The 72,089-nt window shown below is 37.8% G+C and overlaps 5 protein-coding genes and 1 pseudogene across 5 annotated transcripts in view; 4 read left to right on the forward strand and 2 right to left on the reverse strand.

Annotated features, from left to right (window-relative positions):
• The first annotated feature begins 1,829 nt into the window (after window positions 1-1,829).
• On the forward strand, window positions 1,830-2,777 carry LOC102971910 (olfactory receptor 52J3-like). The gene has a single exon (XM_007089344.2). The coding sequence runs from the start codon at window positions 1,839-1,841 to the stop codon at window positions 2,775-2,777; it is 939 nt and encodes a 312-aa protein (XP_007089406.2). The 5' UTR covers window positions 1,830-1,838.
• Window positions 2,778-10,784: 8,007 nt separating this feature from the next.
• Window positions 10,785-11,306, forward strand: LOC122231481 (annotated as a pseudogene).
• Window positions 11,307-26,671: 15,365 nt separating this feature from the next.
• Window positions 26,672-27,631, reverse strand: LOC102965820 (olfactory receptor 52E2). The gene has a single exon (XM_015540751.2). It carries the CDS (start codon window positions 27,623-27,625, stop codon window positions 26,672-26,674), a length of 954 nt encoding a protein of 317 aa, XP_015396237.1. The 5' UTR covers window positions 27,626-27,631.
• Window positions 27,632-42,517: 14,886 nt separating this feature from the next.
• LOC102965525 (olfactory receptor 52E1-like) lies at window positions 42,518-43,459 on the forward strand. The gene has a single exon (XM_007089400.1). The coding sequence runs from the start codon at window positions 42,518-42,520 to the stop codon at window positions 43,457-43,459; it is 942 nt and encodes a 313-aa protein (XP_007089462.1).
• Window positions 43,460-49,771: 6,312 nt separating this feature from the next.
• Window positions 49,772-50,746, reverse strand: LOC102965228 (olfactory receptor 52D1-like). Its single transcript, XM_042959609.1, has one exon. It carries the CDS (start codon window positions 50,720-50,722, stop codon window positions 49,772-49,774), a length of 951 nt encoding a protein of 316 aa, XP_042815543.1. The 5' UTR covers window positions 50,723-50,746.
• A 21,126-nt stretch (window positions 50,747-71,872) lies between these two features.
• Window positions 71,873-72,089, forward strand: part of LOC102964935 (olfactory receptor 52E2-like) — a 942-nt gene continuing 725 nt past the window's right edge. Inside the window, exon 1 of the mRNA XM_015540750.2 lies at window positions 71,873-72,089. This exon is cut by the window's right edge and continues 725 nt beyond it. Coding sequence (XP_015396236.1) covers window positions 71,879-72,089 — 211 coding nt within the window. The 5' untranslated portion in view covers window positions 71,873-71,878.

Genomic DNA, 72,089 nt, shown 5'->3' on the forward strand with positions numbered 1-72,089 from the left:
GAAAAACCTTGCACTTTTTTTTTTACTGAAAATTTTATTTTTTCATTGTAGTTTTTTTTTGTTTGTTTTGTTTTTGTTTTGTTAATGTTGCCAGTTTAATCTTGCAGCTTTTAAATGGAGAATAGGTTTCCTTACAAATATCTAGGAAGATCCAAGGCTTTTAAAATCCATCTATGAAATGAGCATACAGTTGGTTGATAAAGTATAATTTCTGTTTCTGCCATGGGTTATAGGGAATGAATGAAATAGACTTCTGTAGCACGGCGAATACCTGAGGTGAGCGGTAGCATATTACTGAGAGTCTATTTTCAGAGTTAAACCCAAGGTAGGCATCAGGGTATTAAAAGGCTTGTTCTTGGCCAGCATCCTGCTACTGGATGGTGGCTGTTACCTGGAGTTTCAGTCCTTAAAAAACACAAATAAACACAGAATAAAAAACACAAATTGTGTTAAAAAACACAACTCTTCTCTCCCTCTCTCCTTCCCTCTCTGTTTCTCTCTTTCTCATGCACACACAGACACACACACACACACACACACACACACACACAACACACACACACACCCCTCTAATCCTAGAATGGATATAGCATTTATTTTATTTTTTTACCTGGCTATGTTTCCCCAAGAAATATGGAGCTATATAAAGGATAAAAAAATGGAGTCTGTGCTACTTCATCCTGATCTTGAATCACTCTGCCTCAAAGTGGAGACCCAGAGAACATTCCTTTATTTCATTATTTGAGCTTATAAGTGATTAGGTGTTTCTTCATTGTTTTTAAGGGATTGCAAAATCACCCTTCCCTGTGTCCTTTACACAATCACAGAAGGCAGTTGCCTCTCCAACCAGACTTTGTTGTTCCAGACAGTTCTGTGCTGCTCAAAAATGCCTTCTTCAGGTGCATGCCACCTGAAGCCTTCCAGGCAGTCTTTTACCCACATCCCCAGTTAGGCAAAAGGAGTGCACTCAGTACACGCTAGTTCCTTAGCAGTGGTGAAATCGGCAGGCTTTCCCAGAGGAACTGGTGCGGTGTGGAGGGTAAATGAAGAAGCTTTCAAATACCACTAGAAACCACCATTCCCTGAACACTCTAAAATGCAGTGGGCTATGAAATGGAATGGTCTTGGGAAAATAAGGACATGAATGAAAATAAACATAAGGTTTATCATTATCATTCTTTCTGGGATGTTTCAAGTGTAGAGGTATATGACCCAGCTGGTATGTGCTCCTGGGAAGGCATCCCAGAGTGTCTGTGCTTTTGATTGTGATAATGTGTACTTCTGATATTGTGTTTCTCTCTTTTCGACAGGATATTTGGCTGGATCTTGGCATTTTCTCTATGTCCAGAAGTGATACATGAATCATTAGATAATTTCTGCACTTCCCAATTACAGAAGTGTCTTGTACATATGTGCCTGCCACTCTACTTTCTAGCTGGCTTATCTCCTTTTGGATTATATCTGCATTTCCATGTGTGCATCCTTGATTTTTCATGTGCCCCTCTTCAGATGAGAGCTTTACAAAAGGTACAGGGCATGCAAAATTATTCCATACTTAATATCAAGTTCTGTGTCTTATAACTTTGCCATAGGCTTGCTGATGAGCCTCATGTGTTAAACAAAAATGAGTAATAAATTCTTTGAGACTGGCCCATTCAAATAAGTATGGCTCAGTTTATAATAAAAGATATATATTAACAAGCCCTTTCAAATAGCAGTCTTTTTCATTTTCATTACATATTGAAACACTAAGCTAATCATTTTCATAACCACATCTTATTCAAGCTTCTTTTTCCCTCCTTCCAGGAATGGCAACTCCTTCTCTGTCACTTGGGAGGATGTTTTATCCCAACAGGAGCATTTTTCACCCAGACACATTCTTCCTCGTTGGAATCCCAGGGCTGGAAGGGGCCCATGCCTGGATCTCCCTGCCTTTCTGCTCTGTTTATCTTGTGGCTTTGCTGGGCAATGCCACCATTTTGCTAGTCATCAAGATGGAACAGACCCTGCGGAGAGAGCCCATGTTCTACTTTCTGGCCCTCCTTTCAACTATCGATTTGGCCCTTTCCACAACCTCTATGCCCCGCATGCTGGGTATCTTCTGGTTTGATGCTCATGAGATTAACTTTGGGACTTGTGTGGCCCAGATGTTTTTGATCCATGCCTTCACTGGCATGGAGGCCGAGGTCCTGGTAGCCATGGCCTTTGACCGTTATGTGGCGATCTGTGCTCCACTCCACTATAAGACCATCTTGACATCCCGGGTGCTGGTGGGCATCAGCATGTGCATTGTGATTCGTCCTGTTCTGTTTACACTTCCCATGATCTATCTCATCTACCGCCTACCCTTTTGTCAGGCTCGTGTAATAGCTCATTCCTACTGTGAACACATGGGCATTGCAAAACTGTCCTGTGGAAACATCCGTATCAATGCCATCTATGGGCTCTTTGTGGTGTCTCTCTTTCTTCTGAACCTGTTCCTTATTGGCATCTCCTACATTTACATACTCCGAGCTGTCTTCCGCCTCCCATCACAGGATGCTCGGTTAAAAGCCCTAAGCACGTGTGGCTCTCACACTGGGGTCATCTGCGTTTTCTATATCCCCTCAGTGTTCTCCTTCCTCACTCACCGATTTGGACACAACATACCACGCTACATTCACATTCTTGTTGCCAACCTCTATTTGGTTATCCCACCTTCGCTCAACCCCATCATTTACGGTGTAAGGACCAAACAGATACGAGAGCGAGTGCTCCGCGTCTTTGCTAAAAAGTAGATACTCTTGCCTTTGTTTACCAAACATTTTGATCTAGCAAGGAAAATGTGTGTTCTTTCCAGAGATTTTTCTCTGTGTACATTTAGTGCCACAAGATGATATTCCAGGGGTTTTGATCGGGCCTGTTATTGATTCTATGATTTGAATAATCTTCAAAATGTTTCAGGTTCAAGGACTAATTCCTATTGTGGAAGCAAGAACTGTTTTCATTATTTCACTTTGTGTGAGAATGAACAGTCCAAGCAATGACACTTCCCATCATTACATTTGCTAACAGTGCTCTTTTCTCCCCTGTTTTTAAGTTCTTTATTTTTCCCTCAGTTCAACAAAAGTAAGACAAGGAAACATAACTAATACCTTTGTTCCCACAACATGAAATTAAAAACTATTATTACTGAGACTTATTTATCTTTAATGTTATTCTTAATCAAACACATGAGACAGTTAAGTTGCAATGACCTATGACTCGTACCCCAAACCACTTCCCATTTTTTTCTTATCCTCAGAGACAGGAATGACCATCACATGACTTTCTTCTTTCTTGGAGTCTAAATAGATCATTTTAAGTTCAGTTTTCTCTGTGGGGGTTGGGATTATAATTTTTTACTTCATGTAAATGGTAATATACTGTATCATTTCATAGGCAATTTTTTCACTTAATATTAAACTTAGACATCTGTTTGTGTTTATATATATGGGGTACAATATTCCTTTTTAAATATAGTCAAATCTGTAATTTGCATTTTATCTTTTCATAATATGAATGTATGTAATATTTTATTTTTAATTCCAAATCGATGTTGTGACATCTTTATGAATTGTTTTTGTGCATATTTGAAAATTTTCTAGTGGTTCTACACTTACAAGGAGGACTGTCAGATAGTAGGTTACTGATGGAACAGGTCACGTTCTTCTTTATTTTTATTGTGGTTATTTACTGTAATTTCTTTGTGCCCTCCCCAAGTTTTCTGCCCAGCTTCTTAAAAATCTCATAGCATGAGTTTTTGATTACACCTGACATATTAACACCTTTCTATAAACCCTTTATAATTAATACCTTATTTTCATATCGCAGATTAAATTTTTAAATGAAATCAGTACTGATAATATTATCTATAACACAGCATTTTATCCCTTTGAAACTTAGGGCTTTTGGACAGCTTTATTATATATGGACATCCCAACATCTATATTGTTACTGGGGTGTGTGTGTTTATTAAGTGTTACTTTTAATTCTAATCTACTTGCAACTTATTTTCATGTAAGGTGTAAGAATATTAAACACCTTTCTGTTTCTATTTCTAATCTGTTTAATAACATAATTGACTTAAGAACTCATCACTTCAGAACTGATTTGCATTTTTTTCTTTCTTCATATTAAATTTCAATTTGTACAAGAGTTTGCTTTTCATTTATATAGTTGGTTTGCTGTTTGTTCTTGAATCAGTGTCAGTCATCACTAGAGAATTACATTTTAATGACTTTTAAAGCTGATTATCCTCCTGTACTTTTCTTACTCTTCATTTGTTCTTTAAGCTAATTTGTAGAACAATAAAATGAAATGCTGTCATTTTGCTATAGTTAAAAATATCCTGATGGAATTTTGAGTTCACTTATTCCTTGGTTCATTTACTATCAATCAATTAAACAATGTGTTATTAATTCCTTGAAATATTAACTGAGACTTAATTATGCTCCTCATTTGGATAAGCACAGATGATAAAATGTGTATCTGTGACTGTTCTGTGACTACCCTGTTAGCATTCTGTTTCCCAGAATTCTCTTCCCTGTAAGTTTCCAGTTGAGAGTTGGTCACATAAGAAATGCATAAGCCGTGGGAGCAAATGTGAAACAGCAGCCATTATTTTCTGTAGCTCAATATTGTTTTCAGGCAGTGATAGAAACACAGCGATACTAGAGGATTCTAATTTCTCCCCATATCCCTCAGCTTCATGCACAGCTCTCCATGCCTACTGACCTGCTGACCAACAGCCATCACAAATCTACCACCAGGTATTTTACTTGTACACACAGAGGCAGTAGCTAGGAATAACAAACCATCTACCATAAATTTCGACACTCACTCCTTTATGATTCCATCCCAGAAGCTGAAAGTACCTAGTCTTTTTTTTTTTCATTTTTTTTAACGTTTATTCATTTTTTGATAGACAGAGTGTGAGCAGGGGAGGGGCAGAGAGAGAGGGAGACGCAGAATCTGAAGCAGTCTCCAGCTCTGAGCTGTCAGCACAGAGCCGGACGTGGGGCTCAAACTCACAGACTGCAAGATCATGACCTGAGCCGAAGTCGGACGCTCAACCAACTGAGCCACCTAGGCGCCCATGAAAGTGCCTAGTCTTCTGTAAACATCACCTTATTCATGCAGGCCTAATCTGACTAGAAAATTTGTTTTGGGATCTATTTTTCCCCCTAGCTCTTCCCACAATTGCATCTAACTCCTATATTTATTTTTTTAATATACATCCAAATTAGCATATAGTGAAACAATGATTTCAGGAGTAGATTCCTTAATGCCCCTTACCCACTTAGCCCATCCCCACCCCACAACCCCTCCAGCAACCCTCAGTTTGTTCTCCATATTTATGAGTCTCTTCTGTTTTGTCCCCCTCCCTGTTTTTATGTTATTTTTGTTTCCCTTCCCTTATGTTCATCTGTTTTGTCTCTTAAAGTCCTCATATGGCTGAAGTCATATGATTTTTGTCTTTCTCTGACTGACTAATTTCACTTAGCATAATACCCTCCAGTTCCATCCACGTAGTTGCAAATGGCAAGATTTCATACGTTTGATAGCCGAGAAACACTCCATTTTGTATACACACACACACACACACACACACACACACACATATATATATATGTATATATATACCACATTTTCTTTATCCATTCATCCATTGATGGACATTGGGCTCTTTCCATACTTTGGCTATTGTTGATAGTGCTGCTATAAACATGGGGGTGCATGTGTCCCTTCGAAACAGCACACCTGTATCCCTTGGATAAATGCCTAGTAGTGCAATTGCTAGGTCGTAGGTTAGTTCTATTTTTAGTTTTTTGAGGAACCTCCATACTGTTTTCCAGAGTGGCTGCACCAGCTTGCATTGCCACCAACAGTGCAAAAGAGATCCTCTTTCTCCGCATCCTTGCCAACATCTGTTGTTGCCTGACTTGTTAATGTTAGCCATTCTGAAAGGTATAAGGTGGTATCTCATTGTGGTTTTGATTTGTATTTCCCTGATGATGAGTGATGTTGAGCATTTTTTCATGTGTCGGTTGGCCATCTGGATGTCTTCCTTGAAGAAGTGTCTATTCATGTCTTTCACCCCTCTGCGGGAGGGTCTCACCGAGCAATGGCCAAATGAGCAATGGCTGAATATTGAGTGCACCCAGGAATGCCCGCTGGACCCTGTTGTTGCCGGTGCCCTGAGACTGTGGCCAGGTGCCAGCCCACCCCAGAAAAAGTTCACGAGACAGAGTAGCTGCAGCGTTTCAGGGATTATGGAAAATCACAACACACATCTGGCACCAGGCTTCACCCTTAACAACCTTGCCCCAGCACCAGCAAATGCGGCTGCCTTCCAGGGTCTGCTGGCACCAGGTGGTTTCAACAGTCTCAAATGTCCTTCCAGCAGTGGAACCGCTTTTCTTCATGTGGCCCAAGAACCTCCCAGACCCCACTCTGTTCCTGGGGATTCGTCTTTCCCACCAGAGCACCACCAGGTATCGAGCTGCGGAGTTGCAGCCTTTGCGTTCCCCTTGTTTACAGTCTTAATGGAATTTAAACCCTCTCCTTTCTCCCTTTTTAGTTTAGTCCCTGCAGCTGTTTCGAATTTTCCACTTTCTCTCCACCTGCTTTTGGGGAGGGGTGCTTTTCCCATAGTCTCCCTTCCTCCCTAGTCTCTGTCCTCTCTCCGCAGGCAAAAGCAGTTCCCTACCTTTCACAGCTTCTCGCTCCCCAAGTTCAGCTCTCTGCGCCGTGTACCTGCTGAATTTTGTGGTTCAGGTTGTGCATATAGTTGTGTTAATCCTCCAATCAGTTTTCTAGGTGTGTCGGATGGTTTAGTGTTGGTCTGGTTGTATTTCATGGACGTGAGACACATAAAAAGCTTCCATGCTGTTCCGTCATTTTGGCTCTTCCCCTCCGCAGCTAACTCCTATAATAAATTCTTTATTCTTCATACTCTTAGTAGTTCTGAACCTTAGTTGACATAAATATAGATACCAAAAGTGGTTCCTGGATAACAAATTCTTAAGGATGGAATTTGGAATTAGTTCCTTATCTAATGAGCCTTAGGGATAGCAAGGCCCCTGCTCCTATTGGCAAAAGAAACATTGGTCATTTGTAGAATGCAGTGACGAAACTGTTATGTATATTATTATTCTCCATAACCAAGGGCTTAAAGGAGGCAAAGCTTTTTGAGTATCCAAGTATTTCTGCCAAAGATTTTAATAAGAATGAGGACATTAGAGACTTGATTTTTTTGTATGATAAATAAGCCAGAGAAGTTGGATAAAGACAACAATGAACTCAGGGCTTTAATACCCAGCTGGAAGTCCAGGTAAGGAAATAAAGCATTTTTGACTATGCTAAAAAAAAAAAAAAAAATCATCTTCTACGAGGTCGTTTATTGGAAAGAAATAGAACTCCAAAACTTGGAATGATGTTATGTGGGTAGACTCCAATGAAGCAAATCCTGAATCCTGCCAACCCCCCTTTTACCGTTAGAAGCAGCTCTTATTCTCTTGTCTCAGTTAGATAGTCTCCCTCTGTCCAAAATAAATGTAATATCCTCCCCTGAGGTAGCTGACTTGAAATGGATTCCTAATCTCAGCCATGAAAAGTTCTCACCACTTCTTACAGTTTCTGAGAATAATGGTGTTTAATAAGAATAAAATGTGGGTCACCTATGTAATTTTTCTATTAACTATGTTATGAAAGCTAAAAAAAATAAAATTAATTCAATAGAATATGTAATCTAACCTAATATTATTCAAAAATTATTTAAACATAAAATCAATATACCTATCAATTAAATATTTGATATCATTGAAATTATCAAAGTAAGTCTTCTTAATCCAGTATTTAACACTTAAAGCACATCTTTTTTTGTACTAATCTTTTTGTACTATTTTTTGTACTAAATAATCAATGGCTAAAATAATATGCAACATAAGAAATTATGTTGAATTGAAAAATATTTTATATTTATATTAAAGTAAATATTAAAATTCATCCCATCAGTTGAATTTGCCACATGTCCGATGTGCAATAATCATATATGGCTAGTGTCTACTGTGTGGGAAAGTACAATTCTAGGTCTATAACTGGACTCAAATGCCAGCAGGCTCCAGGGGATAAAATATACTAACCAAAAGAATTGCAAGATTTTGCCACTTTATACAGATAGAAGCCTGGGGATCATGTGTGGTACTGAACTCTGAGTACTAGATCTGAGTAGAAGAAATGTGACACAGTATGAGGCTGAATTGTAATATGAGAATATTAAATAGAGATTCTGGATTCAATGTATTTGGGAGTGGTTCCAACAGTTAGAGGATTGACTAAAACCTGTTCTCAAAGATGGTCCTCAGTAAAATGAATGGAAATGCCAGACTTTCTCTGAAAAATACCATAAAAAAAAGTTCCCAAAGACTTCAGGGAACACAGAATGTTAGAGTTTATTTATCATGCATACCTGCTCAGTCAGCCCCTAAGTCTATCCTGGATGGCCTAGAAAACACTCTCCTCATCATGGCTGTGAGAAATATATTCCTGAGGAGAACCTAGGAAACCAGGAAAAGTTCTGCAAGTAGGAATGATGTCAGGAATTTTTTCTGTCAAACTGTTCTTCCTGATTTCAATCTTGAGACAGCTCTGAAGCCTGGAGCCCACTGAAGGGGGCTATCTCCCCTTGAAGAAGGATCCTGCTGAGCAGCTGACTATACACTAGTCTTCCTGAAAGGGACGTGTGATCATTTATTATCAAGACTATGCACTGGGAAGAGAAATAGCGAGAATCTTGGGTGATTATAAGACATGGATCCTGAACCAACATTAATATCTGGAGAAGCAAAATGTCACTAGTCAGTGTAGGGGTGTATGAAGGTCACTACAAGATCAGTTGCACTGAACAACCACACACTAGAGAACAAACCCTCAAAGTGACTTTCTTCCTTCCCTTCATCTTTCCCTTGTCTCCCACTCCTCCTTCCTCGGATTTTACTCCATGGAATTTTACTGACTCAAGCTTTGTTCTCTAAAGAACTACCAAGACCATTGGAATCATAGTGACCGTAGTAAGTAAGCACTCAGAACGAGGTTTCACAGAAAAGATCCTATTGCTAATAGTATAGTGATACCATTAGTATACTGCAATATATAGTCTTGTCTGCAGACCATATGTGATGCTATCATTTTTGCTCAGGATTTCATTCTGGCTAATTAAGAGGAGGCACAGGTTAAAAATGAGACTTGATAGTTCTAGGGATATTTAAATGATCTATTTCATATTAATAAGATGTGGCAATTTGTAGAGTTTGAGGAATCGGTCCATTTGATCTACATGGTCATTTTCGTTTTTATGGAACTGTCAATGTCTGCAGTATCTAGAGTGATACACCCTGCTTCATTCCTGACATTGAGAAACCATCTTCTGTCTTTCTCCCTTTCCCTTTCCTTTTTTTTCCTTCTTCTTAATCAGTCCTGACAGAAGCTTGTTAATTTTTGCTTTAAAAAATATCAGCCCTTGGCTTCATTTATTCTCTGCTTTCTATTCGTCTCCATGTTCCCATGTCCTTAGTCTGTTTTTTTCCTCACTCTCCAGGTTTCTTGTCTTTTCTCACTATGTCTGATTTTCTGTGTTAAAAAACTTTCCTTTTCAGAAAATTAGGACAAGGTCTTATGGATAGTGCTTGGGGTAAAGACAAAGAATGTATGACCTCACCCTGACCTGAGAGAGCTATGTCCATGATCAGTACCTCCCTCAAATCTTTCTTTCACCTCCTCTGAGCCCTGTCTTTCTTACATATTCTCCTTAGATATAGGAAACATGGAAGAACCTGAAGTCCTCCTTGTTTCCTTATGCTCTTTCATCGCCCCAGGAACAAAGGGATGTCCATTGCTGTCATAAGAAATATTTTGGCTCTGAGACTGGTTTTTACTAGTTAAACCTTCCTGTATCTATTTCAGTTTAAGATTTGTTTGATGGTGTTTATCTATGAATGTTTGTTGGATAATTTCATGAGGATACCTGTTGATTTTTGAGGTGATTTTTGAATTGCAATTCACATGAACATTAGTATCAAATGCAACATACTTAAGTTACTTGGCATATGATGTTTCTTTATGTTAGTGTGGCTATGCTTGGGGACCCATATAGGTCTTTTTCTGCCTTAATGATTTGTTGGCTTTGTCCTTAACATGCTCATTTGGGGAAGTCCTTACATTTTATATGAATCCAGATACCAATCTTTGCTCAACAGAAAGTACCAGAATACAGATTATTTTAGTTCAGAACTTCAGAGGATATTTTATCATTTCTTGGCATTGGCTATGCTATTAGTTGTCATAAAACTTTGGTTTCTTAGATTCAAACTGTGTTCAGTGTCAGGAATTTTCCTTTCTTTAATAGACAAAAAACAATATCACTGCCTTCTCTTGCACTCTACTAAAATATGAACTAAGCATTTGAAAACATTATGCTTTTTTTAATTATTTCTAGGAATGAATCATATCTCCTCCTATTTCAGCCAATTCCAGAATGCCCCATAAAAATATAACCATGCTCCATCATCTGCACTTTGTTCTTTTAGGCATCCCAGGGCTTGAGACTGTCCATGCCTAGATTTCCTTTCCCTTCTGTTGCATTTATATTTTGGCTCTTATTTTCAATGTAACATCTCAGATAATGATATGGATAGACAGAATCTTCTTGAATCTTATATTTTTTCTGGCCATGTATCTGGCCCTCTCTACATTCCTGGCTGGGTACATTCTGGTTTAATGTTCATGAGATTGGCTTTGGAGCCTGTGTGGGCCAGATGTTTCTCATACACAGGAATGTGTCTGCAGTACTGCTGGCAATGGCCTTTGACCACCATGTGGCCATCTGTGCATCACTGCACTGTACCACCATCCTGACAGTCTGGATGTCAGGAATTAGAATGGGTATTTCACTGAGTGCAGTCATATGCACACTGTCTACCTAATTCACTGTCTGTCTTTTTGTGATGCCCACGTTATTGCTCATAAAACTGTGAGCACATGGGCATGGCCAAGTTGGCTTGTGCCAACACTCATATCAATGCCATCTGTGGTCTTTTAGCTGCTTTCTTCCTCGTCTTCATCCTGGTATGGGTTGGGATCTCTTATGGCTATATCCTCTGCCCTGTATACGTCTCAAGTTACAAAATACCCATCACAAGACACTGAGCACTTGTGACTCCCATGCTGTAGTCGTGTTTGTTTTCTATACACCTGTCACTTCACTTTTAAAAACTGCACTGTACTAATGTACATTGTTAATAACAGGGAAAACAGTGAAGGCTGCTTTCCATTTTTCTGTAGATCTAAAATTTCAAAAAAAAGGTTTATTTAAAAAATAAAAATAAGGGGCACTCAGTGGCTCAGTTGGTTATGCCTCCGACTCTTGGTTTGGCTCAGGTTATGATCTCATTATTCATGAGATCAAGCCCCACATCAGGCTCTGTGCTGACAGCGTGGAGCCTGCTTGGGATTCTCTGTCTCCCTCTCTCTCTGCCCCTCCCCAACTTGTGATCTCTCTCTCAAAATAAAAAAATAAATGTTTTATTTTTTTAAGTCTATTTATTTATTTTGAGGGGGGAGGAGCAGAGGGAGGAAGAGAAATTCCAGAGCAGGCTCCACACTGCCAATGCAGAGCCTGATGAAGGGCTTGAACTCGTAAACCATGAGATCATAACTTGAGCCAAAACCAAGAGTCAAATGCTTAACCAACTCAGCCACCCAGGTGCTCCAATAAATACACATTTAGAAAAACATAAAAATATAAAGAAAAACATCACAAGATTTGAAAATTAGTGGTTCTTCTGATGACAAACACATAATTTGGTTAATTAACACTGTTTTGGAATAACTGAAACAACTGTATAACATAGTAAATGTTAAAGTTGCATTTGAAAGGATCAGAGAGCTCTCATGGCTGTTAAGAAGCTGCAGGAGCAAATAAAAGAAAAAAAAAGAATCTAAAAAGTTTGGCATTTGTGGTCACTTTTTCTTTAAAAATTATGTCTGTCAACCCTCACATAAGATAGTTAAAGAGATAAGTCAGATTTTCTTTAGATTGTTTTGCCAGTTGAACAATATTTTAACAGAATTTGCCATTTAGGGAACATAAACAAGGACTTGGTCAATTCCAACCAGTGGTTCCCACTTGTTTATGAACTTTTTCATGTGTAAGAAAGTGGGGGAAAAAAAAGTTAAATGACAGTAAACACTAAAGTTGGGACAGTAATAGTTACATCTGATGAGGAAATGAGAGAGAGGAGTACATAACATGCCTCCATTCTAATCCATGTCTTATTATTTGCGCTGACCACCGAATGCACAGCGTACTTATATGTCTTCCTGTGTTCAAATATTGTACGATGGGGTGCCTAGGTGGCTCAGTCAGTTAAGCATCCAACTTCGGCTCAGGTCATGATCCCATCTGTGTGCTGACGGCTCAGAGCCTGGAGCCTGTTTCGGATTCTGTGTCTCCCTCTCTCTCTGCCCCACCCCCTCAAAAAAATTTAAAAAAATATCGTATACCAAGAATTGTTAAAAGCAGCTTACAGAAGTCTGAAATTATGATACATTTGGGAGATACTGGAGATCAGGAAGACCCTCGTGAGAAGTATAAGAAAGCTGCATGCTACATGGAGAAGAGCAGCAGAGAACTACATGCTGGGACCTTAAACTGCATTTGGGAGCTTGAGTTTATTTTGACTTTGTGAAGAATCATGAGGCAATTTGTTTGAAATAAAATGAATAGGCAGCATTCACAAAGTTAGTAGAATTTTCTAGTTGTTATTACATTTATTAAATGCTTATTGTGTAAAAGATATACTATCAGGGACACTGCCTGTTACTTTACATGAAACATATGAAGTAGATACCATTTTATTTCCCCTTCTCCATATAAAAAGAGTATTAGGTCTTAATGAGAATAAGTAGCTTGCTCAAATCACACAGTCTGTAAGTGGATGACCTTGCAACTAGAATCCACTCTGCTTGGGCTTGATCAGATTCGAATGCTGGCTTTTAGGGCGCTAAATGTTCTCCTGATGTGTTATGATTTATCTTTCAGGCAAGGAATATAGTTGGTTCACATAGGCTCAGGTGCACATCATTGCACTGATTCTGGGTAGTTGGAATCTTTGTCCCTAGAGAAGAGCAGAAGTTCCTGGTGGATGTTTCTACCCAGTGTAGGACCTGGCTCAAAATAGGGAACTTGGGGCCCTCTTGTCCTTCAGAGATGAGGCCCTGAAGAGTTTCATTTGGAGGCTCTCCTTTGGGGAGCATCACATGAAGGATAAAAACTCCATTCTCTATTTCAGTACGTATGAAAATAGAAAGATCACGACAGGCTCAGAATCGCTTATGGTGCACACTTTGGTGAGTCTGCTACATACTTCCCCAGCCGATGGGTAAGATGACAAACAGAGGGGAAGAAAGGAGAAAAGATAATGGAATATATATGGAATATACTGCTTAATGAAATAAGTCAGAGAAAGACAAATACCATATGATATCACCCATATGTGGAATTTAAGAGACAAAACAAAGGAACAAACAAAGGAAAAGAGGATAAAACCAAAAGCCTCTTAAAGACAGAGAACAGAGTGGTGGCTGCCAAAGGGGAGGTGGAGGGGTGAAGGAGATTAAGAGTACACTTAACCGTGATGAGCAATGAGTAATGTATAGAATTTTTGAATCATTATATTGTATATCTTAAATGAATATAACATTGTATGTTTATTATACTTCAGTTTAACAAAATCCCTTAATGAGATGCCTGGGTGGCTCAGTTGGTTAAGTGTCCGACTCTTGGTTTTGGTTCATGTCATGATCTTGTGGTCTGTGCTGATGGTGCACAGCCTGCTTGGGATTCTCTCTATCCTCCCTCTCTCTCTGCTCCTCCCCTGCTCATGCTGTCTCTGCATCTTTCTAAATTAAAAAAAAACAAAACACCAAAAGCCAAACAAATAATAAAATCTCTTAAAATATGTGTTAAAAATTCTCTTACCCAATATGCTCAGCTCCGTACTACATTTTGAGTATACAGATATAAGTAAGTGAAAGTTTCTTTAACATTAAAGGGCTGTCTATAAATTAGACGAAAACAACAGGTAAATACAATTTCATATAATTTTTTTAAATGATCACTCCAAATAAAACTGGTATATAAAGGAGAGTATCCTGTCACGATTTCCTCCTCTCTCTCTGAATCTTCAAGAAATTTTACTTTCTCTCTTTTTTTTACCTACTTAAATCTACATCTGAGTCTCTTTGTATTCCTCTTGTCCTAGTTTTTTTTTTTTTTTTAATATTGTCTGCTACTCTAGAATATATCTGTGAGAAATGGAAGATCCATTTTAACAAAGATATTTATTATTCCCCAGGTCTTGGAATAACTTAGGTTCTCCTTAACAGCCAGGGAGGAAAAATCCCTTAACAGTCATTTGTGTAACTACTACTTGTATTGACTTTATCGTTTGCAGAAGGTAAACAAATTGTGACCACAACGTTTATGTATGTATAGAGAAACATAGAAATAGCTCTATCTTCACAACATCTTATAACTTTGTATAAACATTTTTTAAGTTAAATAAAGAAGATTTTTTAGATTAAACCAAAGGCTTATTTGATGAAAACCTTTCGTTGCCATGTCTGTAACTTTTTGTTGCCCAACAGTGATTAACTCCTAGTTTTTTAGCCTCCTATCTTTTTTTATGGAATACATTTGATATATAGCATTGTGGAAATTTAAGGTGTACAACTTGTTACTTTGATGCATTTATGTATTGTAACATGATTGCTATTGTAATGAAGCTTATCTATCCCAGCCTCCTGTCTTAACACTCCATGTTCTTGACAGGAAGCACACATTTTGAACCATAGGACATACTCAAAAATGTCTTAAAATGAAGAGAGGCTCAACTGAAATCAGTGCTATCATTATATAATATACTAATTTCTAGTATATCCCTCTCTTCCCCCCATATCATTGTATTTCTGGATTAAAACATTTTCCAGAACACCCAAAGCTTTTGCACTTAAGCATTTAAACAACAGGTTCTAGGTGGCTCAGTCAGTTGAGTGTCTGACTCTGGATTTTGGCTTATGATCTCATGGTTGTGGCTTTGAGCCCTGTGCCAGGCTTGGGCTGACAGTATGTAGCCTGCTTGGGCTTCTCTCTCTCCCTCTATCTCTGCCCTCACCCTTTCTCTTTCAAAATAAACCTTTAAAATAAAATAAATAATGCCAACATTACCTTGAATCCAAAACCAAAGACCCCACTAAAAAGGAGAACTAAGACCCAATTTCCCTGATGAACATGGATGCAAAAATTCTCAACAAGATACTAGCAAACAAGATCCAATAATACATTAAAGAATTATTCGCCATGATCAATGGGATTTATTCGTGGGATGCAGGGCTGGTTCAATATCTGCCAATCAGTGTGATACATCACATTAATAAAAGAAAGGATAAGAACCACATGATCCTCTCAATAGATGAACAAGCATTTGACAAAATACAGCATCCTTTCCTCATAAAAACCCTCAAGAAAGTAGGGATAGAAGGATTATACCTCAAGATCATAAAAGCCATATATGAAAAAGACCCACCAGTAATATCATTTTCAATGGTAAGAAACCGAGAACTTTCCACCTAGGGTTGGGAAAATGGCAGGGATGTCCACTCTCACCATTGTTATTCAACATAGTGTTGGGAATCCTTGCCTCAGCAATCAGACAACAAAAAGAAATAGAAGGCATCCAAATTGGCAAGGAGGAAGTCAAACTTTAACTCTTTGCAGATGACATGATACTAGATGTGGAAAACCCAAAAAACTCCACCAAAAAACTGCTAGAACTGATCCATGAATTCAGCAAAGTCACAGATATAAAATCAATGTAGATAAATCAGTTGAATTTCTATACACCAATTATGAAGCAACAGAAAGAGAAATCAAGGAATCAATCCCATTTACAATGGCACCAAAACTCATAAAATACGTAGGAATAAACCTAACCAAAGAGGTGAAGAATCTATACACTGAAAACTATAGAAACTTTAGGAAAGAAATTTAGGAAAGAAAGACACATACAAAAAAAGGAAAAACATTCCATGCTCATGCATTGGAAGAAAAAATACTGTTAAAATGTCAATACTACCTAAAGCGATCTACATATTCAATGCAATCCCTATGAAAGTAACACCAGCATTTTTCATAGAGCTAGAAAAAACAATCCTAAAATTTGTATGGAACCAGGAAAGACTCTGAATAGCCAATCCTTAAAAAGAAAACCAAAGCTGGAGGCATCACAGTTTTGGACTTCAAATTGTATTACAAAACTGTAATCATCAAGACAGTATGGTACTGGCACAAAACAGACACATAGATCAATGGAACAGAATAGAGAACCCAGAAATGGACCCATAAATGTATTGCTAACTAATCTTTGACAAAGCAGGAAAGAATATCTAGTGGAAAAAAGAAGTCTCTTCAGCAAATGGTGTTGAGAAAACAGGACAGCAACATGCAGAATGAACCTGGACCACGTTCTTATACCATACACAAAAATAAACACAAAATGATTGAAAGACCTAAATGTAAGGCAGGAAGCCATCAAAATCCTAAAGGAGAAAACAGGCAACAACCTCTTTGACCTGACCTGCAGCAACTTTTTTTTTTTTTACATTTGAAATATACTTTATTGTGCTAGCTAATTAAAAACATCTCTTTCCTATTGATTCTTTTTTTTAACGTGAAATTTATTGTCAAATTGGTTTCCATACAACACCCAGTGCTCATCCCAACAGGTGCCCTCCTCAATGCCCATCACCCACTTTCCCCTCCCTCCCCCCCATCAACTCTCAGTTTATTCTGTTTTTAAGAGTCTGTTATGGTTTGCCTCCCTCCCTCTCTAACTTTTTTTTCCCCTTTCCCCTCCCCATGGTCTTCTGTTAAGTTTCTCAGGATCTACATGAGTGAAAACATATGGTATCTGTCTTTCTCTGTATGACTTATTTCATTTAGCATAACACTCTCCAGTTCCATCCATGTTGCTACAAAAGGCCACATTTCATTCTTTCTTATTGCCATTGTGTATATAAACCACAATTTCTTTATCCATTCATCAGTTGATGGACATTTAGGCTCTTTCCATAATTTGGCTATTGTTGAAAGTGCTGCTATAAACATTGGGGTACAAGTGCCCCTATGCCTCAGCACTCCTGTATCCCTTGGGTAAATTCCTAGCAATGCTATTGCTGGGTCATAGGGTAGATCTATTTTTGATTTTTTGAGGAAACTCCACACTGTTTTCCAGAGTGGCTACACCAGTTTGCATTCCCACCAACAGTGCAAGAGGGTTCCCATTTCTCCACATCCTCTCCCGCATCTGTAGTCTCCTGATTTGTTCATTGTAGCCACTCTGAGTGGCATGAGGTGATATCTCAGTGTGGTTTTGATTTGCATTTCCCTGATGAGGAGTGACGTTGAGCATCTTTTTGTGTGCCTGTTGGCCATCTGGATGTCTTCTTTAGAGAAGTGTCTATTCATGTCTTCTGCCCATTTCTTCACTGGATTATTTGTTTTTCAGGTGTGGAGTTTGGTGAGTTCTTTATAGATTTTGGATACTAGCCCTTTGTCCGGTATGTCATTTGCAAGTATCTTTTCCCATTCTGTCAGTTGCCTTTTAGTTTTGTTGATTGTTTCCTTTGCAGTGCAGAAGCTTTTTATCTTGATGAGGTCCCAATAGTTCATTTTTGCTTTTAATTCCCTTGCCTTTGGAGAAGTGTAAGTAAAGGCAGAAGGCTGGGGAACTAAGCAGAAGTAAAATGCATTCTTACACATACTAGAAATTCATTATGTTTAAAAATAAATACATAGCCACCTCACTAACAGTATTCCTTAGGTCATTTGTAGAAACACTATTCATTCAGAAGCCAATGATGAACACACTTTGGCTCTATCAAATGTCTCTCCTCCCTTTAAGAACAATGTCCTGTTTCCTGATACCACTTGTATACTTTGGCTGTAAAAGTAATTTGCCTTACAAAAATTGGTTGTGTGTTTGCTAAGAAAACACAGAATCTCTGCAATGAAATATGTTGGAAGTGAAACATATAGAGCTACAAAATGATACTGAGTCTCCATGGTTTGCAAACATAATTCATTCCAGAAACATGCTTGTAATCCAAAGCACTTGTATATCAAAGAGAATTTCAAGAATCATTGGCTCAGTTGTGATCATGTGACATTTAGCATCATGTACTACTACTTGTATTGCAAGACATTGCTCGTTTATCAAGTTAAAAATTTTTTTAGAAATATTTGCTCATTTAGTGGAACACTTGCAGAACAAGTTACTTGGGATGCAAGATTTTACTGTATGTCTAATCAGGAAGCGAATACATGCTCAGATACAAGCTAATGATTGGTATTTGCTCCCAAGGACTACTTTCTTAATAGGTATATGAAAGTATTTCAAGAAGAGAACACATGAGGAGGATCATAGAGATTTGCTAAATCTCTGATTTAGGTTTACAGATTCATATGTAAGGTAGAACAGTGTGGTCAATACAGAGATTGAATCTCAATACAGAGATTTGATGTAAACCAAAGCTGGTTTACATCAGATCATGCACTATTTATTTTCTATGTTAAATAATTTGATATTTAATTTGATATTTAATTATAATAACTAGTTCTGCAACACTAAAACTCTGCTTTCTCACGTGTAAGATGGAGGTAGATTATATTTATTAGGAGGAAAAGAGATAATATGAACAAAAGGTTAATACTACACCTGATACATAGCATGGACTTAAAATATTGTAAGAGATTATTATTATTTTCATTGTCTGGAAGCTTTGATTTTTTTGCACCTGACAGAACATTATTGCTTTCACATTATCCCCAAATTTAATTGGAAAAATTTTCCTGCTGTATTTTTTAATAGATACTCTAATATCCTTAACGTATAATGATGCATTTTGAAGTCAAGAGTAAGAGAGAGGTGCCCACAAACTTAGGAATGGGTATCAAAACTGTATTTGAAATCAATATGATCTTAAATGTTGAATTAATAATAAAGAAATACATTATTCAAAACTGTATAATAGCTAGTGCTTCTGAAGCTCTCACTGTGTATCAGACACAGTTCAAATACTTACATTATTATTTGATTTCATTATTATAGCAATCCTATGGTTCAGGTGCTATTTTTATCTTCTAAGAGTTAAGGAAAATGAGACATGCAGACATGACGCACTTTGCCCAAGGTCACACAGTTAGTAAGACATAGAGCCTGTATTCCAAGCCAGCCAATGTGATTCCATAGTTTAATTTTTACAGCTATGCTAAAATGGAATAAGATGTATAACATTTAAAGATTTACTTTAATATATCTTACTTGCATTGGACTCTCTTCATGATTCAGTGTTAAGTGGAAAAAAATGAAAATTATAAAATTATGTGCAACATGAAAACATCAAGAAACTATAATTTTCACAAATATACCAGATTTTAAAGTATTTATCTCTAGACAGTGAGTTTTTTTTTCTGGAAATTTTCTTAATTTTATAAAATGTTTAATGTTGAACATATATAATTTTTGTTTTCATAAAATATCATTTAGCCATAAAAATTAAAAATATTAAAACAAAGTAAAAATGAATATGTACTGTTTAATCATTTCTTATACTTGACATTTTTCTGGTCACTTTTTAACTTAATTCATAAATAAAAGCTAAGGGACGCCTGGGTGGCTCAGTAGGTTAAGCATCTGACTTTGGCCCAGGTCATGATCTTACAGTTCTGAATCCCGCATTGGGTGATCTCAAGCCCCGCTTTGGGTGAGCCCTGCTTTTCTCTCTCTTTGTCTCTGGGGATAATTTTTTCTGCCCCTGATGGATTCTGTCTCTCTTTCCTTCCCTCCCTCTCTGTCTCTGCCTCTCACTCACTAGCACTCTCTCTCTCAAAAATATAAATGAATGAATGACAAGGTTCCTAATTGTACATAACACTCCTGTACACATACACATAACACATCTTCATTATTGATCATTACTATCCTATTTCTAATATCCTAAGAAAAATAAAACATGAATTCATCCTTGATCCCTCTCTTTCTCTTACCATCTACATCAAACATATCAGGCTACTGTATGTATTGTGCCTTCAAATTAAATGCAGAATCTGAGCATCTTGAGATAAATCCAAGCTCTTAATCCAATTGAAATTCAAATTATAAGGTCCCTAGAAGACGTAATAAGATAATGTATTTGAGACTTTGAGGAAGGAAAAGATTTCTTATTTTATTCTGTAAAAAAAACTATCCAAAAATTAAAGGGCAAATCACAGACTGATAAAACATATTAACAATAAATAGTTCTGACAAAGGTAATGTAACTTCACTATATAAAGATCTTCTATGATTTACTTATTAAGAAATGAAAAAAGCAATATAAAAGGTAAGGAAAAATTTGCATATGTACTCATAAAGATATGTAAGATTCAATAAATGTAATAAAACCTGCCTAGAAACTTTAATTGTAAGGCAAATACATATTAACTCCTTAATGAAATGCCTGTTCATGCCGTACAAGATTGGTACAATTAAAAAAAAAATAAAATATTGACAATATGAAGTGGTGACAATATAAATAGGGAGCAACTGAAAACCTCTTAAGTTGATGGTGGGGGTGAAAAGTATTCTAATGTTAAATATACATTTGGTTACACCTATCCTGTACCCAAAATTCCACTGTTGGTCATTTCACCAAGAGAAATGGAAACATTTACCCACAAAAAAGCCAATATTTAAATGTTCATGGCAACTTTATTCACAATACTACTGCCACAGGGGAAACAATTCAAATAAACTTTCACTGAACAACAGATAAACACATCAGGGTATATTCATCCAATGAAATATTACTCAGCAATAAAAAAGAGAAGAATTACTGTACATACTACAACATAATAAATATTAAAAATGAACACTTTTATGAGTGAAATAAGCTAAAAGGAAAAATCTATATACAGTTTGCTTCGATGTATTTAAAGTTCAGGAACAGGTGACACAACCCTACTGTGATAGAAATCAGAATCATGTTTGTCTATCTTGGGAGACAAGAGAACTTCCTGGAGAAATAAAGACATGCATAATTAGATTTACATTTGCTACATAAGTACCTTCACTTGCCAAAATCCATGGAACTGTACACGAAAGATCTATACATGTTACTATATGTAAGTTACTCCTCAAAAAGTAAAAACAAAACAAAACAAAAAACAACGAAAAAAAAAAACAAAATACAAAATACTTCAGAAAAAAAAAGGTACTGAATAAGATGAAATATCTACTCCTTTGAGCTCATAAAGGCAAAAACATTCCACCAGAGTTAGAACAAACCCTGCTATTGGAAGTCAAGTCTGGGATGTGATTTACTACATCAGAATGAAAACTGAAAAAAACTATTAGGGATAATTTTTGGGGGCTCATACTTCCATGAAGGTGTATGGGCATAGTTTGCAAATCACACTGTCAACCTCTGAACTCAAATGATCCAAGCACCTTTTGGTCACTGCCTCTCAGATATCCTGAAGCTCCAATGAGAAGACAAATTTTTGCCTTGAAGCTCTCTTGGTAGAGACCATCACAAAATTTCTGGACAGGAGTTGATTTGTAGGTACAATGACGGTAAAATTTATAGGAGAGAGGATAAAGTGAGCAAGTGAGACAGGAAGTAGGAAAACAAGAGATTTTAGAAAGAGCGTAAAAGGAAATAGGGAAATATCCCACTTAAGAGGGATCTTCAAACCTATAAAATGCAACACATAAAGTCAACTAAAACATTCACAGTAAGAAAAAAAATCAGTCCAGAAAAAATAGAAATAACCAAACAAAATGAGAAACAATTCAAATATTTGTATCTCTCAACTTCAAAAACAAAAGATTAAAATTTTTAAATATATAATAACTGAGTAAAAGGAAACAACCAACTAAAAAATGGAGAATCATGTAAATTATTATAGTCATGTGATTATTATAGTCGAACTTTATAATTGCTGAATACAAATCAAATAAAAAAGTGAGAATCCTAAGAAATAACTACAGAAAATTTCCAAACAATACTGAATAATTCACTAAAGATATAGCATAAAAGAGCAAAACAATGAGAGGTTGTTGAATAATATTTACATAATTGGAGCATAAATTAAGAATAAATAGTATTTATAGAATTTTTTAAAAAAGAAACTGGAAAATAGGATGAAGGAGCTATATTAAAAATATTATGGATGAGAACTTTCTAATTACAAAAATAATTATAAGTATTTACATCAATAGTTTATTTGATGTATAGTAATAGTATAATAGTATAATAGTAATAGTATGTAATAGTTACCAGCCTATTATATATAATATAATATGTAATTACAACCTATAATATAAAATTATATCACACAAATAAATTAAAGTTTCTTTTTTTTTCAACATTTTTTTTTTTATTTTTATTTTTGGGACAGAGAGAGACAGAGCAGGAACGGGGGAGGGGCAGAGAGAGAGGGAGACACAGAATCGGAAACAGGCTCCAGGCTCGGAGCCATCAGCCCAAAGCCTGACGCGGGGCTCGAACTCACGGACCGCGAGATCGTGACCTGGCTGAAGTCGGACGCTTAACCGACTGCGCCACCCAGGCGCCCCAATTAAAGTTTCAATTGATCAAAGATAAAGAGAAAATAAAAGGACATATAAACAAGAAAATTCAGACACCAAAAAAGGAAAGACAACCTGACTGGATATAAAGTTCTTAAAGACAACAAAAATAGCAGTTAGGAATTAAATACTGTTTTTACTATTCTGGAGAAAAATAATTGCCAATTTCAAAACTGATTCTCGGCTAAATTATCACTTATGAAAGAGAAGAGAATACATAGTCAGAAATAAAAATAAGAAGAAAAATTTTACCTCCCACATATTGAGACTGAAGGGATTCACTTAATTTTAACCATTTACTTCATATAAAATACAGTATACATACATAGCACTTCTGTGTTGTCAGTGGGGAAAACGATGGACTAATAATTAAATGATTGTAGAACAATTAGCTTCTCATTTAGAGAGAGAGATACACATACACATACACATACTCACACAGATACACACAGAGACAAACCTGAGAGAGAATTAGATCCATATTTCATTGAACAATTCTGCTTTATTAATAAATTAATGTCATGTGTTAATACCCATATCTTACCTTGGGCTCCTTTATCTTGGACAAGGGTTTAGGAGCCTTTAGTTAATCTGGACGTTGATCCCAGGAAGCACAGTAATGAAGTGGAATACTACTATAGGAAAGGCAAAAACTCCTATAAAATTGCTGTGCTGGTTACTATTGTGGGCAACAATATATTGTAGTAGAGTCTCTGAAGGACTAAACACACCTTAGAATTGCCCCCTAAAGGATGAGAAACTTACATTGCTTAAAAAATTGAAAATAGCCTAGAAATGAAATATGAGGATAATGGTAAATAAACTCGCTGTATATATATGATGCAGTGATAAACACCAGGAAAATATAAATATGAATATATCTCAAACCAAAAATATTGTGTGGGAAATGATGCTTCAGAAATGTACATTCATTATGATTTCCTTTATACAAATTTCTCAAAAAGAAAAAAAAAAACAACCCACCAAGCTATATGTTTGTGAATGCATCTCTCACTTTTTCAAAAAAATGAAGGCTGCATGTCAATCACTTACATCAAGTTTAGGATAGTGGTTACACCTAGAAAAGAAGAGAGGGTGATGGGTATAGAAATGATCTTAGTTTGCATGTAATTTTTAAGTTTTATGTTGGCTGGAAGATGTACAAGTTTTTATATATTATTCTATGTTTTCTCTGATTTTAAAATATTTGGCAGTGATATAATAAAATATCAATGATATCAGAAGGTTGTATATGATTAAATGTAGTATAAAAGTAAAACGTACTGACTGTTCTGATTATATTAAATTAGTAAAACATCATACGTGTAACATAGAGGTAAAGCAAATAATTATTGGGTGAATCTCTGAAACACCATTTTAGATATCAATACATTTGTCTATGTGAGAAAGGTAAAAGATGGTGCATTCATGATATTCTGAATATGAAGCAGAGATAAAACCACACTGGTGTGATTTTAAAATTATAATGATACCAACTTCTGTTTAGTGACTTTTTATTGTATTTATGCATGTTTTTACATGCATTTGTTACATGGAGATATAATACCCATAGTAACTGTAAGAGGTAGAAAGTAGTAAAATTCCCTTTACTGAATTGCTTAGGTAGGTTAAGCACACTTAGATCAGTTAAGTAGTCTCCCCAAGACATAGAGTGAGGAATTGGTAGAGTTGGTATGGAATACAAACATTCTGACTCCACTATACTTAAATTTAACCACTTTACTGTAATATCTTTGATACAGGCATTCCAGAAAAAAGTATGAAGTTTCTTCAAAAAAATATGGGGCACATGGGTAACTCAGATGGTTGAGCTTCCAACTCCAACTCAAGTCATGATCTCACAGCTCATGAGTTCAAACCCTGCGTAGGGCTCTGTGCTGACAGCTGAGAGCCTGAAGCCTGCTTCAGATTCTGTGTCTCCCTCTCTCTCTACCCCTCCCCAACTCGGGCTCTGTCCCACTGTCTCTCAAAAATAAATAAACATGAAAAAAAATAAAAATAAATAAAAATATAGAACTACTCTGATCCTGCAACTCCACTTCTTGGTAAATATCTGAAGGAAATGAAATCAGTAACTTGCAGAAATAAGTACACCCCTGTGTTCACTGGGTCACTAGTCATGGTAGCCCAGATAAGGAAACAACCTAAATATATGTCGACAAATGAGTGGATAAAGAAAATGTGGTATATATAAACAATGGAATATTATTTAGTCTTGAAAAGAAGGAAATCTTTTCTAGAGGACATTACGCTAAGTGAAATAAGTCAGACACAGAAAAGACAAATACTATAAGATCTCATTTTTATATGGAATCTAAAAAAAGTCAAACTCATAGAACCAGAGAGTAGATCAGTGGCTAGGGAGTGGGGGGAAGAGGGAGATAATGATAAAGTGTAAAATCTTTCAATTAGAAGATGACTAGGCGGTGGGATCTAATGTACAGCATGATGATTACAGTTAATAACATGGTATTGTATTCTTAAAATGTGTTAGAGTAAATATTAAGTATTCTCACCACAAAAAAAAGGTTAGTACGTGAGGTGATGGATGTATGAATTAACTTGATTATGTAATCATTTCATAACAAATATATATATATATATATTAAATCATAACGTGTACACCTTTAAAAATCACATTATGCAAGCTAAATATAGACAGTTTTGGTCAAATTTCCATAAGACTGGGGAGATTCCCAGTTAACTTTTAATCCTATATGCTCTAAACAACCTTAAAATGAAATGAGACAAAGTTATTTTAGGCAAAGAAAAGAAAACTCCTCACCAGAAAAATTGTATCAAGGAAATATTTAAGTTTATTCTTCAGACATGAGTAAAATCATTACAGATGAAATTCAAAGAAGCAAGAAGGAATGACTAACAATAGAAGTGGTAAATATTTGGAAATATTTACATGAATATTGACTTTCCAAAACAATAACCCTATGTTTGTAAATTTCAAAATGTATAAGAAGTAAGTTAAACCAGCAATAATATATAACTCAGAAAGTAGAAAAAGAGACTAATTTTTATTAAGACTCTTTATGAACAGAAAGCAGTAAGACTGCTGGTTTAGATTAAAATTTGATAAGTTGTGTGGGCATGTGTAGGACAATGGCAAAAATAACTATAAAATTATGTATAAAATCAAAGCAAAGCAAATGAGACTTCTGGTAATGATTAAAAAATTCTAAAGAAGAAAATCTTTGTTGTGAAATATTTGTATCTCAGGTTGAGGTAAAGAGAATAAGTAAATCTGAGATTTAATTACTAGAAAAATAATAATTATGTTAAATGTGCATGAAATTAGTAGTGTATTTGAAATATGAAAGATGTCAGACTGAGTTAAATATAAATACTTTGATATTTCTAAGTGGAGACAACATTAAATATCAAGATCTTAAAAGGCTGAAAGAAAAAGGAAGGACGTTTGTAAGTTGAGTTTGCTTATAAGTTTAAACTCTGTAAATTTCATAAAGTCAGGTAAAGTGGAATAGTTACCATTATATCCCCAGCATCCTGCACTTATGAAAATATACACTCAGAAAACCATTATATTTGGAGAAGAAAGAAGCTCCATTAAACATCAACTAATCTAGTGGCAATGGATGCATTCAAAACTTGTGATATATGAATATCAATCAGATATTGAAATGAATAGAGAAAATGACATGACCTGCTAAATGAAATTTTAAGGGAGGAAGAGTTTGCAGCAATGGATATTGAGAAGTGGTCTGAAAAGCAGGTGGAAATGAAATGCATTTAAATACTTACTGAACAGAGCCAATATAGATATATATTTTAACATAATTTTTGTGAGAAGGAATTTCTCTAATTCAAGTTTCATGAGATTTCATATTGAACCACACATGCATTAGGTGTCATTCTTTTTCCTTTCCTTGTTTCTTTAATATTATTTTCTTCACACGGTCATAAATCTGTTTGGTTCTGACTCCATATATGACAGGGTTGAGCATTGGTGGCACTACGACATAAAGATTGGCCAGGAGTATGTGGATATAGCGGGGGACGTTATGGCCAAAGCGATGTGTCATAAAGGAAAAGAGGGCTGGTGTATAGAAGGCAAGAATTACACAAACATGAGAACCACATGTGCTGAGGGACTTGAGTCGGGCTTCGCGGGAAGGAAGACGGAAAACGGCACGGAGTATCTGAACATAAGAAAGGGCAATGGCTATGATGTCAAATACTAGATTACAAATTGCACATAAGCCATAAATAATATTGATCTTGATGCTGGCACAAGACAGGCGAGCCAGACCCATATGTTCACAGTAGGTATGGGGAATGACATGATTCCCACAGAAGGGCAGTCGCAAAATAAGAAACACAAATGGAATCACAAAAATAAATGCCCTCACTAACACACCAACACCAATCACAGAGACAATCTTGTTGGTGAGGACAGTGCTGTATCGAAGCGGATCACAGATGGCCACATAGCGATCATAAGCCATTGCCAACAAGACTGCTGACTCCATAAGTGTGAAGCTGTGAATGAAAAACATCTGCATGAGGCAGGCTTCAAAGATGATCTCTCTGAGGTTGAACCAGAAGATCCCGAGCATCTTGGGGATGGTAGCTGTGGACAGACCCAAATCAATAGCAGCCAACATGGCCAGGAAGTAAAACATAGGCTGGTGTAGGCTGTTCTCAACCCAGATCACAAACAGGATAGTGAAGTTCCCCATGAGGGCAATCATGTACACAGCACAAAAAGGAAAGCCAATCCAGACATGCAATGTTTCCATCCCTGGAATCCCCAGCAACAAGAAGGAGACGAGGTGGAATTGGGTGTCATTGAGAAGGAACATTCTTTTTGGTAATGCATAAGCCTTCAGAAATGTATGCTGACCCAGATAGTTCTCTGTATCACTAGAGACCTAAAGATAATGTAAGAACACTTAATTAGCTACTTTTTCTCATTATCATATCACTGCCAACAGAATCCCCCTTCAATTTTGACCAATTTAGGATTTTGCTAGCTTCTAAATATAGTGACGGAAATTAATTCCAGTTGATTGACAACACTCCGGGATTAACACACAGGATAAACAATAACTACACACACAAAAAAAAACCACACAGGTGCATCGATTTTATGCCAAAATATTAAAAATTACCTCAAATGGTTAAATTGGTTCATCTGTTAGTATTTAGTAATAATTTTTACAAAATATGATTGGGAATAATAGTGAAAACAGTAATATCAGATACTAATTAGTGAGGTGCTGTCCATTATTTACAAGGCTTTATGTCAGAATCTGTGCAAAAATCATCTCCAATATTTAAATAAAAATGCCTTTCAAGAAGAACATTAATTTTACTTATTTTACATAAAACTTATCTAATGATCAAAGAGTTTAAGTGGCTTGCCAGAAATTTAAAATGTTTTCAGTGGAAGGTCTGGAAAATTAAGTTAGGGAGGAAAATAGCAAATGGAAATAAAGGAAAAGATGTGCTTCACCTATTTTTATATACACTACAACCACACATGTGCACACAATACTCCACACACATACAAATACATACAAATTATAAATCTTTTTTAAAACTCACAACATCTGTCTGTATAAAATTTGTTATTTTTTGTTTTTAGCTAAGGCAATTGTGACTTTAGGAGTCGAAGACACATGTCAAAATGTCAATAAGAAAACTAGTGAGAGGGGAAAAAAATAGGAATATTGGATAATTAGGTGCTTGATAATTCAATCATTTTTTAAGTTCCCTAAATGTATTACACATCTTCATGTAGCTTGTTTATAGCATTTGACAGGGGAGTATTTCCAAAATATTTATTCATTCATATGGGTAATTATTTTATAATAAAAAGTCTCTTTTCTGATTATTTGAAGATTCCATGGCAGCAATACTAATTGTGGCCTCATCCTCAGCAAGAAAGCAGGACATGATGAAAACTCTGACATAAGGAGGAGGAAAAAAACAGAAAAAGTGTGATAAAGTATGGGATGAGCAGTTGAATATGGATGGTAAATGTGAAGAGCAAAGCCAGGAAACTGGCAGTTTCAACAGGAATAGAGGCTATTTCTGTAAAGTTACGTCATAACAGTGAAATTGTGAATACTTTTAAAAGGTATGACAATGGACAAAAGGAGTAAAAGTAGAATTCAGTCAGAGGCAAGTGTTTCTGTGAAGCCCAAGGGTGGAAATTAGCAAAAAAAAAAAAAAAAAAAAAAGCAGTTTTTCTTTCTTCCAGTATACACATATAGAACAGTTTCTCAGTTAATGGGGAATTTACTCGGGGCATTAGTTGTAGATATGATTGCGAAGGGTAAAAATAAGCTACCTCTGGTTTTTCTAAGAGAATAGTACTATATTTTGTGATTGCAAATAAGATAAGGGAATTATGTCTCCCTGGTCATACAATTATATTTCACAATGATGCAGTATGAGATAATATGAGATAAGACGTCAGAAAATGGTGTGAATAAACCAACTAGAAGACAAATATAGACAAAGAACACAAAAACCTAGAGTGGAAATAAGGAATACGGAGACAGGAATAAGATCTGATTTCTCACAATTGAATCTTTATGCTCCTGTGGACATTAAATAGTTTTTCTTAGGTGACTATTAAAGAAAAAATTTTGGAAAACCCCAAGGGCAACGTGAATATATGAACATGAGAAAGAATAGCAAAGATAGTCTTACACTTGTTGACGAGGTCTTTAGTATTTACAAAAGTTTAAGTGGGGCAAAGTTACAGTGAGATGGATGTGTTAAAGGAAGGGTTACTAGTAACTTTGATTCTTATCTTCCAAGCCAAGAATACCTACAATCATGTGCTTAAGCCATCTTGAATTTTTACTCCTTCCCGGAGATATGTTATGCATCTGATGTTACCATAGGAATACCCTGATATCTTCTTGACTCCCTTGTGTTTGAATTGATAAAAACATCAGTGTTATACCTAAGCCTCTCATGGACAAAAGTGCATTAACAATAATGGAAAGTTCCATCAAAAATTTTTGAAAAGCATCCTTCAAGACATATTTAAGGTCCATATACAAGGTGCTGATGAATTACTTGATCCTTTCTGGGCTCCTATAGGATCTAATACAGATTTGTATTACAGCATTATTACAAGTGTCACTCATGCTTACATCTCTGTATCTAATTTAAAATGTAAACTACTTACCAAACGTGCAGAATCTACTGTATCAAGGAAGTTAATATTTAAGTGATTAATAATTAATAAATTATTAATGGTAATAAATATTAGGGGTTAATAATAAATAATTCCTGGGTCAGACTAATTTGCTCTCTAATCTTCTTGTTAATAGTTTTATATTAATGTATGCATTACTCATTTGTTAAATAAATACTACAGAATGTGTTTTATGTGTCAGAAACTGTTCTGAGACATTTTAAAATTGAGATCTGTGCAATCATGCATAATAAAAAATGTTATATATAATCTGATGCAATGTTTATAAACAAAGATATGCAAGAAAAACAAATTTCTATAAATAAATGCATGGAACTATCCTATCAATAGTGAAAGAAACTCTACACCAACATTTTGATCTAATCATACAATCTATTCTTAAAGTTAATACAGAGTAGAATTTCTCAAAATTATTATTCTGATTCATATGTACATACCACTTCTCAGTATCAAGGTCAAATGCTTCCCTATAAATGCCAACACTGCCTCACATCCTGACATCTGTAACTAAAATATAAAACATTGTAACTGCATTACTGTAATCTGCAGAAAGATAAATGCTATAATACTAAACATTTCTGATGTTTTTCCATCTCTCTGGGTTGCATCTTCTCATTTTCCTTTAAAGACATTTTTCTGACCATTCATTAACTATTGGTGATCCTTAACCATCAGCTGTAGTTACTGCTCTTTCTCATCCACTTTAATCTGTACAAACAATCCCATTCACATCCATTGCTTTGATAGCTATCTTTACAATGAAAAATCCTAAGTAAAAGTTGCTAACCCTCAGAATTTATCAAATTCAGGTTCTCAAAACCAAATTCTTCTTGGCAATTACTTTTGCTCTTCTTTTGCCAAAATATTACAAATAAAATATTCCTAAAATTGAATCCCCAAACCTGTCTCTACCAGACTCCCAGTTTAACTCAATCTTACTTTCACTCTTGTCTAATATCAGTAAATGTCATTACCATTTAACTATTTGACCAATTTAGAAATATGAGCATCATCCTCTTCCCTTCTCCACCTCTTTAAAAAAAAAACTCTATTGATTCTATTTCTAAAAATATCCTGAAAATCAGTACAGTTGTCATCATCCTCACTGGAACAGTTCCAGCCATCATTTCTTGGGTTGATTATGGCACAGTGCTTTCTAGTGCTGAAAAGCATGAGCTCTGTAGCGAGACTAATTGTGTTGAAACCAGCTTCATGACTTATTCACTCTAGAGTTGAAGGAAAGTAAGTAAAGTATTACTTATTAGCTGTGTGAGCCTTGCACAAGAGCTATAACATTGCTATACCTATGTTTCTTCATCTAGGAAATAGAAATAAGTGTAAATAAACCTTTCAAAAATTAAACCCTTAATTTTAGAATAGATTATTATTTTAAAACACTCCGAACCATGTTCCAAAGATACTAGTTATCCATCATTTCATGGATATCAGGCAGAGTGATTTTTTCTAAAATGCACATTGAGTGTATTCAGGCTGAAATCCAAATGCTTTTACTAAAATTATATGGCCCTTTCTGACCATGATCCTACTCATTCTCTAAGCTTCAAGCCTTATTCTTCTTTGAAACTTATCTCCTGTCTCTTCTTTTCCTATCCCTCTCTTTCCCTTCAGCCATCACTGTGACATAAGGAGGCTCTGTGAGCTGGGAGATGGGGAAGACTCACCAGAATGAGCACCAGGATAGAATCCTGTCTCTGTTTTATCTCAGCCTGCTCAGTCTTTATGAGGGTGCTACTCTTTGCCTGTGAGGAGCCTTCAATAGAAAATCCCCAGGGTATCTGGGTGGCTCAGACAGTTAAGCGTCTGACTTCGGCTCAGGTCATGATCTCATGGTTTGTGGGTTCAAGCCCAGCGTCCGACCCTGTGCTGTCAGCTTGGAGCCTGGAGTCTGCTTCAGATTCTGTGTGTATCTCTCTCTCTGTTCCTCCTCCACTCATGCTCTGTCTCTCTCTCTCCAAAATAAATAAACATTAAAAAAAAAAAAAAGAAAATCCCCTGGTACCAGTTTTATAAAAAACACAAAGTCTCTGAGGAGTCTATTTTCTAATCTAGTCCTGAGTCATGAATGGAAAGACATGACTTCTAAGGAAATGAAGGCAGGAAAAACTAAGGTTTCTTGGTTGTTTTGTGAGTCTCCATTAACCTTTAGGTAACTTGCTCTGTGTTAAAGCACACGATGTTTGATACAGATCATTCTCTCACCATCCCAGATCATCACTATGGGGGACAGTATAATTTTGTGTTCAAGAACAGGGCTCTCAAGTCAGAACACTGCTGTTCTACTGGTAGCTCTTTACACTTCAAAATTTTGTTTTCCATTTATTTAACCTCATAATTTTGTTTTCCATTTATTTAACCTCATAATTTTGTTTTCCATTTATTTAACCTCATAATTTTGTTTTCCATTTATTTTTCAGTTGTTCCCTCTGTTTTACTGCACCAACCTATTTCTCAGTTCATAAGTGTAATCAGTTACTCTTTCAATTCTTTTTATTGACATTCACCATTGTGATTAAATTTTGAGTTACACACAAAAGGCAAAATTAACATAAAATTTTGTAATGAAATTCTGTAAACACTGTAAATCAATAATTCAAATTTTTTGAAACATTTATTCATTTTTGAGAGACAGAGTGCAAGCAGGGGAGGGGCAGAGAGAGAGGGAGCCACAGAATCGGAAGCAGGCACCAGGCTCTGAGCTGTCAGCACAGAGCCTGATGCGGGGCTCGAACTCAAGCTGAAGTCGGATGCTTAAGTGACTGAGCCACCCAGGCACCCCTGTAAATCAATGACTTTAAGCAGATGCTAGTACTGTGTTTTGAATGTTTCAAGTCGATCTACTTATTCTATGAAAAATAAAAACTTTATCGGTGCAGGTATGGTCCCACACAGTCCTTTTGCTTTGTTTCTTCCTCAGTAACTAACCAATAATATCACAAAAGTTAGACCTGTTGTGGCTTAGTTAATGCTTTTAGGGTCTTCATGGGTATGTAACCACTGCAGTACTCAGGACTCTGCCTTCAAAAAGGGGCCCTTCACTTGGGGTTTAATCTCTGTGGTATTTGGGATGTTACCCTGTATCAAATTTTTAAATAATTTTATCTTTGCATTTATTTTCTGTAATGGAAATCTGATATGAAAATGGGGCAGGTGCTGGGGCTGGGGAATGTAAGAGTCAGGAAGCCTGTATGAGTCATGCTGACTCATACATTCTCATGGGCTATACCACCCCCCCCCACCCCACATATTCCCAGGATATTCCCTGCTTAGAGACTGAGGCTGCCTTTGGCATGCTCCTAACCTCAATTCCTATCCACACCTGTACCAGTGCTCCATTCACAGGACAGCGACCCTGTGCTCCTATGCATGTTTGCACTTACCCCATACGTTTTTCCTATACCCCAAAGAAAGCAAGGTAAAAGAGAACATGGAAAACACCATGACTGTTTAAAAGACAGACCATGGTGGGGGGCGGGGGGGAGCTCTTTTTCTCCCTGCATATTGAATAAATGGCCAACCAACTTCACTTTGCACCGGGCTTCTCAGGTCATGAAACCTGCCCTGGTTAAGACATTGGCTCAGACACAACACCTGAAAATTCAGGGCAATATTATGGACTGAATGTTTGTGCCCTCCTCCTCCACTCACCAAATTCATAAATGAAATTCCAACCCCCAATGTCATAGTATTTGAAGATGGGTCTTTGGAGGTAATTAGCGTTAGATTAGGTCCTGAGGGTGGGGCCCTTAGGATGGGATTAATGGCTTTATACAAAGAAAGAAAGGCCATGTGAGGAAATAGCAAGAAGGCAGCCATCTACAAGCCATGAAGGGAGCTCTCACCAGGAACAAAGTCAGCTGGCATTTTGATCTTGCACTTCCCAGGTTTTGAAATGTCACTGAGGAAACTAAAGAGATGTATGATCAGAATCTAACCCCTTCCTTCTGAAACTTCTACCATTTCCACTGGAACATTTTAGCTCTGTGTTCAGAAACCTGTCTTACCTCTGCACCATGAGGACCTCCATCACACACTGGGAATTAGAGTGGTGAATGCACTTCATCAATTCCTCCAAGTTTTACAGAACAGGTGTTACCTTTTCACTCTTCATTTGCATTCCCCTAAAAAGATAGGCCTAGAAGAAAACTGAGGGGGGGCAGCTCTCTAAAGGAAAAGCTTTTATGGGCACAAAAGGAAGGGAATGGGGAGAGTTGTGAGAATTTCTGAGGCCAGAGTGCTACCTTAGGCAGTTGTTAGAACCCAGTAATTGGAGAGGAGAAGGAAGATAATCAGCTGTATTTTGGTACTTTGACACAGAGGGACAGTACTCTCACTTCATGGCAGCTCTCCAATTGCATTGGCAGATTGAATCATTCCTGCCAAGGGAACCTGAGCACCAAAGTGTTAGGTGAAGAGCAGAAAACGTCCATATCACTCAGCCCAGGACCCTACAACAAAGTGGAACAGAGGTGGAAATTCCTATGGGGAGAGTTGAAATCCTAGAACTTGCATCTAGGACTGTGTACATGTTTCTGGTGATAACACTTGAAAACAAGTGAGTGACAATATCATCCCTCAAGGATTATGGATCCACTGGAATTCTCTAACAATATGTGAAAACAGACCATGAAAAAACAATCAGGTGTATAATCTGTCTTTCCTCACCTCACCTCATCTCTCTAGTCTGGCATCCTCCCCAACACCTCTCTGGTCAAGTACATGATCTCTGGTCACCAAACCCAGACAAACCCTGCCCTCATAACACAACTTTCAGCAGTGTGTGAAATTGACCATTCGCTCATTTGAAAATGCTTGTCTTCATATACATTTTTTTAAAAACTACCCTTACATGCTTTGTCTCCTCCCACCTCACTACATGATCTCATTTCTTTTTTTTTTTTTTTTAATTTTTTTTTTCAACGTTTTTTATTTATTTTTGGGACAGCGAGAGACAGAGCATGAACGGGGGAGGGGCAGAGAGAGAGGGAGACACAAAATCGGAAACAGGCTCCAGGCTCTGAGCCATCAGCCCAGAGCCTTACGCGGGGCTCGAACTCACGGACCGCGAGATTGTGACCTGGCTGAAGTCGGACGCTTAACCGACTGCGCCACCCAGGCGCCCCCTGATCTCATTTCTTAATATTGGTTGGGTCCTTCTCTACTGCCTGATTTCTAAATGTTGTCATGAGTACCCTAGGTCTTACTTCTGCTTTTATTTCTCTCATATACTATACTCTTTTTAAAGATATTTTATTCAGTAATTGGCTTTAAAAACTGTATGAACACTAGAAACTCTACTGTACCTCTCCATCCCTTATCTCTCTACTGATATCCACAGTGATATGTGAAACAGTGTACTAAATATTTCTGCCTATATGTCTAAAAGGTGCAGCAAATATCACATGGTCAAGGAAGGATTCTCCATAGCTGCCTTAATATTTCCATCTTGGAAAATGTAACGCTTGCTGTACAGTTGGTAAAATGTTAAAACTAAGCATTTTCCTCAATTATTCAAACCTTCCTACCCCATCCAATTCATCAACATGCCCTTTTGTTACAAAAGTTGTCAAAAGACATGTCCTTTTTGTCCAAAGTATTTTAATTTATTCACTTCATCACTGTCATGATCTCTCTTCCACACTATTTTTCTTAGCCTTTTGACTTGAGACTTTTAGTGTCCATTGTCACCTGCTAAAAAATGGGAATCTTCTAGACTGACCTAGCATTATATAGCACTATCCTAGACTTCAAATTATTGATACTTTATTTTTACACAATATATCTGGCATTAGAATAACAAAGCACAGAAAAAACATAAAATAAAAACATCTAATAATAAAAAAAAAACAAGAAGAAACATAGGAGACTCAATAATACAGTTTTCAGTCAGGTTTTATAATAAGTATGATTAAATATACTTGAGAAAATGAAAGACAAGATTGAAACACTCAGAAAGAAACTGGAGTATTTTTAAAGATTCAAACGGATATTCTATGACTAAAAGTAATACTAAGACCCAAATTAAGAAATTAAGAGTCTTTACTTCAACACTGTTAGGATGCTTGTATAATGGAGAGGTTGAGTAAATGCCCAAAGTTGTGGTGTTTTTAAGTAGTAACACCAAGATTTCAATATGTAATTAAGATACACACACACCACAACAAGAAAATAAAACACTATATAGGAAGTATAACATAAACAAATATTTCTTAAATTTCAAAAATTTCTTAATGTTATTAAGAAATAAAAAGAACCTCTGTGGTAGGCATAAAATGGCCCCCCAAAGATATTCATATCCTAGTCCCCCAAAACTGTGGGTAGTTTACCTTACAAAATAAAGATGAATTTAGACTGAAGATGGACTTAAAGCTAATGATCAGACCTTAAATCAGAAACATTATTCTAGATTATCTAGAGGGGTTCAAGGTAATCACAATGGTCCTTAAAAGTGGAAGTGAAAAGGCAGCAGAAGAGTTAGTGTCTAAGGATATGATGTGAGAAACACTTGACTATCTGCTGTAAGCAATGTTTGTGCCTCCCTCCAAATTCAGATGTTGAAATCTAATCCCCAATGTGATGGTATTTGAAGTCAAGAATTTTGAGAAGTTATTAGATCATGAAGATGGAGCCTAATTATAGAATGGAATGGAATGGAATGGAATGGAACCAATGTCTTTTGAAAAGAGACCCCAAACGTGAGGACACAACAAGAAGACAGCCATCTGTGAACCAGGAAACTTCTCACCACAGACTGAATCTTCCTGCACCTTGATCTTGGACTTCGGAGATTTATCTCCAAAATGGTAAATCCAGCCAATCTATGGTATTCTGTTATAGCAACCTGAATGGACTGACACCATCCATTGCCAGCCTTGAACACCGAAGAAGACAATCAAGGAATGTGGGAAGCTTCTAGAAGCTAGAAAAGTGAAGAAAAAGGTTTCACCTCTAAAGCTTCCAGAAAAGAATGCTACCCTGCTGACATCTTTTTTTTTTTTTATTTAAGTTTATTTATTTATTTTGGAAGAGACAGAAAGAGACTGAGTACAAGTGGTGGAGGAGCAGAGAGAGAGGGGCACAGAGGATCTGAAGCAAGCTTTGTGATGAGAGCAGACAGCCTGATGTGGGGCTCAAACTCACAATCTGTGAGATCTTCACTTAAGCCTTAGGCAGATGCTTAGCCGACTGAGCCACCCTGGCGCCCCTCCTGACATCTTGATTTTAGTCCAGTGACATATGTTTTGAATTTCTAACTTATAAAATTGTATGCTAATAAATTTGTGTTGTTTTAAGCAAATAAATTTGTGATAATTTATTATAGGAGCAGTAGGAAACAAATACAAGTTTCATAGAATTAATTCCTATATAGAATATTTGGGAGAAAAAGACACTTCAGTAGAGTTGATCTAATCAATATGGGTAAAACTCTGCACATAAGATTACTGAATATCATTTATGGTACATGCACACACAAAAACTGTTACATAAGGGCACCTGGGTGGCTCAGTTGGTTGAGTGACTGACTCTTGGTTTTGACTCAGGTCATCGCCTTGCAGTTTGTGGATTTGAGTCCTGTGTAGGGCTCCGTGCTGGTGGCATGGAGTCTGCTTGGGATTCTCTCTCTCTCTCTCTCTCTCTCTGCCTCTCCCCTGCTCATGCACACTACTCTCTCTCTTTCTTTCAAAATAAATGAATAAACTTAAAAAAAACCTGTTACATAATAGATCATAAAGCAATTATTAAATTATCACTAATGAACAGATGTAAGAAAATGCAAAAAATTGGATATATTGGAAGATTAATGTAGAATTGCCAAAGACATAGATGATGAATTTTAGAAGGAGGGAAATAATAAATGAAGAGGTAAAATATTTGAAAAAATGACTAATAATTTCAAAAATTAAAGAAACATAAAACATAAAACTTTGTGGGTCATATGGTATGTTGAACAGATTTTTTAAAAACTGCAATATTACGAATGAGAAGGCATAGACATACATTTTTGTATCAGCAAATTAAAAAAAAAGTTAACTATTGATTGAGCTGTTTTTTTTTTCTATTTCCATGTTTTTCTATATAAAACAAAACAAAGAGCAAGGAATTGAGTTGATTTAAACATGGCTCCTTAATTGTAATAGTAACCACGAGATCTCCTAACTGCTAGGCACTGTATGTGGATCTCCTTTGGTGTTTATCCTAATGGATCATGGCCCTCTGAAACTTAAGTGTGTGGAGGTCTGAGGGTTCTCAGTGTTGCCCACATCTTCGAGACCTGGATTCTGTGAAACTTGCATTTTTCTTGATGACACTGAACATGCTTCAGCTTCGGTGTCTTTGCATCTGCTGTCCCCTCAGCCGGCAATGCTTCACCCCAGACATCGCCCCACTTCCAATCCCACGTGGCTGGCTCCCTCATCCCCTAACCCTTACATAAACATCACGTTCTTGACAATGTTACTTAGAATGACTAAGTCTGACCATCAGCATCTCCCCCACTTCCCAGCTTTATGTTTCAACACAGCTCATATTGTCATCTATGTAATTATTCTGTTTCTTATCTTCCTGTTACTAGAGAAAAAGGTATTCTGTCTGTCCTGTTTACTGTATGGATAGTGCCTGAAATGGTACCTGACACATAGAAGATGATCAGTGCATAGTTGTTGAATTCATCAGTGAATGAACCTTGAAATGGTGTATCCACCTGAATGTCCAAGATCAGTCCCCATTACTCATGGAAAAGCCTTCTAGATGGAAGCTTGAACACTCAACTCTACCTCCCCTTCCCTTCTCTATTTCTGTCTCCTCATCAGTAAAATGGGGTGATAACTTCATATGATGTTAGGACTATAGGACACTAAAACTTGCTTGACAAATGTCCTCATTTTACAGGTTTCAAAATCAAGATTGAGAGAATAAGCCAACTTGTACAGGTTTTAAATAAGTAGTCAGTGGGGACTGATAAAATGACTAGCTTCTGCCCTCCAGATTTTCATATCTACTTTTCCTTACTGACAGGGAACGTCCACTGGAATGACATGATAGATTTCAGTTGTGATGCAAAACTGTATGCATTACTTCACTTCAGGGTCGTGAAATTATGCTAAATGTTGAACCATTATGATTCAATTTTAGTGCACTTCTTTACTTTTTAGCACTTCAGTTGTGATAAATATTGAGTCAATATGACAATTGCACAATAGTAAGAAGATATACCCAGATTTAATACAATCATTAGCTTATGTATATTTGGGGCCTGTATGAGCCATCTAAACCCCCTTTGAGGAATTCAGAATTAATATCCTAAGACCAGTTCCAGGAACCCTGCTGGAAAAAATGTTTACAGAGCTTACAAGGCCAAGATAATAACAATTATTGCCCTGGAAATATGCTAACCCTAAATTTGAGAGTCTGGGTCCAGAATCGGGACATGGGTCTATTGATGTCTGGTATATTCCACTAGGAAAGGAGTCAATACAGATCTCAGAGCTTTGTAGCCCACACTATCCCCAAGGAGTTCCAAGACATGCTAAGTTCTCACTCTAGAGGCTGTGGCAACCATATAAAAAATCCTCCCACCAAAGCAAATGGAGCTCAGAAGTATGCTAGGGGAGATTTGCTAACTTCTCCAGGAGTCCTTGCTGGTAAGCAATGCTTTAGAAGCATGGGTCCTTATCTGTGGCCAGCTGAGCACAAGGGAAAGAGGGATAGCTGATAGGATGGGGGAACAGGAAAACCTCCTGACTGAAGGGAGGGGATAAGGGAACTCTCTGTAAGAATGTGCTGGCGTAATCTCTTATATGCATGTGAGCAACCTCTGCTTTCATTTCTAATACCTCCTACACCATCTCTGTGTGCAGCTTCTTTATCTCTTGACACCTCTGCCATTCTTTCTGTGCATAGAGCTCTTCACTGACCTGCAGCCTAATGATTCACTAATGTACCAAGTTCTTTCTGTTCAAATTTTCTGTCTCATTCTCACTGTTATCGCTCCCTCAATCCTTTCTAGTCTAATTTAAAGGTTGGATAAATATCCCCATCCTGAGTCCATTTTTGACCCAGAGGGAGAACAATAATTGAATTTACCTTCGGCTATTCAGAAATTATCTCTCACAACTTACAACCTAGTAAAACACACCAAACCACTTGTTACTTTCTTCTAACTAAAGGCAGTACTGATCATTTTGGAATGGTTTGGCCTCCAAGTGTGTAATGCTAATGTCTGGGAAAATGTCTACGGATATGGTAATCAGATATACTCTATTATAAAGGCTGGAAACCCTACCAAAATATTTATAGGTGGATAAAGTGAAGATCAGGATTTAGTCTGCTGACTCCTGATGTATGGATTACCTGAAGGCCTGAGATATGTCAGAACCACTTCCACAAAAACTCTCTACTTTATCATGTTCTTATCAACAGGTTAACCAGTAACTGTAACTACACTTTCTTGATGACCCATCTTGAGTCATGCAAACTTGGCAAGAATCCTGCTATGTAGGCCTTTCAGCCTCATTTTAAGGGTGAAGAATCATGGACCCAATGAAGATAAGCAATTTTGCCAAATTCACATGGCATGCAGACCCTGGCTTCAGTTCCTAGTGTCCGATTCTAAACAGTATACCATTTCTCATACACTAAACTCTAAATTAGCTGAACCACAATCACAGAAGAGAGATCTGATTATAGGACTCTACTTCATCCTCTTCCCGAATCCCCTGGATTTTAATGCCATTCCTTGCCTATAGTCATCCCTGTTCAAATTAGGGATCGTTTTCTATATAGTTCTTCTCTCTTTCTTGAAATCCCTCTTCTATTTTCTCAATCTAGTAATTTGCTTGCCTTTGACTAATTAACTGTCTCGTTCCTGTACCTGTGAGCAAACCGTTTCTAGGATTTCTTAAGCAATTTGTCCAAGACCCAAGCTGCAATGCACCCTTGCAACACACACACACACACACACACACACACACACACACACTTCCATCCCCATAAGTACTGTTCTAATACAGTCAATCTGGCTAATGTCGCCTGTTCCTGCTTGGCACAGTACTTAGGAGTCTCACAGAACACTGAGCAGAGGAACAATGGAAAGGTCCAATTCTATCTATAAGGGAGTGGAGTACATCAAAGGTGATCTATAACAATAATACATTTTACCTTAGACCTCTGAGTTCTTCCAAACTTCTCATGTTAATAACAAGATAGCCTCCTGGTGGTATGGATTAGATCTACTTTCCTGATGGTGGTAATTTCCTTAAATTAATAATTTTTATTTCTACTGAGCACTTCTAAGTTCAGACCTTCTCTGTGTGTGTGTAGATCGATCGATGTATCATCTATCTGTCTATCTATCTATCATCTATCATCTATCTATAGAAGAGCAAGCAAGAGCTCCTAATCACAATGTACTTAAAATTATTAAGGTGTATATATTGTGACAACTTATATAGTAAGAGAAATGATGAATTTAGCTTCGAAGAGTGGTTTATATAAATTAACTCACTTTACCTGATGATTATGGATATTTTATAAACCTGAACATAAATGTTTATGTTTCCATGTATAAATCTGCATTTCTTTCTGAACAGGCATCAGCAGGAGGGCACTTAAAGGGCAAGGGTTTGCCTATCATCAGGACAGAAATGAAGAAGAATATGTATGTTCCATTCTCAGCAGACCCACCCAGATTAAGAGGTTTATCCTAAAATGAAGTTCTGTGTGGCTTCATTTTGAAACCTCAAGGCACCTGATACTGCACCAGCAAGAAGGGAGAGATCAGAAGATGACTATGGCATGAAAAATGTTTGGGATACTTAGTGAGAAGCCTACATAGATCCAAATTTGTCTTACAAAGTTCTGGTTTGCTACATTTACAGTTCCTTTGAAGAGTGCATTATATAAGTTCAGCTCAGAAATGTTGTACATGTGGAATCATAATGGCTGTCATTATGTTTATGTTATGTCCCTACCTTGTACATAACATATGTAGTCATAAATCAAATAATTTTTCTATAAAGTAATGATAAATAAATTTAAGAAAAATGTTTTGTGCACCTAAGTATCAGGGGAACACCTTTATCTTAATAATTATTTTATTAATTTAAATGGTTGATTTGTATAACTGTTTCAACCACTAAAACTTTAACTTTCATTAAAAAAGGAACCTTCTCTAATTCATTTTTTTTTCTAGTTCATCTTTTGTAATCAGTCTTAGCACAGAGCTTGACACATATATACTAGATACTCAGTCAATTTTGGTTGAGTAAAAATATTTAATTCAATTGAATGGATATGATGAAGTACACTGAAATCAAGTGCCTTCATTTTACCATTCAATTTTGTATGCTTTTGAGTATATGATGCAGTGATATGGGTAGATACAATAAATGTTTCACTGGTTTCCCCACTTTCTCTGTGCACTAAGCAAGGATGAGACCTACTCAGTGAATGAGAGGTACTTGATTTATAATATATTTCACTATAAATTTATCCCAGAAAGATGGCCTCACTTAATAACACCCTATTTCATCCATATTCTTTCTTCCTTCTGGGGATCCCTGGGCTGGAACACATGCATATCTGGATGGGTCTCCCTTTCTTTGCTGTGTACCTGATAGCTGTTCTTGGCAATATCAGCATCCTTTCTGTGATTGAGACTGAGAGCACCCTCCACCAGCCCATGTTCTACTTCCTGGCCATTCTGTCATCTATCGACCTGGGCCTGTCCACATCCACGATCCCCAAGATGCTTGGAATCTTCTGGTTCAGCCTGAGAGAAATCTCCTTTGAGGGATGTCTCATTCAGATGCTCTTCATCCATCTATTCACTGGCATGGAGTCGGCTGTGCTCGTGGCCATGGCCTATGATCGCTATGTGGCCATCTGTAACCCTCTTCGGTACACACTGGTGCTGACAAACAAGGTGGTATTCATCATTGCATTGATAATTCTACTGAGGCCTTTGTCTTTTGCCATACCCTTTGTTCCACTCATCCTACGGTTACCATTTTGTGGGCACCAACTTATCCCTCACACTTATTGTGAGCACATGGGCATTGCCCGCCTGTCCTGTGCCAGCATCAGGATCAACACCATCTATGGCTTATATGCCATCTCTAACCTGGTGTTTGACATCATAGCCATTGTCATTTCTTATGCCCAGATCCTTCATGCTGTCTTTCGACTGCCTTCCCATGATGCTCGGCTCAAAGCGCTCAGCACCTGTGGCTCTCACGTGTGTGTCATGTTGGCTTTCTACACCCCTGCGTTTTTTTCATTTATGACCCACAGGTTTGGCCGGAATATACCACGTTATGTTCACATCCTTCTGGCTAATTTCTATGTAGTCATTCCACCGGCTCTCAACCCTGTAATCTATGGTGTCAGAACTAAACAGATTAGAGAACAGATGCTGAAGGTATTTTCCAAGAAAAAACCATAATTCTTGTAAATAATCTATTTAAGAAGGGAGCAGCACTAATTCTCTATGTTCAGAACATAAAGAGAACATTTGAAAGTTACACTGGCCTATCTTAGGGGAGTCCTGCCACCCTCCTTCTCAAACCCAGAAATGGAAAGTTAGGCCCATGTCTAACACATGAGTAAAAGTGTTTTATCATTTTCCATTGTTTGGAAATCATTCAGATTCCTCATGTGGAAGAAAACGAACTCTTTGTTCTGTTTCCATTATGATCGAACATATTGCATTCCACACTTGGCATCATTTTAAAGCAAAACCAACCCTCCAAAAAGGAAATACCACACAAATAATAAAAACACCCATAAATTCCTTCATATCCTAATTTAAACAAAAATAGTTCATCACCCTTACTAGTGCTGGTCCCCAAAATAATAGATGCTCAAACACTTCCCATATGGCTGGACTCCCTATCAAAAAGCATGGGTTACTCTTGCCTCTACCATGTTAATGTCAGAAGATGTGAAATTGATCCTGTGAATACCATAATCATGTAAGAAAACTGGCTATTTTCTACCAGGAATAGAATTGCAAAAAGTTGGTAGTCTTTTGGTTTTAAATTGTACCGTTTACTTGATGGATGAATACTTATAAAATCTGGCTTATTGATACTTCTTTTCAAACAACTCTTTTTCAAAAAGTACTGTCTCTGTGTCTTTTGCCACTTCATGGAGGAGTTTCCCTCTTAAGGAAAGCAGGAGGTTTTAGTGATGTTCCAAGTCCAGTATTAGCCAAGTGAGTACGTGTGTGTGTGTGTGTGTGTGTGTGTGTGTGTTTCAAACATGGGAATTCTTGTTCCATATGCTACCTCTCAGTGTTCTCTAGTTCTAGGTGATATTATTGGCATTATTTGTGTGAAGGATTCAGAGAAATTATGTTTGCAAATCCTGGCCAATAAAACTAAATTTTTACCTATATTTTTATTGTGGGATTTCTCAACATTTTTAATTTGAAATTTGAATTTTGAAAATTCATTTTCAAATTCATTCATTTGAAATTTTAGGGTGATATTGGCTTCAGAATGTTCCTTTGACCAACCTATGACGCTAATATTCTGTAGCACGCACTTTAGAAAAAAAAATCCTACTTATTTTTATTATAATATAAAAAATGACATCATAAACTCTTAGTGGGAATTTATATTAATTAGCATCACATCCTTGGGATCCCACCCAACTTGGGATTCTTTGAAACAATCAGTTATGCTGTAAAATTATAGGCACAAGCAGCTTTTCCTGCAATCCTGTTGTGACACTGAGCTCATCCCCTATCTATTTATTCTGCTTATGAAATGGATTTTAATGATATGGCCTCAATTATACCTTGAGTGATTTGGTCAGCACTCATTCCATTTAGATGTTTTGGCTAATTTGTGGAGAATTGTATTTAACCTTTCAATGACTAAATTCACCAATGTAGTCACCTGGCCCTGGAGTTTTCTGTGTTAGAAGGTTGCTAACTCCGGATTCAACTTACTTGATAGGTAAACAACTATTCAAGTAATTCATTTATTCATGTCTTTGCTTTGAATGTCCTCAGTAAACGTATCACATTCCTCTAACTTTACCCTTGTTCAGGGTGTGGGCTGATGAATTGGGTTTGCCTGATGTCCAACCCACTATCAGTATTAGATCTTCCCTTTGTTGCTGTGCTACAAATCACGCCATTCTTCATGTCCTCTACATTCCCTCAGGAGCAGAGCACTGTTACTTATTACTCGAACCCTGCTAGCCTACTAGTGAGAGCCGGAAGATACAGCATGACCAACTGGGCTGCTATGTCCCTGGGTCTTGAAAGTAAAGCCTCTCAGTCATCCTTCCCCTTCCCTAGAAGTGTCCTACAGTTTCTGGGGAACAGGCCTCACCCTGGGCTACAAAGTTCGTTTCTGCTTTTTTGTCTCAGCAGCAATGGGTCTCTGCTGTCCTCTTCCTCCAGGGTAAATGCTTTTGCTCCTTAGGGGAGAGAAACTGGATGAGGGGTCATTCTTACGTTCAGGTGGCTGCTATTTGCCTTTTGCCTCCATTGGGTCTGTTCTATGATGAAGGCCTTCTCTGGTCTCTAGTCCTGCACTCAGGCTTTCTAATGAGTACCTGGTCTAAGTCTAGGGAGAAAAAAACCCGAAAAGGGTGTGAAGTCCCTTTTGTGTCATATACACAAGACTCCCAGACACTTTGTATTCTCACACAGGTTCATATTCAGCTGTGAATAATTTGGTTTAAAATTTTAACAGATTTTTTGTAGAATGGCTTATATAGTATCTAGCACCTGGTGAGCACAGAATCATGTTCCATCTCTCTTGGAGTTGCCAACCTTTCCTTATATTTTGGGTTAGTTAGTTGCTCTGTGATTTCAACTTTCTGACAGGTCCAAGAAAATTATGAGTTTTTTAAATTATTTTTTTAACGCTTATTTAATTTTGAGAAAGAGAGGTAGAGGGCAAGCAGGGGAGGGACAGAGAAAGAGGGAGACACAGAATCTGAAGCAGGGTCCAGGCTCAAAACTGTCAGCACAGAGCCGGATGCGGGGCTTGAACTCACAAACCATGAGATCATGACCTGAACCAGAGTTGGACACTTAACCAACTGAGCTACCTACCCAGGCACCCCAAAAATTGTGAGTTTTTTGATTATCCAGTAATATTTTTCTTTGTCAAAAGGTTTTGAATAACATTCTGTCCAAGTTTTTATATTCTAGGTAAAGAGTATAAATCTGGGTAGGAATTTTAAATCATGTTGTATCCTCTGAGTAGAACAGCTATGTGTTGATTCTCTGCTTCCTACAACTGTGACATGGACTGTGGATCACTGAATTATAAATATACAGAATGACTGAGGAAAATTAAATGGGATTTTACTTATGGGATACACCATAGACATTTTGAATCTAGTAATTTTAGAGTGGGCCTAAGCAATATGTATTTTTAAGAGTCTTCAAGCCTAAATTTTGAAAACTATCATTCTAGAAACTTGAAACTTGGTTAATAAACAAATTGGTTGATTGTTAGATGAAGAACATGGGATAAACTCTAGGAAGTGAAATGACTGAAAGAATTGGCTTTCAAAACTCAAAACTGGACACCACTCTTAACACTCCCTCCCCTCACTCCCCACACCACACTCTACCTACCTGACTTGACCTAATCCACAGGGAACTTAGTTTAGTTGCCTATCTGATGTTCCTGATGTCTTTATCTTCTGGAACTGTTTTTGACTTTCTAAACTCCATGGCCTTGGATGACTACTTATCTGTCTTCTACATCTATCATCGCACTTGTCACATTGCTATATCAGAGTGTAATGTGACTAAATGCAGTGTAGTGGCTGAGAATGTAAACTTGGTGTCAGACTTCCTAGGTTCAAATCCTGTCTCCCTTTTTAACCATCTGTAACTATGAGAAAGCCAAATATTTCTCCATTTCTCCATTTTCTTATATTGTGAAGTGAGGATATTAAGGCTACAAATCTTTTTTAGTTTGCACAAGAATTTAATGGATTAATATATGTAAAGAATTCAGGAGTGGTTATGAGAATGTACACACTATATAAGTGTTACATGTTATTATACTAAAAGTAAGTGTTTGCATGTCTGAATCAACTTTATCAGACTGCTGGAACAAAATGTTTCTAGCCTACTCTGGATGTTAATGTATCGTAAAGTCCATCTTTTTTTATTTTATATATACCCTTATTCACTATGTGCTAGGCAGAAGCTGTAGACTTGAAAATTTGGTGGGAGTAAACTCAATAAGTTTTATTAAGACCTCTCTCTCCATGCCCTCCTACCTCCCAACACACACACTTCCTGGTAGTGAGACTTTCTAAGGCAGTCATATGTTCTCTGGTGTTCCTCCATATAGTAAGTATAACTGTTCTGATTCAGAATATATGCCTAACTCTGGGGTTTAGTTAGAATGTTCACTGGCTCTTTTTAAAATTTTTAAAAATGTTTTTATTTATTTATTTTCAGAGACAGAGACAGAGAATCTGAGCAGGGGAAGGGCAGAGAGAGAGGGAGAGAGAGGATCTTAAGCAGGTTCCACACTGTCAGTGCAGACATCCATGCAAGGCTTGAATTCATGAACCTTGAGGTCATGACCTGAGCCTAAACCAAGATTCATATGCTCAGCTGACTGAGCCACCCAGGCACTCTATAGAATGTTCACTGACTCTTGAACCAAACTAGGTCCTTCAAAATAGACTAGGTCCTTCATAACTAAGAAAGCTGGTATTTTGAACTCACATTAGCCACACCTTTCTTCAGTCTCAGTATTTTCAGGAATCATATGGAGAAGAAAGGCTATATTGATCATGTGTACCTCTGAGACTCTGAAACTGATTACAAACCTTGCCTTACTCATTTCTATATCTTTGGTGAATTGTGATGAACAAGTAAACATTAGCTAAATGGAATGAAACTGAATGTGGTTATGGAGAATGAATTGAGCAGTAGCAACAATTTTGATATCTCAGCCTGTGAGAGACTATGTTCCTAGGAGTCCCACGCATTGATTTGGCTGTATATGGATTCATTGTGACATTATAAGAAAATTATGGCTTTGGAGCTAGACAAACTTCAAATCCTAGCTCCTCTAAACTAGCCCGTTGAATACAAGTTTGTTGAGTTACTTATCATGATAATTCTAAAAAATATCAGGGTTAAGTAATATATATATATATATATATATATATATATATATATACAAGTTTGTTGAGTTACTTATCATGATAATTCTAAAAAATATCAGGGTTAAGTAATTATATATATATATATATATATATAAAACTTATAATAAACAGCTTATATATATATATATATATATATATATATAACTTACAATAAACAGCTTATTTAAGTAAATGCTTAACAAATGTTGATTTGCCTCACATTTTAGCTTGAAGGGTGAGGTACTTGACTAAAATATTTTCCCTGTGGTCAACTAATGTCTCTGTGTCTCAATGCACAGGTCAATTTTTTTAATCACTTTTTTTTGTGTCTATTTTTTGAGAAAGAGAGAGAGCAAAGCAGGGAGGGGCAGAGAGAGAGAGAGTGAGAAAGAAACCTCGACCAGGCTCTGCGTTTTCAGCTCAAAGCCAGATGTGGGGCTCAAACTCATGAACTGTGAGATCATGATCTGAGTCAAAATCAAGAGTTGGACGCCTAACTCACTGAGCCACCCAGCTGCTCCAGGTGTGGGTCAGTTTTAGCTGCATGTAAAATCACCTACAGAACTTTAAAACATGAATGCCTAAATGCTACCCCAACACTAATTTTTCTTCCCTAAAGTTTCATTTAAACAGAATCATGCAGTATGTGATCTTTTGTCACTTAGCATATTGCCCATGAGATTTATCCATGTGAAACTACAAAACACCAAAGCAATAGCATTTAATGACAGAAAAAAAAAATTACAGAAAAGATAATTACCTACAAATTAATGACAATCTGGCCAACAATGTTTTCTCAAAGTAATAATAGATTCTAAAAGACTGTAGGATAATGACATCAAAAAGCTAAGGAAACGTAGTAACTGGAGAATGGAACTGTATCATTCAAGAAGAACTAAAGAAAACTGTAGATGAACACAGAACACAGAAGTTAGCACCAAGAAACTCTCACTAAGTGGTGAGGTATATACTTGAGAAAGAAGGACATAAGTCAAAAAGGAATGATTGGGGCAAAAAAAATGGGGGGGGGCGGGGAGGATGGAATTTTTAAACCTGGTAGTAAGTCTTAGGTGATAAACCAAAGATATGTGATTATGCATCATGTTAATTTTAAATTTCTTATTTTTAGCCACAGATGATTCTAGTTTTATGTTTTTTTAGGAAATAATACTTTAATATTTTGGTAAAGAGGCATACTCAGTGATATGTTTGCCTGTAGGTAATGATTGTTACAACATAAAATGTATCTTTGGAAGAATTACTTCCCACAGAAAAGTCCTAGCCCTCTGACCATTAAAAGAGGATCTTTCTAAAGAAATAACACATTCTGGGGCTCCTGGGTGGCTCAGTCGGTAAGCGTCAGACTTCAGCTTGGGTCATGATCTCGTGGTTTGTGAGTTTGAGCCCCACGTAGGGCTCTGTGCTGACAGCTCAGAGCCTGGAACCTGCTTCGGATTCTGTGTCTCCCTCTGTCTCTGCTCCTCCCCCACTCACACTCTGTCTCTCTCTCTCAAAAATAAATAAACATTAAACAATTAAAAAAAAAGAAATCACACATTCTAAGATAGATAATATAACATTTGTTCATATATTACTCATCAACACAAAAGACTTATTTCACAGGCTTTGAAAAAGTGAAAAATTTAAGAAACCTGTCCCGTATCTTCTTGGTCCTTACCCCGTAGATAATAGGGTTCACCATGGGTGGGACCAGAAGATAGATGTTGGCCACAAATATGTGGACATGGGGAGCCACATGGTGCCCAAACCTGTGGGTAAGGAAAGAGAAGAAGGCTGGAGTATAAGACACTAAGATGACACAGATATGGGAGCCACAGGTACCCAAGGTCTTGAATCGGGCATCCTTGGATGGGAGGTGGAAGACAGTGTGCAGTATGAGAACATAAGAACAAATGATCAATATGAAGTCCAGGCCACCAGTAAGGAAGGCAACAATGAGGCTGTAGGCTCTACGGATTCTTGTCTCAGCACAGGCAATCTTGATGAGGGCCATGAACTCACAGTAGGTGTGGGAAATGATATTGGTTCTGCAGTAGGGAAGCCAACGTAGCAGGAAGGGGTGAGGACTGAGAAGTGCTGTGCCCCGGAGTACTATAGCTAGACCCATCCCCCCAATTACAGCGTGTGTCAGAATACCTGAATGTCTTAATGGGTTACAAATGGCTACATAACGGTCAAAAGCCATGGCCAGGAAGAAGCCAGATTCCATGGTAGAGCAAGAGTGAATCAGGAACACTTGAGTGAGGCAGGCTTCAAAGCGAATCTCTCCATCATGGAACCAGAAAAGGCTAAGAAGTTTTGGTACAGCTGTAGTACACACAACCAGATCAGCCACAGCCAGCATGCAGAGGAAGAGGTACATTGGCTCATGGAGGCTGGGGTCTGTCTTAATGATAAACAGAAAAGAGCAGTTTCCCAGGAGGGCCAAAAGGTATACCACACAAAAGGGGATGGAGATCCAGATGTGGGCAGCCTCCAACCCAGGAATGCCAATGAGGATGAAGGTTGATGGATGGACATCAGTCTTATTGTATGCTGACATAACAAGTGCCTGATGTTTTAGCTTTCTCTTGGTGTATTTTCCTCTACAACAACAACAAAAAAATAATAGCTTGCAAATTTGGAAACCTTTGATGAGCTAAGTAAACCAAAATGCAGGGAATTGCAGGTCATGAAATAATTCCAATGTCTGTAAATATTTATGAATTATTTCATCATCGTATCTGATTATCAGATATTATTTCACAGTTGTAATTACAATGTGGCTGATCTATGGATGCTATATGAGGGAAAATATCTAGGCACCAAAAATTGGAGCTTAATGTGTGAAAATCCAAAATCTTTTACACACTGAGAAGAAAGTAATATGTAAAAAGTAATATGCTAAAAAATATTTAAGAGTCCCAGGTATATTGCGATAAGTGATTCAGTACTTACATATAACACCCATATTATACTGTGTGCTAACTAACTGGAATTTAAATAAAAACATAAAAAAATAAAAATAAGTTTAGATGCTTAGTGGAATTTCTGTATGATTAATTCATCAAAAACACACTGTATGTAATGGCTCCTTCAACTAACTTCTTCTTTCATTACGATACATGTATTTGTAAATGTATATGTAGAATCATGTGGGGAAAAATGTGTAAGAGTCATGGGTTTGGAGGACTTAGAAACAGTTGTAAGACACAGGTTAGAAAGGCAGGAGGGATGATAGGAAGTTTTAAATAGAAAATATACCTTTTCTTTTAGATTTTAGTCATATTAGTTCATGCCAAGATGCCAAGTGATAGTGTATAGCTTTGAGAAGGGAACACCAAAATTTGGGAGGATGTGTGACTTTCTTTGGAAGGACCAGGAGGAAGTTCATTCACACTGACATGGAACTCATTCAGCATGATGGCCAGAGTGGGGCTGATAACAATGTGTCAGGAAATGAATTTGATTTTTTAACCAACAGAATTTCAGGAATGATGAAAATAAGCATTAGTGAGGTTTGGGCTAAAGAGCGATCGTTATGCCCAATTGATTGGAGAAAATTGAACCTGCTCTTAGTGGAAAATTGTATAGTGATCATTCTTATTAAAAACAAAGTTTTGGACAGACCAATTTAACTACGTGCCATCTCAGGGGACAATGTTCATATATACATGTGGAAGTATATACAGTAATTTTCATTGTAAAAGTTCCTGTAAAAGAATAAATATTGAAACATTCAAAATGCCCATCAGTAAAGTAATACTGAACTTAAAAATCTGTGGTATATTTATATTTTAGAATACTCAGAAGCACTTAGAATAAGTAAAGTATATTTTTGCAAACTGACAGAAAAATGAAAAAAGGAAGCATAAATTTTATTTTTCCATTAACATTGACACACATGCAAAAATTAAGCATATGTGTGTGTGTGTGTGTGTGTGTGTGTGTGTGTGCATGTATGGGTGTGGGTGTAGACACACACATTTATAATAAAACTTTTATAAACATAAGAAATAACCTAAAAAGGATATACACTCAATGTAGGAGAGGTCTAAAATATGGGCTCTGTTTAAAGTATGTAAGTAAATAATACAGAGTTACAAATGTATTTATCAGAAAAATGTACAACCCAAGAAGTTACAAAGAAGATGTAGCTTTCTATGTCTTGTAAAATATTAGCAAGTTTTCTAACCCCTTGAAATACCTTTCCTATATTTCTCTCCTTGGAGAACTGGTCATCTACTCACTTCATGAAGGTGGTAACCCTGTGTCTTTATTTGTCATAGCATTTCTTCACACATACAAACCCTTAGTAATTTGGTTAGAATTGAAGACTCTACTCACATATCAGCTCCTGTGAGATTATTTTTCTGGGAACTTTGAACCACCACTGATATCCCTCAAGTGTTACTATGATATGTATACTTACCTGTCTTCTATCTTTTGTCATATTGTCTATTTCTGCATGTTTTCTCATCTATTATATTGCAAATATATATATATATGTATAATGCAAATAAATATATTATATTGTAAATATATATATTGCAAATAAAATACTTGGCAGAGGCCACGTACTTTCATATATTTGCTTGTTCCAAAGAATGAAGAAAAAGAGAAAAGGAAAAGACAAAGGAATGTTGTTATTTTTCTGGTAAATAATTTCAATATAAATTTAAGACAACCAGTGGAATCACTATAAATTTATTATAGTGCACACTATCTTCAAACACTATAGTGCATTAACAGTTTTCCTGATTCTAATATTAAATCTTTAAGACATACCCAGGTATTAGTTTCTAACAAAATTGAATTGTCAGCATTTCATTCCTTGTCTGATTATAGGATGGATAAAAAGAAGGTTCAGAGGAAAAGAAACTTACATCTGCTTTTGGGGAGGAATAAAATTAAAAAAAAATTATATCTTCTGGCTAAATTCTACAACCCTATACATCTCCTTACAAAAATTAATCAACATGCATTGGCATATATTAGGTACTATATTACTAACATTGCAAGCATTATCCCATTTAATCCTTAAGGAAGGGGGTTGGTAGATAACCATACTCATAATACAGCTTTAAAAAAACCCTAAGAATGTTAATTTACGTTCCCAAAGCTATTCTACTATGAATTCAAGGATGTGGAATTTGAACCCTACTTAAGTATAATTACAAAGTTTGTAATCTTTACATTAAGCTTTAGGAGATGAGCACTTCTTAAGGTTTTATAAATGTAAAATGGCATAATGCATTTATGACTACACGAGAAGTATGAGACATTGCTCAAATACCATAGATTCACTCAGGCTAAAGAACTGACACAACTATACTCCCATCCTTTCCTTCATCAGACTTCCTCTGATGTACTGAACTAAGCAGAGAAGCCCATGCACAAAATTATTCTCAATAAAAGTTGCAGTCTAATCTCAGCCCATACAGGGTAAAACAGAGGTAGGTAGTCTATTCAGGTGCCACAAAGCCAAATAGGCTCAGGTGCCCCAAGAAATCTTATACAAGATGTTTTTTAATAGAGCTTGTTTGTTCTATTAGAGCCCTGAAATCTTCTCTTTGGCTATGGTCCACTTAGTCAGCCCATGACACAAATGAGTGTGACCAAACAGTGCCTTACCTAACAGGGGACCTGTGAGGATGAGCATCTTGGTCTGAGGAACACTTTAGTTCTCTCAAGACTTATAGCATTTCCAAATAAGCTCAGTTATAGACATGTTTTCTGATTTCTAAAGCTCTCAAGGGCATAGAGTGGGGGTGGCCTCCCAACATGTCAAGAGAAGAAACCGCTGGGAGTTCAATTTGAGCTCAGAACTCAGGTTCTAAGTCTTTAGCACTAACATCTTAATAACAGGAGAATCTAACAAGGGTGGAGAGAGGGAAGGTGAGTTTTTTGGAGTGTCTCTGGAGCCCGCCTCTCAGCAGGATTGCTTGAGTCTCGGAATTGTTCTTAAATACATCATGTGTATTTATCACAAAAGGATAGATAAGTGTCTAGTTCCTTTACTTCAAATAATGCCTTTTTATTTTTAATATAGGAAAATATAAACACAAAACAAACATCAACCATACTGTCACTTTGATATTTGGTTTAATTTTATTCCATGATTTTCATATTCATATACATTTGAATATTTAAGTCGTATTAGACTTTAACATTTTATATCAGAGTCTAAATAACATGTTGTAACATGTACCTTATTCTTTTCACAATTCATCAGAATAATTTTTGTGGAATATTTATTTGATTATATGAAATTAATCAAAATGGGATTTTGGTGAAAGTTGAATTATATCTAAACATTAATGTGGAAAATTTGACAACTTTAATAAACATGCAATCCTCTCAGCCATCTAGATTTACTATGCTTTTGCATGTATTTCAGGCTCCTTTGAGATCACTGAACAGTTTTTACATCATTTTTGTGTCAATCTCACCAAACTGTAAGATGTAGAGGTTGGAATTTTATCAGATTAATTTTACATTTACTTACATTCTTTGTGGACATCTTAGATATGAGTCATATAAATTACAAATACACAGCAGGGCTCCATTATATGGGGATTTCCATACTTGCAAATTTGCCCACTCCATACAATTTATTTTTTTTAATTTTTTATTCATTTATTTTTTTTAAATTTTAAATATATGAAATTTATTGTCAAATTGGTTGCCATACAACACCCAGTGCTCATCCCAAAAGGTGCCCTCCTCAATACCCAACACCCACCCTCCCCTCCCTCCCACCCCCCATCAACCCTCAGTTTGTTCTCAGTTTTTATGAGTCTCTTATGCTTTGGCTCTCTCCCACTCTAACCTCTTTTTTTATTTTTTTCCTTCCCCTCCTCCATGGGTTTCTGTTAAGTTTCTCAGGATCCACATAAGAGTGAAACCATATGGTATCTGTCTTTCTCTGTATGGCTTATTTCACTTAGCATCACACTCTCCAGTTCCATCCACGTTGCTACAAAGGGCCATATTTCGTTCTTTCTCATTGCCACGTAGTACTCCATTGTGTATATAAACCACAATTTCTTTATCGATTCATCAGTTGATGGACATTTAGGCTCTTTCCATAATTTGGCTATTGTTGAAAGTGCTGCTATAAACATTGGGGTACAAGTGCCCCTATGCATCACTACTCCTGTATCCCTTGGGTAAATTCCTAGCAGTGCTATTGCTGGGTCATAGGGTGGGTCTATTTTTAATTTTCTGAGGAACCTCCACACTGCTTTCCAGAGTGGCTGCACCAATTTGCATTCCCACCAACAGTGCAAGAGGGTTCCCATTTCTCCACATCCTCTCCAGCATCTACAGTCTCCTGATTTGTTCATTTTGGCCACTCTGGCGTGAGGTGATATCTGAGTGTGGTTTTGATTTGTATTTCCCTGATGAGGAGCGACGTTGAGCATCTTTTCATGTGCCTGTTGGCCATCCGGATGTCTTCTTTAGAGAAGTGTCTTTTCATGTTTTCTGCCCGTTTCTTCACTGGGTTATTTGTTTTTCGGGTGTGGAGTTTGGTGAGCTCTTTATAGATTTTGGATACTAGCCCTTTGTCCGATATGTCATTTGCAAATATCTTTTCCCATGCGGTTGGTTGCCTTTTAGTTTTGTTGGTTGTTTCCTTTGCTGTGCAGAAGCTTTTTATCTTCAAAAGGTCCCAGTAATTCATTTTTGCTTTTAATTCCCTTGCCTTTGGGGATGTGTCGAGTAAGAGATTGCTACGGCTGAGGTCAGAGAGGTCTTTTCCTGCTTTCTCCTCTAGGGTTTTGATGGTTTCCTGTCTCACATTCAGGTCCTTTATCCATTTTGAGTTTATTTTTGTGAATGGTGTGAGAAAGTGGTCTAGTTTCATTCTTCTGCATGTTGCTGTCCAGTTCTCCCAGCACCATTTGTTAAAGAGACTGTCTTTTTTCCATTGGATGTTCTTTCCTGCTTTGTCAAAGATGAGTTGGCCATACATTTGTGCGTCTAGTTCTGGGGTTTCTATTCTATTCCATTGGTCTATGTGTCTGTTTTTGTGCCAATACCATGCTGTCTTGATGATGACAGCTTTGTAGTAGAGGCTAAAGTCTGGGATTGTGATGCCTCCTGCTTTGGTGTTCTTCTTCAAAATTACTTTGGCTATTTGGGGCCTTTTGTGGTTCCATATGAATTTTAGGATTGCTTGTTCTAGTTTCGAGAAGAATGCTGGTGCCATTTTGATTGGGATTGCATTGAATGTGTAGATAGCTTTGGGTAGTATTGACATTTTGACAATATTTATTCTTCCAATCCATGAGCAGGTAATGTCTTTCCATTTCTTTATATCTACTTCAATTACCTTCATAAGTTTTCTATAGTTTTCAGCATACAGATCTTTTACATCTTTGTTAGATTTATTCCTAGGTATTTTATGCTTCATGGTGCAATTGTGAATGGGATCAGTTCCTTTATTTGTCTTTCTGTTGCTTCATTGTTAGTGTATAAGAATGCAACTGATTTCTGTACATTGATTTTGTATCCTGCAACTTTGCTAAATTCATGTATCAGTTCTAGCAGACTTTTGGTGGAGTCTATCAGATTTTCCATGTATAATATCATGTCATCTGCAAAAAGCGAAAGCTTGACTTCATCTTTGCCAATTTTGATGCCTTTGATTTCCTTTTGTTGTCTGATTGCTGATGCTAGCACTTCCAACACTATGTTAAACAACAGCAGTGAGAGTGGACATCCCTGTAGTGTTCCTGATCTCAGGGAAAAAGCTCTCAGTTTTTCCCCACTGAGGATGAAGTTAGCTGTGGGCTTTTCATAAATGGCTTTTATGATGTTTAAGTATGTTCCTTCTATCCCAACTTTCTCAAAGGTTTTTATTAAGAAAGTGTGCTGGATTTTGTCAAAGGCCTTTTCTGCATCGATTGACAGGATCATATGGTTCTTCTCTTTTCTTTTATTAAAGTGATGTATTACGTTGATTGATTGCGAATGTTGAACCAGCCCTGCATCCCAGGAATGAATCCCACTTGATCATGGTGAATAATTCTTTTTATATGCTGTTGAATTCGATTTGCTAGTATCTTATTGAGAATTTTTGCATCCATATTCATCAGGGATATTGGCCTGTAGTTCTCTTTTTTTACTGGGTCTCTGTCTGGTTTAGGAATCAAAGTAATACTGGCTTCATAGAATGAGTCTGGAAGTTTTCCTTCCCTTTCTATTTCTTGGAATAGCTTGAGAAGGATAGGTATTATCTCTGCTTTAAACGTCTGGTAGAACTCCCCTGGGAAGCCATCTGGTCCTGGACTCTTATTTGTTGGGAGATTTTTGATAACCGATTCAATTTCTTCGCTGGTTATGGGTCTGTTCAAGCTTTCTATTTCCTCCTGATTGAGTTTTGGAAGAGTGTGGGTGTTTAGGAATTTGTCCATATCTTCCAGGTTGTCCAATGTGTTGGCATATAATTTTTCATAGTATTCCCTGTAATTGTATCTCTGAGGGATTGGTTGTAATAATTCCATTTTCATTCATGATTTTCTCTATTTGGGTCATCTCCCTTTTCTTTTTGAGAAGCCTGGCTAGAGGTTTGTCAATTTTGTTTATTTTTTCAAAAAATCAACTCTTGGTTTCGTTGATCTGCTCTACCGTTTTTTTAGATTCTATATTGTTTATTTCCGCTCTGATCTTTACTATTTCTCTTCTTCTGCTGGGTTTAGGCTGCCTTTGCTGTTCTGCTTCTATTTCCTTTAGGTGTGCTGTTAGATTTTGTTTTGGGTATTTTTCTTGTTTCTTGAGATAGGCCTGGTTTGCGATGTATTTTTCTCTCAGGACTGCCTTCGCTGCATCCCAAAGCATTTGGATTGTTGTATTTTCATTTTCGTTTGTTTCCATATATTTTTTAATTTCTTCTCTAATTGCCTGGTTGACCCACTCATTCTTTAGTAGGGTGTCCTTTAACCTCCAGCCTTTTGGAGGTTTTCCAGACTTTTTCCTGTGGTTGATTTCAAGTTTCATAGCATTGTGGTCTGAAAGTATGCATGGTATAATTTCAATTCTTGTATACTTATGAAGGGCTGTTTTGTGACCCAGTATATGATCTATCTTGGAGAATGTTCCATGTGCACTCGAGAAGAAAGTATATTCTGTTGCTTTGGGATGCAGAGTTCTAAATATATCTGTCAAGTCCATCTGATCCAATGTATCATTCAGGGCCCTTGTTTTTTTATTGTCCGTGTGTGTAGATGATCTATCCATTTCTGTAAGTGGAGTGTTAAAGTCCCCTGCAATTACCACATTCTTATCAAGAAGATTGCTTATGTTTATGAGTAATTGTTTTATATATTTGGGGACCAGGTATTCAGCGCATAGACATTTATAACTGTTAGCTCTTCCTGATGGATAGACCCTGTAATTATTACATAATGCCCTTCTTCATCTCTTGTTACAGCCTTTAATTTAAAGTCTAGTTTGTCTGATCTAAGTATGGCTACTCCAGCTTTCTTTTGGCTTCCAGTAGCATGATAAATAGTTCTCCATCCCCTCACTCTCAATCTAAAGGTATCCTCAGATCTAAAATGAGTCTCTTGTAGACAGTAAATAGATGGGTCTTGTTTTTTTTATCCATTCTGATACCCTATGTCTTTTGGTTGGCTCATTTAATCCATTTACATTCAGTGTTATTATAGAAAGATATGGGTTTAGAGTCATCGTGATGTCCGTAGGTTTCATGCTTGTAGCGATGTCTCTGGTACTTTGTCTCACAGGATCCCCCTTAGGATCTCTTGTAGGGCTGGTTAAGTGGTGATGAATTCCTTCAGTTTTTGTTTGTTTGGGAAAACCTTTATCTCTCCTTTTATTCTAAATGACAGACTTGCTGGATAAAGGATTCTCGGCTGCATATTTTTTCTGTTTTGCACACTGAAGATATCGTGCCAATCCTTTCTGGCCTGCCAAGTTTCAAAAGAGAGATCAGTCACGAGTCTTATAGGTCTCCCTTTATATGTGAGGGCACGTTTATCCCTTGCTGCTTTCAGAATTTTCTCTTTATCCTTGTATTTTGCCAGTTTCACTATGATATGTCGTGCAGAAGATCGATTCAAGTTACGTCTGAAGGGAGTTCTCTGTGCCTCTTGGATTTCAATGCCTTTTTCCTTCCCCAGTTCAGGGAAGTTCTCACCTATAATTTCTTCAAGTACCCCTTCAGCACCTTTCCCTCTCTCTTCCTCCTCTGGGATACCAATTATGCGTATATTATTTCTTTTTAGTGTATCACTTAGTTCTCTAATTTTCCCCTCATACTCTTGGATTTTTTATCTCTCTTTCTCTCAGGTTCCTCTTTTTCCATAACTTTATCTTCTAGTTCACCTATTCTCTCCTCTGCCTCTTCAATCCGAGCCATCGTCGTTTCCATTTTGTTTTGCATTTCGTTTAAAGCGCTTTTCAGCTCCTCGTGACTGTTCCTTAGTCCCTTGATCTCTGTGGCAAGAGATTCTCTGCTGTCCTGTATACTGTTTTCAAGCCCAGCGATTAATTTTATGACTATTATTCTAAATTCACTTTCTGTTATATTATTTAAATCCTTTTTGATCAGTTCATTAGCTGTTGTTATTTCCTGGAGGTTTTTCTGAGGGGAATTCTTCTGTTTGGTCATTTTGGATAGTCCCTGGAGTGGTGAGGACCTGCAGGGCACTACCCCGTGCTGTGGTGTATAACTGGAGTTGGTGGGCGGGGCCGCAGTCCGACCTGATGTCTGCCCCCAGCCCACCGCCGGGGCCACAGTCAGTCTGGTGTGTGCCTTCTCTTCCCCTCTCCTAGGGGCGGGATTCACTGTGGGGTGGCGTGGCCCATCTGGGCTACTTGCACACTGCCAGGCTTGTGGTGCTGGGGATCTGGCGTTTAGCTGGGGTGGGTAGGCAAGGTGCACGGGGGCATGAGGGGCAGGCTTAGCTCACTTCTCCTTAGGTGATCCACTTCAGGAGGGGCCCTGTGGCAGCGGGAGAGAGTCAGATCCGCTGCCGGAGGTTTGGCTCCGCAGAAGCACAGAGTTGGGTGTTTGCGCGGAGTGAGCAGTTCCCTGGCAGGAACTGGTTCCCTTTGGAATTTTGGCTGGGGGATGGGCGGGGGAGATGGCGCTGGAGAGTGCCTTTGTTCCCCACCAAACTGAGCTCTGTTGTCCGGGGGCTCAGCAACTGTCCCTCCCTTTGTCCTCCAGCCTTCCGGCTTTCCAGAACAGAGCTGTTAAGTTATGACCTCCCAGATGCTAAGTCGCGCTTGCTGTGGGAACACACTCAGTCCAGCCCCTCCGCTTTTGCCAGCCAGACTCGGGGGGCTCTGCTTGGCCGAGGAGCCGCCCCTCGCCCCGGCTCCCTCCCGCCAGTCTGTGGAGCGCGCACCCCCTTGCCGCCCTTCCTACCCTCTTCTGTGGGCCTCTCGTCTGCGCTTGGCTCCGGAGACTCCGTTCTGCTGATCCTCTGGCGGTTTTCTGGGTTATTTAGGCAGGTGTAGGTGGAATCTAAGTGATCAGCAGGATGCGTGGTGAGCCCAGCGTCCTCCTGTGTCACCATCTCCAATTTTCCCCCCCACTCCATACAATTTAAATTGTAACTTAAATTATTGTCAAATAAATTCTCATGGCACTTTAACAGTTATTTGCAGCATGCAAAGAGCTGGTAAATATTTGAGTTGCCTGACAGTCACATTCCCAGAGATTGATTAAGGTGACGTTCTGACTTCTCATTTCAGCTATAAACAAGTGCTTTTGCAATCTGTTTCATGCCATATTTTCATATTTTTGTGTTTTTTGTTGATTCCACTGTTTAAAATGGCCCCCATGCATACGGCTGATGCACACTAGAATAAGTAAATATCTTACCATTTATGGAGTTTACTGGTATAAATAATACTTTTCTAGTGTTTCTAAGTGCAAGATTGTAATGTGCCTTACGGAGAAAATAACCATCTTAGATAAACTCCATTCAAGTGTGAGTTATGCATTGTTGGTTGTGAGTTCAAGGTTAATGAATCAAAAATATAATATATACCCAGATAAAGGAAGAGGAAACTTGTCTATCTGTGTGTGAAGTCACTCTAGAAAGTACTAAAATAACATCGGTAGGTAGTGTGAGATAAAAATATGGAAAAGATGAAAAAGGGGTTAAACTTGTGGATTCAAGAGATGACAATTAAAAAAAAAAAAAGCCTAGTGGGACAACCCTGGTGTGAGGAGGTCAAAGGTATTCAGTTATATCATTCCAGGTCAGAATAACAATCACTCTTCTAGGCTTGCACAGGCTGGCTAGGAAATGTGTCAAAAGGCAACAAAGACATCAGGAAAATACAAATCAAAACCACACTCAGATATCACCTCACACCAGTCAGAGTGGCTAAAATGAACAAATCAGGAGACTATAGATGCTGGAGAGGATGTGGAGAAACGGGAACCCTCTTGCACTGTTGGTGGGAATGCAAATTGGTTCAGCCACTCTGGAAAACAGTGTGGAGGTTCCTCAGAAAATTAAAAATAGACCCACCCTATGACCCAGCAGTAGCACTGCTAGGAATTTACCCAAGGGATACAGGAGTACTGATGCATAGGGGCACTTGTACCCCAATGTTTATAGCAGCACACTCAACAATAGCCAAATTATGGAAAGAGCCTAAATGTCCATCAACTGATGAATGGATAAAGAAATTGTGGTTTATATACACAATGGAGTACTATGTGGCAATGAAAAAGAATGAAATATGGCCTTTTGTAGCAACGTGGATGGAACTGGAGAGTGTTATGCTAAGTGAAATAAGCCATACAGAGAAAGACAGATACCATATGGTTTCACTCTTATGTGGATCCTGAGAAACTTAACAGAAACCCATGGGGGAGGGGAAGGAAAAAAAAAAAAAGAGGTTAGAGTGGAAGAGAGCCAAAGCATAAGAGACTCTTAAAAACTGAGAACAGGGAGAGAGGGAAGATGGCGGCGTAGGAGGACGCTGGGCTCACCACGCGTCCTGCTGATCACTTAGATTCCACCTACACCTGCCTAAATAACCCAGAAAACCGCCAGAGGATTAGCAGAACGGAGTCTCCAGAGCCAGGCGCAGACGAGAGGCCCACAGAAGAGGGTAGGAAGGGCGGCGAGGCAGTGCGCGCTACACGGACTAGTGGGAGGAAGCCGGGGTGGAGGGGCGGCTCGCCGGCCAAGCAGCGCCCCAAGTCTGGCTGGCAAAAGTGGAGGGGCCTGACAGACTGTGTTTCGACAGCAAGCGAGACTTAGGGTCTGGGAGATCATAAGTTAACAGCTCTGCTCAGAAAGCGGGAGGGCTGGAGGACAAAGGGAGGGAGAGCTGCTGAGACCCCGGATGACAGAGCTCAGTTTGGTGGGGAACAAAGGCACTCGCCAGCGCCATCTCCCCCGCCCATCCCCCAGCCAAATTCCCAAAATAACCGGTTCCTGCCAGGGAACTTGCTCGCTCTGCGCAAACACCCAACTCTGTGCTTCTGTGGAGCCAAACCTCCGGCAGCGGATCTGACTCTCTCCCGCTGCCACAGGGCCCCTCCTGAAGTGGATAACCTAAGGAGAAGCGAGCTAAGCCTGCCCCTCATGCCCCCGTGCACCTTGCCTACCCACCCCAGCTAATACGCCGGATCCCCAGCACCACAAGCCTGGCAGTGTGCAAGTAGCCCAGATGGGCCACGCCACCCCACAGTGAATCCCGCCCCTAGGAGAGGGGAAGAGAAGGCACACACCAGTCTGACTGTGGCCCCAGCGGTGGGCTGGGGGCAGACATCAGGTCTGACTGCAGCCCTGCCCACCAACGCAGTTATTCAAGACAGCACAGGGAAGTGCCCTGCAGGTCCTCACCACTCCAGGGACTATCCAAAATGACCAAACGGAAGAATTCCCCTCAGAAAAACCTCCAGGAAATAACAACAGCTAATGAACTGATCAAAAAGGATTTAAATAATATAACAGAAAGTGAATTTAGAATAATAGTCATAAAATTAATCGCTGGGCTTGAAAACAGTATACAGGACAGCAGAGAATCTCTTGCCACAGAGATCAAGGGACTAAGGAACAGTCACGAGGAGCTGAAAAGCGCTTTAAACGAAATGCAAAACAAAATGGAAACGACGACGGCTCAGATTGAAGAGGCAGAGGAGAGAATAGGTGAACTAGAAGATAAAGTTATGGAAAAAGAGGAAGCTGAGGGAAAGAGAGATAAAAAAAATCCAAGAGTATGAGGGGAAAATTAGAGAACTAAGTGATAAACTAAAAAGAAATAATATACGCATAATTGGTATCCCAGAAGAGGAAGAGAGAGGGAAAGGTGCTGAAGGGGTACTTGAAGAAATTATAGGTGAGAACTTCCCTGAACTGGGGAAGGAAAAAGGCATTGAAATCCAAGAGGCACAGAGAACTCCCTTCAGACGTAACTTGAATCGATCTTCTGCACGACATATCATAGTGAAACTGGCAAAATACAAGGATAAAGAGAAAATTCTGAAAGCAGCAAGGGATAAACGTGCCCTCACATATAAAGGGAGACCTATAAGACTCGTGACTGATCTCTCTTTTGAAACTTGGCAGGCCAGAAAGGATTGCCATGATTTCTTCCATTTGCTGAACAGAAAAAATATGCAGCCGAGAATCCTTTATCCAGCAAGTCTGTCATTTAGAATAGAAGGAGAGATAAAGGTCTTCCCAAACAAACAAAAACTGAAGGAATTTGTCACCACTAAACCAGCCCTACAAGAGATCCTAAGGGGGATCCTGTGAGACAAAGTACCAGAGACATCACTACAAGCATAAAACATACAGACCTCACAATGACTCTAAACCCGTATCTTTCCATAATAACACTGAATGTAAATGGATTAAATGCGCCAACCAAAAGACATAGGGTATCAGAATGGATAAAAAAACAAGACCCATCTATTTGCTGTCTACAAGAGACTCATTTTAGATCTGAGGACACCTTTAGATTGAGAGTGAGGGGATGGAGAACTATTTATCATGCTACTGGAAGCCAAAAGAAAGCTGGAGTAGCCATACTTAGATCAGACAAACTAGATTTTAATTAAAGGCTGTAACAAGAGATGAAGAAGGGCATTATGTAATAATTACAGGGTCTATCCATCAGGAAGAGCTAACAGTTATAAATGTTTATGTGCCGAATAAAGGAGCCCCCAAATATATAAAACAATTACTCATAAACATAAGCAACCTTCTTGATAAGAATGTGGTAATTGCAGGGGACTTTAACACTCCACTTACAGAAACGGATAGATCATCTAGACACACAGTCAATAAAGAAACAAGGGCCCTGAATGATACATTGGATCAGATGGACTTGACAGATATATTTAGAACTCTGCATCCCAAAGCAACAAATATACTTTCTTCTCGAGTGCACATGGAACATTCTCCAAGACAGATCATATACTGGGTCACAAAACAGCCCTTCATAAGTATACAGGAATTGAAATTATACCATGCATACTTTCAGACCACAATGCTATGAAGCTTGAAATCAACCACAGGAAAAAGTCTGGAAAACCTCCAAAAGGCTGGAGGTTAAAGGACACCCTACTAAAGAATGAGTGGGTCAACCAGGCAATTAGAGAAGAAATTAAAAAATATATGGAAACAAATGAAAATGAAAATACAACAATCCAAACGCTTTGGGATGTAGCGAAGGCAGTCCTGAGAGAAAAATACATTGCAAACCAGGCCTATCTCAAGAAACAAGAAAAATCCCAAATACAAAATCTAACAGCACACCTAAAGGAAATAGAAGCAGAACAGCAAAGGCAGCCTAAACCCAGCAGAAGAAGAGAAATAGTAAAGATCAGAGCAGAAATAAACAATATAGAATCTAAAAAAACAGTAGAGCAGATCAACGAAACCAAGACTTGGTTTTTTGAAAAAATAAACAAAATTGACAAACCTCTAGCCAGGCTTCTCAAAAAGAAAAGGGAGATGACCCAAATAGAGAAAATCATGAATGAAAATGGAATTATTACAACCAATCCCTCAGAGATACAAACAATTACAGGGAATACTATGAAAAATTATATGCCAACACATTGGACAACCTGGAAGATATGGACAAATTCCTAAACACCCACACTCTTCCAAAACTCAATCAGGAGGAAATAGAAAGCTTGAACAGACCCATAACCAGCGAAGAAATTGAATCGGTTATCAAAAATCTCCCAACAAATAAGAGTCCAGGACCAGATGGCTTCCCAGGGGAGTTCTACCAGACGTTTAAAGCAGAGATAATACCTATCCTTCTCAAGCTATTCCAAGAAATAGAAAGGGAAGGAAAACTTCCAGACTCATTCTATGAAGCCAGTATTACTTTGATTCCTAAACCAGACAGAGACCCAGTAAAAAAAGAGAACTACAGGCCAATATCCCTGATGAATATGGATGCAAAAATTCTCAGTAAGATACTAGCAAATCGAATTCAACAGCATATAAAAAGAACTATTCACCATGATCAAGTGGGATTCATTCCTGGGATGCAGGGCTGGTTCAACACTCGCAAATCAATCAACGTGATACATCACATTAACAAAAAAAAAAAAAAGAGAAGAACCATATGATCCTGTCAATCGATGCAGAAAGGCCTTTGACAAAATCCAGCACCCTTTCTTAATAAAAACCCTTGAGAAAGTCAGGATAGAAGGAACATACTTAAACATCATAAAAGCCGTTTATGAAAAGCCCACAGCTAACATCATCCTCAGTGGGGAAAAACTGAGAGCTTTTTCCCTGAGATCAGGAACACGACAGGGATGCCCACTCTCACCGCTGTTGTTTAACATAGTGCTGGAAGTTCTAGCATCAGCAATCAGACAACAAAAGGAAATCAAAGGCATCAAAATTGGCAAAGATGAAGTCAAGCTTTCGCCTTTTGCAGATGACATGATATTATACATGGAAAATCCAATAGACTCCACCAAAAGTCTGCTAGAACTGATACATGAATTTAGCAAAGTTGCAGGATACAAAATCAATGTACAGAAATCAGTTGCATTCTTATACACTAACAATGAAGCAACAGAAAGACAAATAAAGGAACTGATCCCATTCACAATTGCACCAAGAAGCATAAAATACCTAGGAATAAATCTAACCAAAGATGTAAAAGATCTGTATGCTGAAAACTATAGAAAACTTATGAAGGTAATTGAAGTAGATATAAAGAAATGGAAAGACATTACCTGCTCATGGATTGGAAGAATAAATATTGTCAAAATGTCAATACTACCCAAAGCTATCTACACATTCAATGCAATCCCAATCAAAATGGCACCAGCATTCTTCTCGAAACTAGAACAAGCAATCCTAAAATTCATATGGAACCACAAAAGGCCCCAAATAGCCAAAGTAATTTTGAAGAAGAACACCAAAGCAGGAGGCATCACAATCCCAGACTTTAGCCTCTACTACAAAGCTGTCATCATCAAGACAGCATGGTATTGGCACAAAAACAGACACATAGACCAATGGAATAGAATAGAAACCCCAGAACTAGACGCACAAATGTATGGCCAACTCATCTTTGACAAAGCAGGAAAGAACATCCAATGGAAAAAAGACAGTCTCTTTAACAAATGGTGCTGGGAGAACTGGACAGCAACATGCAGAAGAATGAAACTAGACCACTTTCTCACACCATTCACAAAAATAAACTCAAAATGGATAAAGGACCCGAATGTGAGACAGGAAACCATAAATACCTTAGAGGAGAAAGCAGGAAAAGACCTCTCTGACCTCAGCCGTAGCAATCTCTTACTCGACACATCCCCAAAGGCAAGGGAATTAAAAGCAAAAGTGAATTACTGGGACTTTATGAAGATAAAAGCTTCTGCACAGCAAAGGAAACAACCAACAAAACTAAACGGCAACCAACCGCATGGGAAAAGATATTTGCAAATGACATTTCGGACAAAGGGCTAGTATCCAAAATCTATAAAGAGCTCACCAAACTCCACACCCGAAAAACAAATAACCCAGTGAAGAAATGGGCAGAAAACATGAATAGACACTTCTCTAAAGAAGACATCCGGATGGCCAACAGGCACATGAAAAGATGCTCAACGTCGCTCCTTATCAGGGAAATACAAATCAAAACCTCACTCAGATATCACCTCACGCCAGTCAGAGTGGCTAAAATGAACAAATCAGGAGACTATAGATGCTGGAGAGGATGTGGAGAAACGGGAACCCTCTTGCACTGTTGGTGGGAATGCAAATTGGTGCAGCCGCTCTGTAAAGCAGTGTGGAGGTTCCTCAGAAAATTAAAAATAGACCTACCGTATGACCCAGCAATAGCACTGCTAGGAATTTACCCAAGGGATACAGGAGTAGTGATGCATAGGGGCACTTGTACCCCAATGTTTATAGCAGCACTCTCAACAATAGCCAAATTATGGAAAGAGCCTAAATGTCCATCAGCTGATGAATGGATAAAGAAATTGTGGTTTATATACACAATGGAATACTACGTGGCAATGAGAAAGAATGAAATATGGCCTTTTGGAGCAACGTTGATGGAACTGGAGAGTGTGATGCTAAGTGAAATAAGCCATACAGAGAAAGATAGATACCATATGGTTTCACTCTTATGTGGATCCTGAGAATCAACTTAACAGAAACCCATGGGGGAGGGGAAGAAAAAAAAAAAAAAGAGGTTAGAGTGGGAGAGAGCCAAAGCATAAGAGACTCATAAAAACTGAGAACAAACTAGGGTTGATGGGGGGGTGGGAGGGAGGGGAGGGTGGGTGTTGGGTATTGAGGAGGGCACCTTTTGGGATGAGCACTGGGTGTTGTATGGAAACCAATTTGACAATAAACTTCATATAGTGAAAAAAAAAGGCAACAAAGAATATACAATGTTAAACTTGGAGCTCAGGCCTCAGGCAGGTCTTGCTAATCAGGAGGCTGCAGATGAGTTCTTCAAATGCCTATTAAATGGCATTAAGCAGTAAGCAGTAAGTGGAAAACAAGTATCAACACCAATGAGACTGGCTTGTCCTATAAAGACTTTGCGGAAGGAACCAACATAAGTGGCATCCACAGCCCCCGGTTTTCAATCATTTAAGGACTGTACAATTAATCATTTGTAAGAACTATGTATTAAAGGAGGTGTATTTTCACAGAAACACACATTTAAAAAAAGTTTGTGTATTGGCTGATTGACAAAAATGTTGTGACAAGATGCTTGTAGGAATCTTACTCTAGATTTCCCCTAAGAGCAATGGTTCCAAATTTTCTAATTCAGTGTTCAAGAACATAATTCAGTGTTATAGAACATAGCTATTGAGAATAATGAGAACTATGTTTGTGTGGATACACATAAGGTGTGCAGGGGCAGAGTTGCTCACTCTTTCCACCACACTCTTTCCACCACGGGAGAACTAATGGGCTGAGGGAATCTCTCTTGGCGCAGAATAGTGCCAGGTTGGGGGAGAGGGGATGTGGGTCAGGTGAAACTTTTCTTCTAATCCTTTTCCATTTGTCTATTCTTGTTGTATGAGCCACCAGGATCCTGTAATCTCTCAACTGAATTCCGGAACTCTCGTATAGGTCTTCTCATCCATCAATGCTTGTTCAATCTGTGTTTTCGTATTGGGAAGAGTCCTGGGTCCTCTTATTCCGTCATCTTGCTGACTTAAACCTCGCTATTCTGCCTTCATTTTCTCAGAAGCCATAGCTCCCTATTGGTTCTCTCTTTTTGAGTCAGAATTAGAAATTAGATTCCTCAGAGACCTTGTGTGTTTTTACAAAACTGGCTATAGGGAATTTCCTGTTAAAGGCTCCTCACAGGCAAAGAGCAGCACCCTCATAAAGACTGAGCAGGTTGAGATAAAACAGAGACAGGATTCTATCCTGGTGCTCATTCTGGTGAGTCTTCCCCATCTCCCAGCTCACAGAGCCTCCTTATGTCACAGTGATGGCTGAAGGGAAAGAGAGGGATAGGAAAGGAAGAGAAGAGCCATGGGATAAGTGTAGGGGATAGAGGACTAGGACTGAAGTTTAGAGAATGAGTAGGATTACATTAGGAAAAACCATATAATTCTAGGAAAAGCATTTGGATTTCAGCCTGAATCCATTCAATGGGCATTTTAGAAAAATTAGTCTGCCTGATATCTAAAGAATGATGGATAATTAGTATCTTTGGAACATGGTTCAGAGTGTTTTAAAAAATTATCTGTTTAAAACTAACAACATACTTAGGGTTTTAATCTTTATTATCTCTAATCTCTATTTTATAGATGAAAAGTGCTTGTTATTTAGTCTCCTTTGATTATAGAGTGACTAAGTCAGGAAACTGAGTTTTGACACAATTGGTCAAACTATAGAGCTCATGCTTTTAAGCACTGTAAAGTATTGTGTCGTAATAAACCCCAAAAATGATCCCATGAGGACAGAGATAAATGTACTGATTTTAAATCTACTTGAAAAGTAGCATCACCCTTTTTGTTTGTTTGTTTGTTTGGGTTTTGTTTTTCTAGCTTTCTGAGACTATTGCCTACAATTTTGATCTTCTGAGATGTTACTGAAGAATATAAAAAAATTATTTAATAAAAGAATCTGCCATTGGCACTTTGCTTACATTGATAAATCATAGAAAATTCAGCTCCCATAATTGAATCCTACTTTCTATTCTTGTGTTGATCACATCATGCCTTTTTATTCACCATTCCATTACAAGGCCAGAGGATTATAGAAGAGAGACTATTCTTACAGTCATGTCACAGAGCATCCCCTACAAATAACATCTAGGGGCACCTGGGTGGCTCAGTAGGCTAAGCTTCTGAGTCTTGTTTTCAGCTCAGGTCATGGCCTCACAGTTCATAAGATCAAGCCCTTATTGGGGCTCTGCACTGACAGTGCAGAGCCTGCTTGGGATTCCCATTTGTCCCTCTCTCTCTGCTCCTCCCCTACTCATGCTCTCTCTTGCATGATCTCTCACTCTCAAAATCAATAAATAAACTTAAAAAAAACCAAATAATATCTATTATTTTTAGCTTCCTTCCTTTTCAAATGTCTACCATTTCTTCCCAGGAGTTCCAGCTTTCCTCACCCACATGGTACTACTCCCTCTATTAGTTGTTTATCACAGACATGACACTTCTTGCCTCTGCTTCTCATACAACAATGTCTGGCTAATACTCTGATTGTCTAACTGAAACTGGGATCATAATTACTACTGCTCCTCTGGAATCCTCCAATGATATAAAATCATGAAAAGACACTTTTTACCAGAAAACAATTACATGTAATGAATGATCAAGTGCTTCAGAAATACTCTAACAAATGACATAAAGTACATGAACATGTAGAACAGCTTGGGTAGCTTTGGATATGATAGATTCAGCTTGCTCAGAATATGCCACCTGGTCTTTTCTTCAACATATTTGTCATGCATCTTAACTCTTAAAATAATGACTGCCTGAGATTTATAATGAAGACATTGATATCTCTTATTCAGAGGGATGTGAGTTTAAAAGAGATTATGTGTTTGTGTGAATGTGTGTGGACAAAGGGAAACTGTGTGGATCTGACGTGACTGAGGCATGAGTCAGCTTTTCCTTATTTCCAATCTCTCTCCATTCCAATTTAATTATTTCCTCTCTACCTTCTTTCCACAGCTCCAGAACTACAAGCGCTTCAAGCGTTTGACAAGGGTTTTAAACTATTTAAGGTTCAGATCCACATGTAAAAATATGGTTAACTATGTTCTCCTATATGTGTTTATAAAGATTAGAGCTGGTACTTGCATAGGTGCCGACAACGTGGAAAGTAATAGGCAGTACCTTCAAAAATGGTAGTTGCGAGGCGTCTGGGTGGCTCAGTCGGTTAAGCGTCCGACTTCAGCTCAGGTCATGATCTCGCGGTCCATGAGTTTGAGCCCCGCGTCGGGCTCTGGGCTGATGGCTCAGAGCCTGGAGCTTGCTTCTGATTCTGTGTCTCCCTCTCTCTCGGCCCCTGCCCCGTTCATGCTCTGTCTCTCTCTGTCTCAAAAATAAATAAAAAAACGTTAAAAAAATTTTTTTAAATAAAAAAAATGGTAGTTGCTTTTGTTTTCACCACATTTGCTTCTTATTTTGTAATAATAATGAATAAATATTAACAAATGGATGGATTTTAATCCTAAAGACTTATTTCTAATAGTTGAGACTACATTTTAATGAATCTGTGTTCATTAACACTTGTTACCCATCTTGTATGTCAACACCTATGTGTTACCATCTAACCAAATGGAACCAACAGAAATAACTATTTACATAGGCCAGCACAACTCTGTATATGCCAAAATTGAAAGTAAATTATGTTGGTGATGACAGAAGATAATTAATGAAGTAGGTATTAAGGCAAAATCTTAGCCTAATACCAGTGGTGAGACCATTGCAAATTAAAAAAGAAAAAAGAAAGTTGCTAACAAAGATGAATATATTATGAAAAATTTTTTATTATAATCCACTGCATAACTGCTTCCAAAGGTTTTCACTGAGAATTCACTTCCTCACGTTGCTCGAGATGGATTTCTGATTGTACATTTTAATTGTGTGAATTAACTGAAGAGGAGAATGTACAAAATTGTATGATCTTATTTTTCTTTAGGTTTAAAACGTTGCAGAGTTATACCTTGTGTCCTGAGGATTAACGAACATATAATTGTAAGAACATGGACTTATGCGTTACCTATCAACATGTCCCTTCCCAATGACACCCAGTTTCATCCCTCCTTCTTTTTGCTGCTGGGGATCCCAGGACTGGAAACTGTCCACATGTGGATTGGCTTTCCCTTTTGCGCTGTGTACATGATTGCACTCATAGGAAACCTCACTATTTTGTTTGTGGTCCAGGTTGACAGCAGCCTACACCAGCCCATGTTCTACTTCCTGGCCATGTTGGCTACCA

This window comes from Panthera tigris, chromosome D1 (assembly GCF_018350195.1).
Source record: "Panthera tigris isolate Pti1 chromosome D1, P.tigris_Pti1_mat1.1, whole genome shotgun sequence".
NCBI classification, from domain to species: domain Eukaryota; kingdom Metazoa; phylum Chordata; class Mammalia; order Carnivora; family Felidae; genus Panthera; species Panthera tigris.

Excerpts from the sequence above, each read along its gene's own strand:
- LOC102965820 (XM_015540751.2), bottom strand. The coding sequence starts at position 27,625 with ATGTTCCTTCTCAATGACACCCAATTCCACCTCGTCTCCTTCTTGTTG.
- LOC102965228 (XM_042959609.1), bottom strand. The coding sequence starts at position 50,722 with ATGTCAGCATACAATAAGACTGATGTCCATCCATCAACCTTCATCCTC.
- LOC102971910 (XM_007089344.2), top strand. The coding sequence starts at position 1,839 with ATGTTTTATCCCAACAGGAGCATTTTTCACCCAGACACATTCTTCCTC.
- LOC102965525 (XM_007089400.1), top strand. The coding sequence starts at position 42,518 with ATGGCCTCACTTAATAACACCCTATTTCATCCATATTCTTTCTTCCTT.